Source organism: Microcaecilia unicolor, chromosome 1, assembly GCF_901765095.1.
Source record: "Microcaecilia unicolor chromosome 1, aMicUni1.1, whole genome shotgun sequence".
NCBI lineage: Eukaryota > Metazoa > Chordata > Amphibia > Gymnophiona > Siphonopidae > Microcaecilia > Microcaecilia unicolor.
In genome coordinates this window covers 638,631,978-638,704,066 of record NC_044031.1, presented here as the reverse complement: position 1 = coordinate 638,704,066, position 72,089 = coordinate 638,631,978, and the positions used below count along the sequence as shown (strand labels likewise).

Sequence of the window (72,089 nt, the reverse complement as noted above, 5' to 3'; positions counted from 1 at the left end):
AAGCAGGCCGATACTTTGGCCTGGGTTTCCGCAGTGATGTCAGGTGTGGAGAGATAAAGCTGGGTGTCGCCAGCATAGAGATGATACTGGAAGCCATGAGACGAGATCAGGGAGCCCAGGGAAGAGGTGTAGATAGAGAAAAGAAGGGGTCCAAGGACAGAACCCTGAGAGTGTACTCTGAAGGTACGATGGGAGAGATAAGAGGAGAACCAGGAGAGGACAGTGCCCTGGAACCCAAAAGAGGACAGTGTGTCAAGAAGTAAGTTGTGATTGACAGTGTCAAAAGCCGTTTACTGCGCGGGTAGCGTGTGAGACCTTACTGCTAGGTCAATGGGTAGTGATAAAGTCTCAGGCCAAAAATGGACACACACTGGTTTCAATTTTAGCGAACATCTTTTTTCCGGCCTCTTAAAAAAGGCCCTTTTTTCCTAGATGCAGTAAAAAAATGGCCCAGTGCACACCCAAACAATGTGCTCACACTACTACAGGCCGCTTTTTACCTTGGCTTAATAAAAGGAACCCTTAGTATCCTTTTTTCACACTCAGATATTATCCATCATGAGTTTTTAGAACTTTATTTATTTTATTTATCACATTTATATCCCACATTATCCCAAACAAGTTTGAGTTCAATGTGGCTTACAATAAACAGTATAGAATACATAACAAAGTACATAAGTAATGCCACACTGGGAAAAGACCAAGGGTCCATCGAGCCCAGCATCCTGTCCACGACAGCGGCCAATCCAGGCCAAGGGCACAAGAATAATGCATAAGAAACTAATTTGTTATAAGAATCCAATTTTAAAATACAGTATCATAAACATACTGGGGTACCTATGGATGTTTTACCATTTAGACAATCTTCTAAGAATGAAGCAAAGAGAAGGGTTGGGCGGCAGGGATAGTGCTGGGCAGACTTATACGGTCTGTGCCCTGAAAATGACAGATACAAAACAAGGTAAGGTATACACAAAAAGTAGCACATATGAGTTTATCTTGTTGGGCAGACTGGATGGACCGTTCAGGTCTTTTTCTGCCGTCATCTACTATGTTACTATGTAAATAGAGTAATAACCAATTCAGGTAATAATTAGTTGTTTGAAATATGGTTGTTCTTTGTGAGGGTTTGTTTGAATAGGACCGATTTGAGGATTTTACAGAATCTAGTATATTCCTGTATATTTCTTATTATTCCATGCATGGTCCCAGGGTATGCTGGAGAGCTTTTCTGACTCTGCTTTCTACTCTTTTGACATTCCTCAAAATTGTTCTGCTCCAACAGTTTCTCCACTATTCTCACCACATCACTTTGTATTAGGCTCCACTAGCTTCTGAATAGTGTCCTATCAATTACAGATCATTGTTATTTCATACAATGTTTTCCAGAGTTCTGCTTCTTTCTATTCGATTCTCTCTCGCTATTCCTCCTTCTATCCTTTTCATTCCTCTCTTTGCATGTCTCATGTTAAACATTTTTTAAATCTGTTTAGGATTTGCTCCGCCTTTGTACCTTATCTATGCAACAAGTCCCCTGGTGACATCCAGAAGTTTTCTATATTGACGACCTTTAAGGGTCCTTCTACTAAACCGCTGTAAAAAGTGGCCTGCGGTAGTGTGGGCACATGCTTTTGGTGCACACTGGGCCTTTTTTTTACCGTGGCTGGGAAAAAAGAGTTTTTTAAATGGGGGCAGTAAATGGACATGCGCTAAAATTAAAAGTAAGCGCGTGGCTATTTACTGCCTGCGCCTTTACTGCCACCCACTGACCTAGCGGTAAGGGCTCACACGTTACATGCGTGGTACTCATGCAGCATACACCAATGTGGCCGCGCTGCCGATTACCCCTGGGAATGCCCCCTGCGGTAGAATGCCTTATCCTCTCATCTCACCATAACAACTACAAACCAGCTACCATAAATACCCCAGGACACACACTCCCTATTTCAGACAGCCTAAAAATACTCGGAGTCACAATCGACCGCAACCTCACTCTCGAGAGCCAAGTAAAAACCGTAATAAAGAAAATGTTCTACTCAATGCGGAAACTCAAATGAATAAAACCTTTCTTCCCAAGGGATACCTTTCGTAAACTAATATAATCAATGGTCCTAAGCCATGCAGATTTACTGCAACGGAATCTATGCGGGATGTTTGTACAGCGCTGCGTATGCCTTGTAGCGCTATAGAAATGCTAAATAGTAGTAGTAGTAGTAATTTAAAGAACAACTCACAAAAAAAACTCCAGACTGCCCAAAACATAGCAGCCAGACTACCTCATTTGTAACATTATTACATTACCTGTATTGTAAATAAACCTTTTTAAAGTTGAATATATGGTCTTTTATGTTCTTAGCACATGCCCGTAAACCTTACAGTGTAGGTTAATGTAATTCAACAAATATAATACTTAATTCCCCCTTATTCTTACAATTGCAAATCTTATTACCCTATAGGTAATTGGTGGAGAATAGAATCAAAATATATAATATTTAAGGTAACATTTTAATGTTTAGGATCCATTGCCCCAGGTACAAATAAGTACCTGTATATAATATGTAAGCCGCATTGAACTTGCTATGAGTGTGAAAGCGCGGGGTACAAATGTAATAAAAATAAAATAAATATATGGTAAAACACGATTCAAAAGCGCTAAACCCCTTCGAGAAAAGCTGCATTGGCTCCCAATCAAAGAACGGATCATCTTCAAAATCTGCACATTGGTCCACAAAATCATCTACGGCGTAGTCCCAGGATACATGACAGACCTCATAGATCTACCAACTAGAAATAGACTCAGATCAGCACGATCATACCTAAACCTACATTACCCAAATTGCAAAAGGCTAAAATACAAAACAACTTATGCATCTAGCTTCTCCTACATAAGCGCACAACTATGGAATGGACTCCCGTATGCAGTGAAAACAATACATGACCACCTAAACTTCAGGAAATCATTAAAAACCCACCTCTTCAAAAAAAGCTTATCCCACTGATCCAACAGAAATCCCCACACCCAGCAACACAACATAATCAATGATCATACTGGACAATTTACTATCCTCTTTCCCCTCGACCCCATGACGCCTGATTCACTTCTACCTCATTTGACCACAACACAATCTTGTATTTGTTATCAACCAAAATGGCAAATGCCTTTACGGTACTTTGTAAGCCACATTGAGCCTGCAAATAGGTGGGAAAATGTGGGGTATAAATGTAACAAATAAATAAAATAGGAAAATATTTTCTACCACAGGAAACGGCGCATGCCAACTTCAAAATTACCGCCAGGTGGGTACGCTAACCGGGTAGTGGTGTTGAGTTGGTGCATGCCACATGTGCGATAACCCTACTGCCACTTTGTAAAAGGGCCCCTATATTTTTAATACTAACTCTTCCTGTTTACTAAGCCACGGCAATGCCAGCACAGCCCATTCAAACTGAATGGGATATGTCAGCATTAGTGCATGGTAGCCGCTAGCACAGCTTAGTAAACGGGGGGGGGGGGGGGGGGGGGTAAATATTTTGGCAACCAGTTCTATTACAAAATTACACCTACCTGCTATGTACAGCAAACTCATCCTAAAGATTCCCCAGTCAATCCAGTTTTAAGGATATCTACAATGAAAATGCATGAGAGAAATTCCTCGGTTTCCAATGTGTGTACTTTTGTCTCTTCCATATTCTTTGTGAATATGATGAAAATCTAGTTAGCTATGGGAACCCCAGGAGAGGTTTGACACACTCTCTAAGATTTTCAAAACAAAACAGAGAATCTAAATTAGCTGGCCAAAACGATTTTCACCTTAGATTAAGCTTATAGTCATTTTAATTTACCTCTGTAACAAGGCTCTGAAGCTCAAGAGAGACATTCAAAAATCTTGGCGCAGAGGATGTTCTTTTGGAGCAGGAGGCAGTAATATCCCGGGTCCCTGACGAAGAGAGTCTCAAAACCCTGCAGAGTTGGACACAAACGATATTCTGCCATCATAGACAGCATTTGGCTATCACATTGTAATCGCGTCGGAATCAGTAGTAAAAGACTTTGATCCGCGCTGAACTCTACGATTAGCTGCTGCTGGGTGGTGTGCACACACTGGGCAACACAAAGATAAGTGCGCCTTTTCTATTTAGAACATTTGTCATCATATAAAATTAGAATTGCAGCAGGATTAGTATTATATTGAATTGAACTGAACTAAATTGAATTGAACTGAAACGTTCTTAGGAGCCTTTCTCTTTTTTCTTCAAGTAATTGTTTTGAATGTGCTGTTGTAGTATGTATGGAAGTTATTGACACATTATCAGGTTTATTTTCAAAAGAGAAGGGTGCCTTTCGACACAAATCGGGAGATGGGTGTCCTTTTCCAAGGGTTGCCCAAATTGGCATAATCGAAAACCAATTTTGGGCGCCCTCAACTGCTTTCCATCGCGAGGACAACCAAAGTTCCCGGGAGCATGTCGGAAGCATAGCGAAGGCGGGACCGGGGCGTGCTTAACACATGGGCGTCCTCGGCCGATAATGGAAAAAAGAAGGGCGTCCCTGACGAGCAGTTGGCCGACTTTACTTGGTCCATTTTTTCTTGCAACCAAGCCTCAAAAAGGTGCCCGAACTGACCAGATGACCACCGGAGGGAATCAGGAATGACTAGCCCCTCCCACCCTAAAAAAAAACTTTTAAAATATTTTTTGCCAGCCTCTATGCCAGCCTTAAATGTCATACCCAACTCCCTGACAGCAGTATGCAGGTCCCTGGAGCAGTTTTAGTGGGTGCAGTGCACTTCACGCAGGCAGACCCAGGCCCATCCCCCCTACCTGTTACACTTGTGGTGGTAAATGTGAGCCCTTCAAAACCCACCAGAAACCCACTGTACCCACATCTAGGTGCCCCCTTCACCACTTAGGGCTATGGTAGTGGTGTACAGTTGTGGATAGTGGGTTTGGGGGGGCTCATCACCCAAGGTAAGGGAGCTATGCACCTGGGAGCAATTTCTGAAGTCCACTGCAGTGTCCCCTAGGGTGCCCGGTTGGTGTCGTGGCATGTGAGGGGTCCAGTGCACTACAAATGCTGGCTCCTCCCACGACCAACTTGGATTTGGTCGTTTCTGAGATGGGCATCCTCGGTTTCCATTATCGCCGAAAATCGGGGACGACCATCTCTAAGGTCGATCTAAATGTTGAGATTTGGGCGGCCCCAACTGTATTATCAAAATGAAAGATGGCCGCCCATCTTGTTTCGATAATACAGGTTTCTCAGCCCCTTCGCCGGGACATCCTGCGAGGACGTCCTCAGGAAAACTTGGGCGCCCCGTTTGATTATACCCTCCTTATATACCAGTCTGAAGGGGGCATTGTAAGCATTGAAAAATATTGATTAGTGGTATAAGTGGTATAACATCTGCATGTATGTATAAGTACAATATTTGTATGTTAAAGTATAACAGAGTATACTAGATTAGTGCTTCTTAGTGGGCTGGCTCCTATGTTAGAGTTCAGGAGAGCTAGCACACCAGCCCTGATATTTCAGCCCGTGTCAGTTAATTCATTATAGAATGTATGAGAAATTAAAAAGAGCAGTTCATAGGTAGTAAGGCTTTAGGCTTCTTTAGCACATTTGTTGATTGGAAGATGTATTATGTAGAATGAGATAGTGTGTCCCTAGTTCAATTCAGGATATGTATGGAGATATAAATTGAGAGCTTATTTTTGTAACATATTATTAATCACATACACGTTTTTGGAAATTGGGAGCAAAAGGTTTGCTCAACGGGTGTCATTGAAAAAATCACTCGGAGACATTCCATGATAGCGAAACCCATCCACCCTCTAGGAATAGCCTACTTACTGTGGGCTGTCCGCTTGGGTGAGTATAAACCTCTGAGAATATCTCCATTTCACAGAAATATTTGTGATTGAGCATTTTAAGTGGGGATTTTTTGAATTTCTCGGCTCTCTATTTATATTTTATTTATATTTTCTTGGCAGAGTCAAGTTAACTTGAGAGAACCTTGGTTTGCATTGGTACTAACACATTTGGGGCCAGATTCTATATATGGCGACTATAATCTAGGCTCGTCTGAATTACGCAACTAGCAGTATTCTATACACCATGTCTACATTCAGACATGGTTTATAGAATCGCACAGGCCGGGTGAACGTGCCTAGATTTAGGTGCAGCCATTTATGCCAGTGAAATGCGGCACACTCTCCTGAATTCTGTAACCACTTGTGCTGATTTGATTGCTTGTCCGAACACACCCACACTCCTCCCATTGCCACACCCCCTTTATGGCTATGCACGCTGGAATTGACAAGCACCTCTTTTTAGAAAACGCCTATAAAGATGCATGCGTAAATTCCAATTATTGCCAATTAGTGTTGATAATTGGTCATTATCGGTCCATTATCAACACTAATAGGCTTGTTAACTAATTGAGTAGCTTACGTAAATTGGCCATGTGTACAATTTAATGAGTGCTAATAGGCATGCCATATATAGAATATGGCAGTTAGAGCTGGATTCAGTAAATGGTGACCAAATGTTGGTGCTAGAAAGATCCATGAAAATCTTATATTCTATAAAGGGTGCTTCGTATCAAGTGCCTTTACAGAATAGCACTTAGGGCATTATTCTATAAAGGTTATGCTCCTAAATTTACACTCCTAAATTTGTGCTCTTAAATTTATGGTCCTAAATTTACACCTCTAAATTATGAGCATAATCTATGCTCCTAAATTTATGCTCCTAATTTAGGGCCTATTACGCTCCTAGATTTAGCATACAATTTATGAGCATAATTTTTGCTCATAAATTTAGGGGTGTAAATTTAGGTGCATAAATTTAGGAGTGCAAATTTAGGAGCATAAATTTAGAAGCATAACCTTTATGGAATAAGGCCCTTAGTGCTGATTCTTATTCCCAGCTTTAGGGGCGAGGACTTACACCTGCTAAAACCTGGTGTAAATCCTAGTGCGCCTAAATATTTGGAACGCCCCTGACCAGACCTATGCCCCTCCCATGGCCACACCCTCTTTTGGATAGCACACAAGACACTTTGGGTGCGCAGTGTTCTAGAATAGCATGTGGACAGATTTGTGTGTAAGTCAAAATTAGTGCCAATTAACCTCGGTAATTGGTGTTATTTGGGTCATTAACTAATTAATGTGGGCATGCATCTGCCCTGCACATCCAAATTTGGGCAACCTTTATAGAATCAGGGAGTTTATTCATTTTCATAAGGAAGGTGTTCCATCTCTTTATCATTTGTGTTGCCTTCTCTGAACATTTTCTAATACTGCTGTATCTTTGTTGACATAAGAATTCTAGAACTATTTATTTATTTATTTGTTGCATTTGTATCCCACATTTTCCCACACATTTGTTAGAACTATGGGGCTCATAAAGACATTTTTATCACAAAAAACATCCAAATCAGTATTTTTGAAACATATTTTTTAGACGTTTTTCCATGCAGTTTGTCTGCAATATGTCCTAATCTGAAGGGGGTGTATCGGGGGCGTGTTAAGGGCGGGATTTGGGTGTTCCTAAGATCTGGACATTTTTTAGACATAAAAAAATGAAACAAAACAAAAATATCCAGGACTAAAAAACTAAGACGTTTTTGAGCTAGACCTGGTTTTAGAACAAATAAGCCATAAAAGTGCCCTAAATAATCAGATGACCACTGGAGGAATAAAGAAATGACACCCCATTATTCCCCCAGTGGTTAATGACCCCCTCCCATACCCCAAAGATGTAAAAGAAATAGTACATACCAGCCTCTATGACAGTATCAGATGTTGTAGTCAGTCCTATTAGAGCAGCAAGCAGATTCCTGGAGTAGCCTAGTGGTTAGTACAGTGCACTGTGGAGAAGGAGACCCAGACCCATATCCATCCTAGTACACTTATGGTGGAAAGTGTGAGCCCTCCTAAATCCTCCAAAAATGTACTGTACCCACATGGAGGAGTGGCCTAGTGGTTAGGGTGGTGGACTTTGGTCCTGGGGAACTGAGGAACTGAGTTTGATTCCCGGCACAGGCAGCTCCTTGTGACTCTGGGCAAGTCACTTAACCCTCCATTGCCTGCCACATTGAGCCTGCCATGAGTGGGAAAGCACGGGGTACAAATGTAACAAAAAATATATATATATATAGGTGACACCTGCAACCATAAGGGCTATTGTAAAAACTTTGTGATTGTAATTGTAATTTACTATGTAAGCCACATTGAGCCTGCAATGTGTGGGAAAGCACGGGGTACAAATGTAATAAATAAATAAAATTGTAGTGGTATACAGTTGGGTACAGTAGGTGTTTGGTGGGTTTTAGAGGGCTCACTATACAATATAAGGGAGCAATGGTGAGATGTGTACCTTGGATCTTTTATGTGAAGTCCACTGGAGTGCCCCATAGGGTACCCCACTGCTCTCCTAAGATGTTTGTGTGCCCAGTATACTAAGAATGCTGGCTCCTCCTACATCCCAATGACTTGATTTTGTGCGTTTTTCATTTGGACATTTTTTTTCTTCGAAATGGACCAAACAGATAAACGCACAGAGCACAAAGACATCTCGCAAATAGCCATTTTTGAAAAAAAAAGTTTTTCTGGTTTGAAAATGGTTGTTTTCACTACTCAGTTTTTTGGACGTTTTCAGGAAAATGTCCAAAGTCAGACTTAGACGTCATATCAAAAATGCCATTCTATATATAATGCACGAAGTGCAATCACACAGAGGCATAACAGTATTCTCAAGTTTGTTCTCTGTTCTTTTTAACATTCTGTTTGCTTTACTGGCATCCACCAATACCAGTGGTTCCCAAACCTGATCCTGGAGGCACCCCAGCCACTCAGATTTTCAGAATATCCACAACAAATATTCGTGAGAGATATTTGCATGCACTGCCTCCACTCCATGTAAATCTCTCTCATGAATATTTATTGTGGATATCCTGAAAACCTGAATGGCTGGGGTGCCTCCAGGACCAGGCTTGAGAACCACTGCAGTAGGTTGAGAATTTCAAGATACTGTCTGGAATAACGCCACGATTTATTTATTTTAGTTAATCACAATTGCTTGATATACTGCAGATGTACATACTTCTGGTAGCTTCTATGCGGTGAACAATCAACATAAAAAAGTGCCATTTCAATGGGCAAAATGAAACAATACCAGACAGGTTGTTTACAAATAAAAATACAAAAATGAATTTATAGCACCTGCTTTCTGCATTCTATAAATTATATCCTTTCATTTTCTTTTCAATTCTAGACTCAACTGAGTGATGGCAGATGGAAATGACACTTCATTGAGGGAGTTCTTCCTCCTAGGATTCACCCATGCACCACATTTGCAGGTTATCCTGTTTGTAGGGTTTTTGTTGATATATCTGGTGACTCTTCTGGGAAATTTTGGCATCATCTGGGTTATTCAGTCTGATCCTCGCCTTAACACCCCCATGTACTTTTTTCTTGGTAATTTGGCATTTGTCGATCTCTGGTATTCATCCGTCACTGTCCCAAAAATGTTAGTTAACTTTCTTTCAAAGAATAAATCCATTTCATACCTTGGGTGTGCAACACAAATGTTTTTTTTTGTTACCCTCGGCTGTACAGAGTGCCTCCTGCTGGCAGCTATGGCATATGATCGTTATGTAGCAATTTGCAAGCCGCTGTATTACACTATCATTATGACCAAGACATTCTGCAGTCAAATGGTCGCTAGTTCCTACCTTGGTGGTGTAATATATTCTTTAATGCAGACAGGATCCACCTTTAGACTGTCATTCTGTGCATCCCATGAGATTGACCATTTCTTCTGTGACATCCCGACAATGCTGAAGCTCTCTTGTACCAACACATACATCAATGATGTCATACTTCCTACCCTTGTGGCCATTGTGACATTTATTCCAGTTTTGATCATCTCTCTTTCATATATTTATATCATTGCCACCATTCTTAGGATCCGTTCCACTGAAGGGAGACGCAAAGCCTTTTCCACTTGCGCTTCCCATTTTGTCTGTGTTATTTTATTTTATGGAACAATTATCTTCAAGTATGTGCTGCCAAGTTCCATTTACTCTCTGGAGCAGGACAGGGTGGTCTCGGTAATTTATGCTCAGGTGATTCCCATGTTAAACCCTCTAATCTACAGCTTCAGGAATAAGGAGGTAAAAGCAGCAGTCAGTAAAATGAAAGGTAGAAATATTTTTGCAAAATTCTAAATGCTATTATTAGATTTATATCAGATTATCTTAGCTATTTGAAGTACTTTGAGAGATCTACACTGCACTGGATGACCATGAAAGTATGTTTAGAGGCAGTAGACCCTTTTACAAAGTGGCGATAAGCCCAATGCGGGTTTACCCCATGCTAATCTGGAGTTACCACCAGCCCAACGCGGGCAATGGTGTTAGGTCCAGCCCCAGTGTGTGCCATTTCCCATGCTGTATTTTTTAGCATTGCACTAACCCGGAGGTAATCGGGCAGCGCCATGTGCTGCCTGGTTACCGCCCGATTAGCATGGAAGCCCATACCACCACCTCAATGGGTGGCGGTTAATGCTCTCCCTCGCATGGCCACGCGATAACAGCAATCTTACCACATGGCCATGACTATTTTCAGCCTTTATTTAACCTGTTGCGCGAACAGGGCTGCAGAGCATGGCAAAAATGGCCCCCGTCACTAGCGCAGGGTCATTTTTACCACAGCTTGGCAAAAGGGCCCCTCAGTTCATTAGCACACCTTAAAAATTTTAGGGGCTCTTTTACTAAGATGCAACTAAAAATTGAGTACTATGGGATGCACTTAGGCATCCTGTGATAACTCCGAAATGTGCACGTGCTAACCACGAGCAAAAAAATATTTTTCCCTTTTTTGAAGGGAGCATGTCATGGCTGGACAATAGGTGTTTCAGCACTTGCCACTTAGCATATATACATTACTGTGTGCTAACATGGAGATACCGAGTAAGTCCTTACCGCCTAATTTATGAAAATGACCACTAATACAAAAAATCGAAAACTGGCCATGGCCTTAGCATACAGTAAAGCCCTGCGCAAGAGTGCACTAAAGCCAGTTTAGCTGCAGCTTAGTAAAAAGACTCCTTTGTTCACATAAAATTGATATAACACACAACCCATCAATGACCATGTATACAATCAATTTATGCATGTTAAGTTAATAATGAGTCTTTAAAGAATGTGTGGAGCAAACTGAAAAAAGTCCTAAAGCTGGGAAAAATTCAGAAAAATCTGAAAAGGAACCACCAATTTGTGGCCTGTAACATCCCTTAAAAACAGGTCTGGCAGTCCATTACAATATCATAACCTACTCACATTGGGTCTCTTTTACCAAACCACGCTAGCGATTCCGCATGGCAATGCTGACCACCATTCAAAATCAATGGGCTTTGTCGGTATTGCTGCCCCAGGATTACATAAGTACATAAGTATTGCCATACTGGGAAAGACCAAAAGTCCATCGAGCCCAGCATCCTGTTTCCAACAGTGGCCAATCCAGGTCACAGATACCCGGCAAGATCCCAAAAATGTACAAAACATTTTATACTGCTTATCCAAGAAATAGTGGATTTTCCCCAAGTCCATTTAATAACGGTCTATGGACTTTTCCTTTAGGAAGCCAGCCAAACTTTTTTAAAACTCCGCTAAGCTAACCGCCTTTACCACATTCTCTGGCAACGAATTCCAGTTGGTAGTGTTGTTTGATAAAAGAGGCCTATTGTCATCAATCATCCTTTGGTAGCAAGGTATGGACCTATTATAAAATAGGCCCAGTGCGAGACTGTATACCTACGCATTGAAAACTGCTGTGAGGGTAAAGCATCCACAAGACCCTTGCTCTAACTTTTTGTGCAGATAATTTTTACATGGAAAATAATGCACATAGATTTGAAATGCAATCTCTATGATTTGTTGCTCTCTCTCTCTCTAACATAATCAGACTCCAGAAACAATTTTCCTAATGCAGCTAAAATTAGGAGTGTTTTGGGCCTTTTAGCAGGAGAAAGGCTGCTCTGTGGGTACTGTGCATGCTTAAGCAACCATAATATTGGGCAAACTGTGTCTAGAGAAGCATAGGTGCACTTTTACTACGCCGTGTAAGTGTCTATGCGCTCCCAACATGCGCCAAAATGGAGTTACCATGTGGCTCTTCTGGTAATTTCATTTTTGCTGTGTGTCCAATACACGTAGCCAAAAAATAATTTTTATTTTCTACCAAGCGTAGGTCATTACCACCCGGTTACTGCGTGAGACTTTACCGCTAGGTCAATGGCTGGCAGTAAGGTCTCAGACCCAACATGGACGCGTGGCAATTTTCATTTTGCCGCATGTCCATTTTCGGCAAAAATTAAAAAAAGGCCTTTTATACAGGTGCATGAAAAATGATTCTGCATGTGCCCAAAATCCACGCCTACACTACCGCAGCCCATTTTTCAGCACACCTTAGTAAAAGGACCCCATAATTTCTATTGGATTTAGCACCCCCAATCATTTTGAAAAGTTGACTCCTGTGCCTGCATGAATCAGTTTTTATCTAAATAAATGGAATTTATAAATTGTCCCTTTATTGTTTGCTGAAAAACATTTTTAAAAAGCTAAACATGTTAAAAGCTAATTTAACAGAGCCAAACTTTCAGCTTTGTTCAGTAGACTGTTCACATTTAAAATCTGAAGCAATACCCTGTTCATCTAGGTGACAGCACTATGGCAATTTTCAAAAGTGCCCAAATAATTGCAAACTGCCTATGTCATGGAATTTCCCCATCTACAGGTCAGTGCTGGGTTGATCCATATCATCTGGGCAGAGCCAGGAATTACCTGTTTAAGAGCAAAGACTATTGGTAATGTACTTTTGAAAATACTATTCTTTTGAAAATTGCCCCAGCAAAAGCACTCACAGAAAATTGAGCCATCTTTTTCCATAGAAGCTTTTCTTTTGATTTATGGCACATAACTATTGCAAAAATTAAACAAAAAAAGAAGGATTTGATATTCCACCAGACTTATCCAGGTACGAGTGGGTCCTAAGTCTTGCTTACCAAGCTACACTCAAATTTTCTGTGGCACATACCCAGACAGTGCCGCTGAAAATCCAGTTGGTCCGCTTTGACACTCTGGTGGCAGCTGTATCACTGAACACCTCCCAATTAAGTTCCCAGAGGTATGTGGTAGGAAACTATTCTATAAATGAAAGTAGATGTCTACTTTCCATTTTATACTTCTAGCAAAACTGGGAATTAATATGTTTAACATTTAGGCACTCATATTTACACCAGCCATAGAACTAAGAGCAACAGGGACATGCATAACTTACATTATTGTGTAAGTTACACATGTAAGTGGAAGCCCCGCCCATGTCCCATTCATGCTCCACCCCCAAGTATGGCCACTTGCAGTTAAGCACTATCCTCGGATTCTACATATGGCACCAAAATTTGCAAGTGTATCGAAGATCTGCATGCAAATTAATTTATAAGCCAACTGGTTTCCCAGTGCACACTACAGGAGACCACAAAGATAGAAAAAACCAGCAGAGGAGCCAAAAGTGGGAAATGGATCTGGTGCTCCAAACGGAGACTAAGCAACACTCAATAAACAGTCTAATCTTCAAAACAACCTTTATTGGTGACTCATAAAGATGTCTTGACACGGTACCATGTTTCAGGAGTCTTGTCGTGTACAAGTTCATATAGCTAATAACAGCAACTGGAATCAGCAGAGTGCATATTTTCCTAATGAGTTAAAGCTTGCTACTGTGTTGAAAAATTCAACTGTGGGAAGTGATGTACTGACCAATTATCAACCTATTTCTATACTACCAATGCTGGCAAAGATATTGGAACAATCTCTTTATGATCAATTGGATAATGTTTTGTCTGTTCATTCTCTGCTTGATCCATTTCAATATGGCTTCCGCAAGGCCCATATCACAGAGGTATTAATAGCTACTACTATAGATGAGGTGCACCTTGGTTTGGATGGATGTGTTAATTTTTTCTTTGCTATTTTAGACATCTTGGCAACATTTGATACGCTGAATCATAATATTTTGATTCGGCGGTTGCAAGCTAGTGGCCTTGCGGAAACTGTCTTGTAATGGTTCAAGTCATTTTTGGGCAATAGGATGCAGTCTTGGCTGTACACTCTTTGCAAAGAGGGGTGCTGCAAGGATCAATGTTGTCTGCAAAATTATTTAATATTTATCTGCGCCCTTTGTTGCAGTCTTTGGGTGTCTTGTATCAAGTTTATGCTGATGACATCCAATTTTTCTTTCCTTTGCCGACATCTGATCTGGATGTGGCTCCTAAACTTCAGGTAGTTTTTAATGACATCATTGGTTGGTTAACTCAGAATAGATTGATATTGAAACTAGATATTATGAAAATAGAGTTAATATGTATTGTTGCAGATCCAACAATGAAATTGCCTAATTCTATTTTATTGTCAGGAGCACCTGTTGAAATTTCTACTCAGGTGCGGAATTTGGGGATTTTGATAGATTCTGTTTTGTCTTTCAGGCCACAAGTGCAACTATTGATTCATAATACATATTTTAAGCTGTGAATCTTTGTTGAGATCTTAAGCTGAGATCTTTGTTGCCTCAAGCAGAGTTTACGAGAGTATTACAGGCACTGGTGTTAAGGGGGCTGGACTTTGTATACCATTCCATTCCATAACATTCACAGCTTAAATTCTGCCAGATCTCACTTAGATTCATTGCAGATAACAAGAGAAGGAAACATCACATTCAGATGGAAGTACAAAGCAAATCACAAAAAAGGAAAATTACAGTATCAAACAGAATCCATATCTGAGTACATAAAAGCCTTCAAGTACTTACTAAATAAATATAAAATATGAATAAACAGACCTAATCTGGTGGGGAATATCATTTCAGATCTTTACAGGCAAATATTTAAAAGAATTGGTCAAGCACTCAGAAATGTTAAAGTATAATAGTGAACTGCGCAAAAGTCCTACTTGAGAAAAGCAAAAAACAATATTTAGATAGGCTTGATGAGTTTTGATCCATCAAAGATTTAAAAGCCATACAAGCAATTTCAAACTGTATACTAGAGGGGATCTGAAACCAGTGTAATCTTTCAAGCAGTGGAGAAATCTGGCTGCCGGGTTCTGGAGTAGCCGTAATCTCCATATAGTTTCATAGTAATTCCCAGAACTACCTACCAAGGACTGACCATGTTACGGTGTATTTGAAGCAACTGTGGTGGTTGCCTGTAGCCTACTGTATAAAGTGTAAGCTGTTATTGATGTTTCAATGTGCATTGTATCAAGACTCTTCTTTTTATTTGAAAAATGCAGTGCTGTGGTATGTACCAGCACCACCACTGTGGTCATCTAAGGGTCATGACCTTATTGTGCCTTCAATACAACTCCTACGCCTGGAACAGACAAAAAAAGGTGCATTCTCTTTGATTGGTCCAGTCGAATGGAACAAACTGTCTCTTCTGTTAAAAAATGAGTCTTGGCTGCTTGTGTTTAAATGTCAGTTAAGGAACCACTTGCTATGCCTGGTCTCCTATTGTGCCTAGTTGAAGAGGGCTGTCCTGTACCTACCTGGTGGTATTTTGAAACTGTGCTGGATTCTATTTATTTATTTGGATTTTGCTCACACCTTTTTCAGTAGTAGCTCAAGGTGAGTTGCATTCAGGTACAGTGGGTATTTCTCTGTCCCTGGAAGACTCACAATCTAATTTTGTATCTGAGACAATGGAGGGTTAAGTGACTTGCCCAAGATCATGGGGAGCAGCAGTGGGATTTGAATGAGCCACCTCCGGATGTCAAGACTGGTGCTCTAAGAAATAAAATAAAAGTGGGAGGACGACCAAGGATTCCAAAGACTGAAAGGATATATAAAAATAAAGATGTTTATTGAGGTGTAAAGACTCGACACAACGTCGTGTTTCAGCCGTTAGGCCTGCATCAGGAGTCTTAATGCCAAATGCCTTTGAGAACTATTTGATGAAGGCTTATTGCAGCATTCTATACATGCGTTGTGTCAGAGGAGACAACGAAGCACGCTCACCTTCACAACGGTCTTTCTAAAGACCTCCTTTTGTTGAGGATTTGCTTTCATCAAATAGTTCTCAAACGGCCGAAACACGACATTGTGTCGAGTCTTTACACCTCAATAAACATCTTTATTTTTATATATCCTTTCAGTCTTTGGAATCCTTGGTCGTCCTCCCACTTTTATTTTATTTCTTGTTGTTGTCCGTGGGGTGTCTAGAGTTCTCCACCTTTTGGCGGATATTTTCTCTCTAAGACTGGTGCTCTAACCACTAGGCTGCTCCTCCACTCCATATTGCTGTTTTGTATGCTGTTGATCTGTTGTTGTAGATATGACGTGTGTGTGTTTTATTGTGCTCCACCCTGGATACGGGCAGATTATAATAAATCGAAATTAGTTGCAATTAGTTGATGTTAACAATCAAATATTGCAGTTCATTGGCAATGATTGAAATTTGTGCATACATCTCCCCACACCCTATTCTATAATCCCATGCACCTAAGTCCCCTTGCATGCAACTCAAAAGGGGGCATGGCTAGGGGAGTAGCAGAGGTATTCCTAAAAGATGCACACAGAGTTATAAAATAGGTCCATTTCCGTGCCAAAATGCCTGAAGTTGGGTGCTGGGATTTAAACCAGGTTTCAGCTTGCATAAATACCAGCACCCAACTTTTGCCTCAGAAATGGGATCTAAGCACTATTCTGTAAACAACGCTTAACCTGAGTAGCGCTCTGTGACGATTTTTTTCTGGCATCATTTACAGAATAATATGTTTGTAGAATAGCGCTTAAGAACAAATGAACATAAGTGTTACCATTCTGCAACAGACTGAAGGTCCATCAAGCCCAGTATCCTGTTTTTAACAGTGGCCAGTCCAGGTTACAAGTACCTGGCATGATCCCAAAAAAGTAAAACAGATTTTATGCTGCTTATTCTAGAAATAAGCAGTAGATTTTCCCCAGTCAATCTTAATAATGGCTTATGGACTTTTAGCAAATTATCCAAACCTTTTTTAAACCCTGCTAAGCTAACTGCTTTTACCACATTCTCTGGCAACAAATTCCAGGGCTTCTTTTATGAAGCTGCAGCAAAGCCTGAGCTGGCATCGGTGCATGTTTTCGATGCTCACTGAGGCCCCCTTTTACCGCAGCGGGTAAAAGGCAGGTCTTTTTTTTTTTTCCAAGAAATGGCCGTGCGGCAAGTGAAGCATTTGCCACGTGGCCATTTCAGGGGGAGCACACTGAGGTGGCGGTAAGAGCTCTTGTGCTAACTCAGCAGTAAGTGAACAGCAAGCAGCACTGCCCGATTACCGCCGGGTATACACCGGCACTACAAAAACTGAAATATTTTTGCAGCACTGGAAATGGTGCATGCTGGGGGAGGGAACTACCACTGGGCTGTTGAGGTAGCCTGGCAGTATTTCCCTTTTAGCGTTGGGCATACCACCACTTTGTAAAAGGGCCCCCTCGAATTTAATTATAAATATATTTTCTCCAGTTTATTGAAGTTATCAATGTGGGCTACTGTTAAGTACATAAATACATAACAGTAGCCCACATTGATAACTTCAATAAACTGGAGAAAATATATTTTCACTGTTAAGACGGATTATTTCACCACAAGTGGTAGTATTTTAGCTCAGGGTTTCATTGCATATTACAGGACCCTGTGCTAAAATAACACACAACTTGTGATAAAATAACCCATCTTAACTGTAGTCCATGATAACTTCCCTTAAATAATCAAAACTGAATAAGCACACATTTGAAAACTTCTGTTTTGGTTGTTTATTCATGAACGACTGAATCTAAAAGAGAAACAGGCTTTATTTTTTTCTAAGCAGTACATTGTAAACTCATATGTCTGTATCTGTACTATGATTGTGTTGAACTGAAGGCAAAGTCTCAATGCAAACCCCTCTCAGTGGCTGCAGAAAATTATCACAAGGAGTTTCCAGGTGACTTTCAGATCATTGCTGATTTCTTTCCAGAACAAAGTGAAACATTTATTTAGACATGCTTTTAATTATAATCAAATCTGTGTATTTTGTACTGTGTCCTATAGTTGTTTAATACTGAATGTCTGTGTTTGATGCAAAATGCTAAAAAAAATGGTGGATTAGCCAGGCTGTAACGATAATAAATAAATATATAAACAAACACAATCTGACTATGTTCTAATCTTTATGTGTGTGCTTATCTTTCTTTTGTTATTGGTGTTTCTTCTTATTTTAAACTGTATTATTTTCTAAAGCACTTTGTCCTGCTTGTTAGATTAGGCAGTCTTACATTTGGTTTTAATAAAATCAGTAATATAACTAGCAACTAACAGAAAAGTGCTTCACTCTTTATGTTGTGCTAAAATTATGTCAAGCAATAAAGGGGTCCTTTTACCAAGCTGCAGTAAGAACTAACACTTGCTTACTGCAGTCCCCGCAATAAGTTTGGCATTGACGTGCAGGGCCGGTTTTAGACATGATAGGGCCCAGGGCAGAAATTAAGGAGGGGACCCCTTATCCTCTCTCTCCTCCTCCCTCCCCCAATCTCCCCACCTGCATTGCGTACGGGCAACTCTTACCCTTCTCCCCACCACAGTCCGTCTCCCTTCCTTTCCCTCACCTTGCAGTCTTCTTTAAAAATTGATTTCTCTTCTCAGAGGGGCCCTGGCACAGCAGTCAGCCTCACAAGCTGTCTCCAGCTGCCCCAAAGCTTTCCCTCTCTGCCATGATCCACCCCCTTGCTGATGCGATTTCCTGTTTCTGCCTTGGCGGATCGCAGCAGAGAGGGAACGCTTTGGGGTGGCCGGAGGCAGCTAGTGATGATAACTGTTGTGCCAGAAATTTTTAAAGATGATCGGGAAGGTGAGGGGAAGGGAGAAGGAGACAGACTGTGGAGGGGAGAAGGAGAAGCAATGCCTGGACCACAGGGCCCCTGGAGCTGTGGGGCCCAGGGCAGCTGCCCTGTTTGTCCCCCCCCCCCCCCTCAATGCTGGCCCTGCGTGTGCTACCCATAAGCTTAAAAATAGATTTCATTTCTTAGTGCTGGGGCGGGTCTGGGGGCAGAGGGTAGGTGTGTTCTGCACTATGGGATAGATTCTGTATATGACACCTGAAAAATCCATGCAGTAAAAAAACCACGCCTAGGCGTATTCTCTAAAGTACACCTACATTTTATAGACTAGGCTTAAATTTCAGTGTAGTGTATAGAATACGTTGAGTGCCTCTCTACGCAACCAAATATGGTCGCATCCATTTAGGCCATGTTTTACTTGTCATAAATCCCGATGCCTAAATCAGCCACAGAACGGGTGTATTCTATAATGATGCGCATAGATTTTAGAAACTCCCATGCCCTGCCCATTCCACACCTATATCCATGTCTGCTTTTCAACAATGCGACTTAACATTTACACACACCACGCTACATTCTAATTAATGGCAATTAGTGCTGATAATTGCTTGTTAACATCCAATTATCAGCGCTGATTAGCTCGTTAACCAATTAAGTTACACACATTGTTACAGAATACGCTCTGATTTCCGTGCGGAAATTAAGGCGCGATATATAGAATTTGGGGGTAAGAGGTTAGCGTAGCTACATTGCCGTGCACTAACCATTAACGGATGGTTAGTGCATGAGCCCTTACCGCCTACAAAATAGATAGTGGTAGGGGTTCACGTGTTAATGGGAAAATTAGCATATGGCATTAATAGAAAAACTGAGAAATTTGGCCATTTTACCCATGAGGTAAAAATGGCCTTAGCTTGTGCGAATGACCAGCGTAAGCATGTGCTATGACCTTTTTTACCACAATTTGGTAAAGGGACCCCTCCACTTTCTCCTTAAGTATCCAGAGGTGGACATACAAGTGCTTGTTTTAGGAATAGTGGAGTCTATTTTCAGCTGTGCTGGTCTTCACCAGCTACAGCGTTTAAAAAATATGTATATTCAGTATTAGTACACAGATAGAAGGTGGGGCAGAATATCCTAATTGTGGCTGTGCCACATGAACTTTATCCTACCAAATAACAAATAAATATACGTGTAGGGGAGAATTCAGTAAATGGAGGCCAAAGTTAGGCACTGGAAAAGTCCGGGCTAAACTAAAGGTGCTCTCTGTGCTGAGATTTTGTGCCTAATTTTGGGCACCAGTACTTACACCTTGTGAAAACCTTGGGTTTGTCTCTCCTCAAGCATACCCGATCATTCCCAACAGTATAATCCTTGCAGGTCTCTTTAATCCAGGGCCTTAAATTTCTGCCTTTATTCATACTCAAAACACAGCAACAGTTCTTAGCATTCAAAAGTAATTGGACTAAAGTTCCTTTACCTTGACATGTCCACAAGAAGTGCACAGTTTTGCCTTTACACTTCAAAACAATCTTACTGCTGTAAGCCCCTCAATTCTTGTGGGGCTGGCAGTGTCCCTCCCACTTCACAGATCCACTTTCACCGTTGCCCTTTACCAGTACCTTGTTTTGTCTTTCATCAAGTTTCCCATTCCATTTCTACTTCTCCTGTAGAGTGGGGCACTCCCTCCTCCAAATACTTTATGACCTCAGCATCCTGGAGGAGCTCCTCATCCTACTCCTGTCTCCAGGGCTGCTGAGAGACAAATCCGGGCGAGGGCCAGGCCATCCCCCAAGCCGATCTGCCACCGCTGCCCCCCACCTCCCGAGCCATCCCTGCCCCTCCTTGTCACTTACTTTATCTGTACTCTGCCAGCTTTGCAGTATACGGATATACACAGGGAAAGTAATGAGTAATTAATTCTAAATTGTAAATCATTGTGTCATTTGGAGGGATGGGTATAGGGACTCCCTGTATTCATGCAGAGATGTTTTTTCACCTAGTAAAGGGCCACCAAAAACAGACATCATGTTATGAGAATCAGGTGCTTAACAATCAGACTTACTATTTGTAAGTACAATTTAATATAAAAAAACATTAATTAGGTTGAGACCTGGGAGCATTTAACGTCTTTTTTTTCCCTGTGTCTACATCAAAAGAAAAAGATGACATGTGGAAACTTGCTCCTTTTGTTTTGTGGAATGCAGTGGTATATTATAAAAATGTACTTGGCTTTTTTTTTTTTATTACTACTACTTCACAGAAAGGTATTGAATAATGAGGGAAGGGCTTCCATCATGCATAAGTTCTGTCCAGAGTCATTCTAAATGTGCTGACATTGTCCAGTTCAGCACACTGTTAGCCACCAAGTTCATATAAAGTTAATTATGTTCAGTAGAAAATAAATCTGTTGGCACAGGCTGCTTGCTATGTGAATATTCCATCACTGTTTCATTATTGCTGTTTCAAACATGCTATAGTCACTCCACTCCTCAAAAAACCATCACTTGACCCTACCTGTCCCTCCAACTACCACCCCATTTCCCTCCTACCCTTCCTCTCCAAGATACTTGAACGCGCCGCGCGTTCACAGCCGTTGCCTTGATTTTTTCTCCTCTCATGCCATCCTCGATCCGCTTCAATCCGGCTTTCGCCCCCTACACTCGACAGAAACGGCACTATCTAAAGTCTGCAATGACCTGTTCCTTGCCAAATCCAAAGGTCATTACTCCATCCTCATCCTCCTTGGCCTATCCGCCGCTTTTGACACTGTCAATCACAACTTACTTCTCGCCACACTGTCCTCACTTGGGTTCCAGGGCTCTGTCCTCTCCTGGTTCTCCTCTGATCTCTCCCACCGTACCTTCAGAGTACATTCTCATGGTTCTTCCTCCACCCCCATCCCGCTCTCTGTTGGAGTTCCTCAGGGATCTGTCCTTGGACCCCTTCTTTTTTCAATCTACACCTCCTCCCTGGGCTCCCTTATCTCCTCTCATGGTTTCCAATATCATCTGTATGCTGATGACACCCAGCTTTACCTCTCCACACCAGACATCACTGCAGAAACCCAGGCCAAAGTATCGGCCTGCTTATCCAACCGCCACTTGGATGTCCAACCGCCACTTGAAACAGAACATGGCCAAGACCGAGCTTATTGTCTTCCCTCCCAAACCCACTTCTCCTCTCCCTCCACTCTCTATCTCAGTCGATAACACTCTCATCGTCCCCGTCTCATCTGCCCACAACCTCGGAGTCATCTTCGACTCCTCCCTCTCCTTCTCTGCGCATATTCAGCAAATAGCCAAGACCTGTCGCTTCTTCCTCTATAACATTAGCAAAATTCGCCCTTTCCTCTCTGAGCACACCACCCAAACTCTCATCCACTCTCTTATTACCTCTCGCCTCGACTACTGCAACCTACTCCTCGCTGGCCTCCCACTTTGCCATCTATCCCCCCTTCAGTCCATTCAGAATTCTGCTGCACGTCTTATCTTCCGCCTGGACCGATATACTCATATCACCCCCCTCCTCAAGTTACCCTCTCTGGCTTCCGATCAGGTACCGCATACATTTCAAGCTTCTCTTAGTAACCTACAAATGCACTCGATCTGCAGCCCCTCCTTACCTCTCTACCCTCATCTCCCCTTATGTTCCTACCCGTAACCTCCGCTCTCAAGACAAATCCCTCCTTTCAGTACCCTTCTCCACCACCGCCAACTCCAGGCTCTGCCCTTTCTGCCTCGCCTCACCCCATGCCTGGAATAAATTCCCTGAGCCCATACGCCAGGCCCCCTCCCTGCCCATCTTCAAAGCCTTGCTCAAAGCCCACCTTTTCAATGACACCTTCGGCACCTAACCACCAGACCTCTATTCAAGAATCTAGACTGCACCAACTTGACATTTCGCCCTTTAGATTGTAAGCTCCTTTGAGCAGGAACTGTCCTTTTTGTTGTTAAACTGTACAGCGCTGCGTAACCCTAGTAGTGCTTTAGAAATGTTAAGTAGTAGTAGTATTGCTACCAAGTATTACATATTAAGGGCATTTGCTTTAAACTTGTTTTTAATTCATTTATCCAATCCTTACATGCAAGTGGTTTTGCTTTTTAAACCCAAAGGTGGATCCCAAAGGAGGTTGCATGATTAGGTATAAACTGTAACATATAAAGACCTGTACGGTCCATCCAGTCTGCCCAACAAAATAAACTCATTGTATGTGATACTTTGTATGTATACCTGTCCTTGATTTGTCCTTGCCATTTTCAGGGCACAGACCGTAGAAGTCTGCCTAGCACTGGCTTTGCTTCCCAATTTCCAGTGTTGCCACCCAATCTCCACTCACGCTTCTGTGGTTCCATTCTTTCTGTACAGGATTTGTTTGTGTTTATCCCACACATTTTTCTGTGTTTCTGACTTTACTTATTTTGGACTGCTTTGGGTCCTGCTGATCTGTACATCTGCTGTCTACAATTTTGGAAGATGGAAATGAGAAAATAAAAATTAAGCTTTGGATATACTCTGTAGAAGTTGTTGTTTAATTTTGCAATGTGTGTATAGATACCTGTTCTGGTGTGTGCATATCTATACATACGGCTATGATTCCTGAACATGAAGCATCATTAAAGGATAAACTTTTAAATGCTCAGTTGGGAATATTTGCTAATCTCAACTTTACTAAATGTTTCAGACATATCCATCTATTTGCTCCCATGATATAACTGAATTCTATTATTCTTTCTTGCTGTATTTTCAAATGTAAGCCACATTGAACCCATTTGCTTGGGATAATGTGGGATATAAATGTAAAAAAAAAATCCTTTATCCTCCACCTTTTGAGACCTTTAAAAACCCCACAACTTAATTAGTCATCTGGCAGACACCAAAACAGGCACCACTTTAAAGCCACCTAAACCGTGTATGGCTTTTCAAATTAAGCAATTAAGCTTTGTCACACTTCTCACACACAGCAACAAGTTAAAAAACCCCAAATCCGTTCTTTTAAACAGATTTCCTACTATAGCTGTTCACAGACTACTAACATACATCTGTACAGCATCTTTCTTACCTCCCAACTGCCAGCTTACAACGTTTAGAACCTTACGTATGTCATCCATGGCACAAGCCCAGCATGAGCCTCTGCACTAATATAACACTCAGCACTGCTGAAAACACCCCAGCCCGAACGCTGCTTCTCCTCCTCCACAGCGCAGCGCTACATCAGCAACAAAGAGCCTTCCTGTATAACAGACCACTTCCTCCCCTTACAGGTAAACTTTTATTTTGCAACCCCTGAGGGGTTACATGTGAGTGACCAAGGTGAGAGATTCTGCTCACGTATAATTTGTGCATGCATCCATAGGAATCTGTTTTGTCTTGCTTTTCCAATAGGATGCATATTGTGGTTCTGTATATTCACTGCTGCCTTTTTAAGGGTACAGTTATTGACATTTGTGTGTTCACAATTGGTGCTGTTAAGCTTGCTACAAAGGCTCTGAGAAGCTTCTTTGCAGGATTTAGTATTACTTCACAAATTAATTTGGCAGACAATCCTTTGTCTGCTCCTTCGTAAAGAGAAGGGGGTGGAAGGAACTCCAAGGACTTGAACTGGTTCATGTCAGCTTCCGAAAGGAGAAAAAGCAGTAGAACCAAAGGAAGGGACAAGGAGACTTATTTTATTAATACAGCTTAATAAGGTATTTTACATTTCTTAGAAATTAAAGTTGAGGGATATGTGCCACTGCAGTAATTATTTTCCAGGATACTGTGATGAGTGTTGAGAGGTTAACCAGACTCAGGTCTACTATAATGGTAAAGTTTAAGCTATGGAATAATGCAACTTCATTTCAAAATGTCAGTATTTCCAAGGTTTTGATAAGTGTGCATGTTGTTTATGTTGATGCAGGACAGCCTTTTTACTTAGAAATCTGTTATCAAGTGCACTCAAAGGCATTATTATTTATTGCATGTGTATCCCACATTTTTCCACCTCTTTGCAGCCTCAATGTGGCTTACAGTGTATCGCTATTGGTAGGTGGTAGGTTGGGAGATAACAGTTATTTTTACATAAAGAATAGCATAATCAATTTTAACAAGTGGATATAAGTAGAAAACAGTACTGATAATAGGTACAGGTGGAGGTGCCATAGAAAATAACGTGATCGAAGTTCAAACAAGCAGATATAAGCAAGAACATTGCTGATAATAGGTAAGGTTGCGATGTATTACACTGATAGTTGCTGATCTTATTGGTATGCCTTGTTGAATAGGTGGGTCTTCAGGGATTTGCGAAAGTTAGTTCATAAGTAGTTTTTAAGTTGCGCGGCAGTGCATTCCATAACTGTGTACTCAGGTAGGAGAAGTTTGACACATGCGTTAGTTTGTATTTTAGGCCTTTACAACTGGGGAAGTGAAGATTAAGGAATGTGCGGGATGACCTTTTAGCGTTCCTGGGTATGCCAAGCACGCCTATATTCCTAGTGCCCTCCCCATGTTAACTCTGGCCCCCCCCCCAAAAAAAAATGTCAGGTCTGGCTACATCCCTGCATGAAACCCCTGCAAAATCCCCTCTTTCCCTCCCACCATCACTAGTCCAGCTCCTTCTGATCCTTCTCCCTCCCTCCTACCATCCCTGAACACTAGTCAAACCACTTTCAATCCCCCTCCCTCTTTCCCCTGAACAATCACAACCCCTCCCCCCCCCCCCCCCCCCCCCCCCCCACACACACACGGAGGAGCCTTTCAGGCCTATCTGGACCTGATCCCTGGTGGGCTAGCAGGGAACTGGTAGGAGTGATGTCCACTTTCTCCTGCCTGTCATGGCTGCCTCTGAAAAATTAGAGGGAAGGAGGAGAATCAGAAGGGGTTGACTAGTGTTCAGTGGGAGGCACTTGGAGAGAAGAGGATTGGAATCTTGGGGGAGGGAGGCAGGGGTTTGGGATCTGTAGATTATGGGTACAGCCAGGATTCATGAACCATGGTTAAGGCCTGATAGAGCAAAAAGGCTGACAGGCCAAAGTCTCTGTGGCTCTTGTTTGACTTCTGTGTGACACAGGGGCTCATGATCTGTTGCTGATCTATTTGAGACACCCTTTGTGCAAACAAGAATGAGGAAGGGGCGAGGGTGCAAACAAGTTTTGCAAGATAAAGGAAACAGGTGTCCAAGATAGGGAAGGGAAATAGGACTTGATATACCACCTTTCTGTGTTTTTTTGCAACTACATTCAAAGCAGTTTACATATTATATTCAGGTACTATTTGTACCATAGGGAACAAAGTAGTTCCTTAAGAGAATGACTAGGCATGATAAGGTTTTCCGAGAATAGATAACCCCATTATTAGAATTTACAGTAAGTACTAACCACATGAGAGATTCTGCTCGCATATAATTTGTGCATGCATGCATCCATAGGAGTCTGATTTGTCTGGCTTTTCCAATAGGATGCATATTGTGGTTCTGTATATTCACTGCTGCCTTTTTAAGGGTACAGTTATTGACATTTGTGTGTTCACAATTGGTGCTGTTAAGCTTGCTACATAGGCTCTGAGAAGCTTCATTGCAGGATTTAGTATTACTTCACAAATTAATTTGGCAGAGAATCCTTTGTCTGCTCCTTCGTAAAGAGAAGGGGGTGGAAGGAACTCCATGGACTTGAACTGGTTCATGTCAGCTTCCGAAAGTAGAAAAAGCAGTAGAACCAAAGGAAGGGACAAAGAGACTTAGAGGGGCATAATCGAACGAAAACGTCTATCTCCATGGGCGTTTATCTCTGAGAACGGGTCCGTGAAGGGGCGGACCGAACCGTATTTTCGCAAAAAATAGACGTCCATGTTTTATTCGACAATTTGTGAGCTGGGCGTTTTTGTTTTTCAGCGATAATGAAAAATGAAAACACCCAGCTCAAAAACGAATAAATCTAAGGCATTTGTTCGTGGGAGGGGCCAGGATTCGTAGTGCACTGGTCCCCCTCACATGCCAGGACACCAACCGGGCACCCTAGGGGGCACTTTTACAAAAACAAAAAAAAAGATAAAAGAGCTTCCAGGTGCATAGCACCCTTCCCTTGTGTGTTGAGCCCCCCCAAATCCCCCTCAAAACCCACTGCCCACAAGTCTACACCATTACTATAGCCCTAAGGGGTGAAGGGGGGCACCTACATGTGGGTACAGTGGGTTTGGGGGGGTTGGACGACTAATAAGCATTAAGTCTCGCGAAGCAGCTTGAACTCTCGGCGGCCATTTTGAAACGCCGAGAGCCGGACTCCCACACCATGCAGCAAGGAAGCCACCGCTACGGGAGGAAAGAGGGGGCTCTTTCTTTCCTGGGCCGACGGAACAGGTACCTCTAGACCACCAGGGAGACACGCGTAAGGGGAGGCGAGGTGACAGGGAGGGAGGGAGGTTGGTGAGGTTAAGCGTGTGCTACCGTGGGCGGGGCTATGTGGCAAAAGGGGCGGGGTTCATGTGCACGTCAGCGGCGGCTGGGATTTGTTGGAAGGGGAGGAGTAGGGAAACACGCGGACTGCTCCCCGTGCGTAAATTTGTTTTCGTGTTCCACCCTCGACATCATCACGTGTGATGCAAGGGCGGGGCATGAAGATGTTGTGGTGGCTTCACCACCATGAAACCACGAACCGGTGTGTGAGTGACTTCAGTGATGTCAGTGTCCTCAGAACGTTGAGGCTGCGTTTTATTATAGTAGATATGTCCCGTGTTGTTCCTCAAAATTAAACTAAAAAGTAATAAAATAAAGAGAAAGTACTTCAAGATCTGAAATATCAGCTGTGGGAAGAAATCTTTGGTTTGCCCAGTATGCAGCTACCATCAGGTTGGAAGAAATAGAAGTGTGTTCGCCCTTGTTCCATGAGTTATTGTGGCACAAAATTAACCAATTAATTCAACTTCTGATAAGCAGAAGACTTATTTCTTACTTACCAAATCAAATTTTTACATAGCATTGAATAAACAAAGAACTTAACATAGGATGGTCTGAACAACTCTGCCACCAGCATCTCTAGCTCAGTGTTTTGGCCCTCTAAGCCACAGCATTGGAAAACCCTGAATCTGTTGTTCCAGACTGAGAGGCTCATCTTACCCAAGGGAAGGGTATAAGAAACCTCTGAAAAAACATAAACTTATCTGGGTGTTATCTGGAGCATCTCATGTGACAGCTGCTATCAGTGAAGTAGCTGACAGCCCAGATCTGAGACAGCTGCCCTGAAGACTGAAAGCACCCGAGGACCTGCTATCTGCACCTGCCCGCTGTCTGACCATCCCTGCTGCGGCTCCTGTATTCTCCCTAGAGATTTAACAGCTCCCTATCTCTTTTTCCAGCATCCATGAGAATAGGAGAATGTTTATCATCTGCGAATTTGTAACTGTTCTTTTCATAGTGTTTCAGGAGTTAGGGGTTCTAATCAGTTCAGGACTAGGGTGTGTGTTCTTCCCCTTGCCTTGATGAGTAAATAAATACTCACTGTTTTACCATCATGGTGGGTAATTTAGCATAAATACAATATCGATGACTTAAACTATTTCCTCTGCTGCCAATAATAATAATAATAATAATAAATTAGCTTTTATATTTTTATAATATCTGAGCCTTGTGTCTTGTCCTTTACCATTGATTAATTTGGGCTGTTATGAATTTGGGTCTGTAGTTGGAGGGATGTGGGTGACCTGATCTGAATCCCAGAGTGGTACCTTACTTTATTTTGTCATTATTTGTACGTTCCCTCATTTTCTCCCCTCTACCGGAGGTGAGGTAATTGTGTATGCCCTACACAAGCTCACGGCCTAAAGGTCCGTACGCCTCCAAATTTCCTGTTCCAGAGCAGATGGAAGCCAGCACACCTTGAGCAAACACCAATGCTCAAGGACACATGCCAGCCAGACACAATCTTATTTATTTATTTATTTAGATTTTGCTCACACCTTTTTCAGTAGTAGCTCTAGGTGAGATACATTCAGGTACACTGGATATTTCTCTGTCCTAGGAGGGCTCACAATCTATCATCTTATACACATAATAGAGTTGCCACCCTGGAGGAATGAGGTAAGCAAATAAATGCCTCACAGGGTAGAGAGACAGAAAAGGAATATTTAAGGGGTGCCATGGCACTTGTAGCTCCCCCCATTCTTTCCCCCTATGTGAAAAGTTAATAAAAGCAATTCTATAAGCTGGTGCTAAAATTTAGGTGCCAATAGAGTGCCTGGTTTATAATACAGTAGTGCTTCGTGTGTGATTGGTACCAATAATTCGCAGTTACACATTTAAGTGATAGACACTATTCTATAAACGGTACACCTCAATTGCTTAGCAAGCAGCTGTCAGAGTACAAACATGTGAGTGGAACCTGTATCGTGGAATTATCATCAAATGAAATGCACAACTTATAGAATGCTATCAGTTAAACGTATTGCATGATGCCCCCTTAAGCATGCCCACTTATGCAATCTATTGACTTGCTGTAGGTAGGAATGCCAAACTTTTGGTACACCAATATGGCTTTGACCAGTGGCGTAGCCATAGGTGGGCCTGAGTGGTCTGGGACCCATTCAGTTTGGATTCAGGCCCACCCAAAATTTCTTCTTTAGTGTGACTGGTGGGGATCCCCAAGCTCTGCCAGCCAAAGATCTCCTCCCTGCTGAACAAACTTACATCTTGGGTGGCCCCCAGCATTGTCTTCAAGCTGCTACTGCCAGCAGCAGCCTTCCCCCCTCCTCCCCCGCCAAACGTGCGCATTCTCAGCTTTCACACATGTGCAAAACTGAATATACACAGAGGCCAGCAGCTGCAGCTCAGGGATAGTGCTGACAGCTGCCCGAGATATAAGTTCATTTGGCGGGAAGATTTTCAGCTGGCAGAGATTAGGGGTAGAACGCTGTTAGGGGAGCTGAAATTAAATTAGGGTTTTGTTTTAGTTGGTGAGAGAGACAGAGATGGAATTTTTGGCCCACTCACTTTGATCCTGGGCCTTCCCTATAGTGACTGTCTGGCTATGCCACTGCTTTGCGCTAGTATTCTCTAACGGCTGAGGCATGCCATTATACCGTTATAGAATTGGTGCTAAGCCCATCCCTTTACATAGTAACATAGTAGATGACGGCAGAAAAAGACCTGCACGGTCCATCTAGTCTGCCCACGATAAACTCATATGTGTATACCTTACCTTGATTTGTACCTGTCTTTTTCAGGGCACAGACCGTATAAGTCTGTCCAGCAGTATTTCCCGCCTCCCAACCACCAGTCCCGCCTCCCATCACCGGCTCCGGCCAGACCCCGTATAAGTCTGCCCTCCCCTATCCTAGCCTCTCAACCACCAACCCCTCCTCACCCCGCCACCCAATTACAGCTAAGCTTCTGTGGATCCATTCCTTCTGCACAGGATTCCTTTATGCCTATCCCACGCATGTTTGAATTCCGTTACCGTTTTCATCTCCACCACCTCCTAAAATGAGGCATTAATTTATAGAATGGCCACCTATGTGTTCTTGAGATCTCAGGAAGATGGGAAATGCAGGGTAATCTCTGAGCCTATTGTATGAAATGGCGACCTGCCTTGCTCCCTAAGATACCCAGCTTCTAGACTAGGTAACCAACTGGAACCTCAGGTACATCTTCAGTCAGGAAATGGACACAGGAAGCATTCAGTAGGAGGAGTGGGAAGGAAGTAACCATATACCATTCCCAACCTATTGGATCAGAAATTATAGACCCTAACCTAAAGATCTTCAGGGTCAATTAAGACATTCGCAAGCCATGGCAGTCTAATACAAATCTGTAGCATTCAAGCTCTTCAGACAGAAGAAAGATGTGTTTCTTTAGGACCCAGGGTGAATATGATCCATGCGTTTGTCTAGCTGAGATTCATGGAGATTTTGACTAACACAACACTGGGATGACTCAGCTATTCTGGCACAGGTAAATGTTCTTTTTTTTTTTTGCTTCAAATTATCTGCTGGATTGGATATTGCTGCTGTCCACTGTATCTTTCTGTGGGAACCTGTAACACACAAAAATTAAACATAGTATGAATAATTGACAAAAGACCCTAGAAAATGAGACAGAACCATCTTGAGATATTTAAAGCATGAAAACAGCATGAATAACTGAAGACAGATCTGTGAGCAGGGTTGTATTAATGGGGGAGAGGGGGTTCGGCTTTGGGGTGCACTATTCATTAAAGTGGTATTTTATCAGTAACATAGCCCAAGGGCTCGATCCCAATGCTGGAATTGGGGCTAGAATGAATGGGTAGCTGTTAGACATGCATTCTTAATGCAATTTGTGTTACCAACAACAGTGTCAAAGCAAATGCAAGGCGCAGATAAAGAAGGCCAAGAGGGATTACGAAAAAAAGATAGCATTAGAGGCCAAAAAGCATAGTAAAAAATTTTTTCGGTATATTAAAAGCAGGAAGCCGGCAAAAGAATCAGTTGGGCCGCTGGATGACCGAGGGGTAAAAGGGGCGATCAAGGAAGACAAAGACGTAGCGGAGAGATTGAATGAATTTTTTGATTCGGTCTTCACCGAGGAATATTTGGGTGGGATACCGGTGTCGGAAATGATATTTCAAGCGGATGAGTCGGAGAAACTTACTGACTTCACAGTAAACCTGGAGGACGTAATGGGGCAGTTCAGCAAACTGAAGAGTAGCAAATCTGGACCGGATGGTATTCATCCTAGAGTACTGATAGAACTGAAAAATGAGCTCGCGGAGCTACTGCTAGTGATATGCAATTTATCCTTAAAATCGAGCGTGGTACCGGAAGATTGGAGGGTGGCCAATGTAATGCCTATTTTTAAAAAAGGTTCCAGGGGAGATCCGGGAAATTATAGACCGGTGAGTCTGGCGTCGGTGCCGGGGAAAATGGTAGAGGCTATTATTAAAAACAAAATTACAGAGTACATCCAAGGACATGGATTACTGAGACCGAGTCAGCACGGCTTTTGTGGGGGGAAACCTTGCCTGACCAATTTACTTCAATTCTTTGAAGGAGTAAACAAACATGTGGATAAAGGGGAGCCAGTTGATACTGTGTATCTAGATTTTCAAAAGGCGTTTGACAAGGTACCTTATGAAAGGCTACAGAGGAAATTGGAGGGTCATGGGATAGGAAGAAAAGTCCTATTGTGGATTAAAAACTGGTTGAAGGATAGGAAACAGAGAGTGGGGTCAAATGGACAGTATTCACAATGGAGAAGGTTAGTTAGTGGGGTTCCTCAGGGGTCTGTGCTAGGACCACTGCTTTTTAATATATTTATAAATGATTTAGAGATGGGAGTAACTAGCGAGGTAATTAAATTTGCTGATGACACAAAGTTATTCAAAGTCATTAACTCGCGACAGGATTGTGAACAATTACAGAAGGACCTTACGAGACTGGGAGACTGGGCGGTTAAATGGCAGATGACGTTTAATGTAAGCAAATGCAAGGTGATGCATGTGGGAAAAAAGAACCCGAATTATAGCTACATCATGCAAGGTTCCACGTTAGGAGTTACGGACCAAGAAAGGGATCTGGGTGTCGTCATTGATAATACACTGAAACCTTCTGCTCAGTGTGCTGCTGCGGCTTGGAAAGTGAATAGAATGTTGGGTATTATTAGGAAAGGTATGGAAAACAGGTGTGAGGATGTTATAATGCCGTTATATCGCTCCATGGTGCGACCGCACCTTGAATATTGTGTTCAATTCTGGTCGCTGCATCTCAAGAAAGATATAGTGGAATTGGAAAAGGTGCAGCGAAGGGCGACTAAAATGATAGCGGGAATGGGACGACTTCCCTATGAAGAAAGACTAAAGAGGCTAAGGCTTTTCAGCTTGGAGAAGAGACGGCTGAGGGGAGACATGATAGAGGTATATAAAATAATGAGTGGAGTGGAACAGGTGGATGTGAAGCGTCTGTTCACGCTTTCCAAAAATACTAGGACTAGGGGGCATGCGATGAAACTACAGTGTAGTAAATTTAGAACAAATTGGAGAAAATGTTTCTTCACCCAACGCGTAATTAAACTCTGGAATTCGTTGCCGGAGAACGTGGTGAAGGCGGTTAGCTTGGCAGAGTTTAAAAAGGGGTTAGATGGTTTCCTAAAGGACAAGTCCATAAACCGCTACTAAATGGACTTGGGAAAAATCCACAATTCCAGGAATAACATGTATAGAATGTTTGTACGTTTGAGACGCTTGCCAGGTGCCCTTGGCCTGGATTGGCCGCTGTCGTGGACAGGATGCTGGGCTTGATGGACCCTTGGTCTTTTCCCAGTGTGGCATTACTGTGTGTGTCAGTGTAATGCTAGTTACAGTTCTCAGGGTGTACTATTTCTGGATAGCAAGCAAGCATGAAGATATAGGAAGTGCCTCCTCCCTGTTTAGAGTGAGAGTGAGTTAGAGAGAGCAAGCACCCCGAAGAAAAACATGTGCTCTGAAATCTCCATGTGCTTATGTTCACCTGTTCTGCATTAATTTATTTATTTGTAGCATTTATACTCCGCTCTTTCCCGCTCAATAGCAGTTTATTGTTCCTGAAATCAACTCTCTGTCTTGTCAGTAACACTGAAAAAGCAACTCTGCTAACAAGGTACGGGCCCAGAGCTGAAGCAGCTAAAAGATTTCAGCAGGAAGGTGTTTTAAAGTAAAGGTCCGCAAAACAGTGCAGTGAGTACAGACAGTGCACAAAGCATGGCAGCCATTGGCAGTGTTTCAGAACAGTTCAAAGTACCCCACAGTTAGGGTTACCATATGGCTCCAGAAAAAGGAGGACACATTGATCCAGTCTAGTTCACATACCAGAATTATCAGATATGGAAATTCAGAGTGAAAAAGCTGCTGATAGGACAAGACATGTGTAAAGGAACCTAGGTCTGATCCTGTTAATCAAGTTTGGCTGGAAAGAGACCCCAAGGCTCAAAGTGTTATAGCTCTCAGTATTAGAGATGATCCAAATCATTCATATCTGCAAATGTGAGACTGCCAGGCATATGTGGCTGGAACTACAGAAAGTGAATAAGAGACAAAATTTAAGTAATAAGCTTTACTTAATCAGAAAGCTGTATCAGACTAAGCTAGAGAAAGATCAATGCATTCATACAAACTGTGTGTTAGACATGGTGGAAAGACTCAGAGTGATTAATGAAGCCTCAGTAGCTCTAAAGAGTCAGGAAACAATTGAAACAGTACACCAGTGTTGCCAGGTACTCGGCCCCAAAACCCACCCAAAAAGTTCACACCCCCACCCCCGCCGTCATCAACCCCGCCCCCGCCATCATCGACTCCGCCCCCACCGTCATCGACCCCCCCCCCACCTCTTCCGTCATCGGCCCCACCTCCTCCGTCACCGGCCCCGCCCAAAACGTCACTAGCCCCGCCTAAAACGTCACTAGCCCCACCCAAACCGGCCCGAAAAACCGCACAAAAACCACCCAAAAAAACCCAAAACCAGCCCAAAAAACCGCGACCCGCGGCGGGCAAAAATTTCCCGCCACGGGTTGCGGAAAACCGCCCAATTGGGTGGGAAAACCGCCCAATTGGCAACCTTGCAGTGCACTCCAGGCATGAGATGTAAACCTATCCAGTCCATTATATGGGCTGAAGCCAGTAGGCGGGACTTGCCATTAGTAGGAAGAGCTTGCTGCTGTTTTAGTTCACCTAAAACAATAGCAAACGTTACTGAAAACAATAGCAAAAGATTATTAGAATAACGGACTGCCTGTGCATGGTCCATCTGTTGTTGGTTGTTTTTTTTTTTTTTTACTTGACAGCTTTTTAATTTATTTGAAAGCTTCCCATATCTAGATATAAATATAATGAAATAAAAATTGAATGTCACTAAAACAGCTTTAAAAATTATTGTAGCTGGTAGAAACAGCAGTTATAAAAACTCTGTATTTTGTTCTAATTTTTCTACACTGTTCTATACAATACAGAGTGGTTAGTGCAGCAGACTGTGATCCTGTAGAACTGGGTTCAATTCCCACTGCAGCTCCTTGTGACTCTGGGCAAGTCATCTAACCCTCCACTGCCCCAGGTACAAATAAGTACCTGTATATATTATGTAAACCACTTTGAATGTAGTTGCAAAAATCACAGAAAGGTGATATATCAAGTCCCATTCCCTTTCCCTAATGAACAATAGCAGAGGCGTAGCCAGACACCCGATTTTGGGTGGGCCTGGGCCCAAGATGGGTGGGCAGAAGTACTCCGCAAGTGATTTGGTCTCTTCCTCTCTCTCATCTGCATGCCATATGGTCTCTCACCCTGCCCCCCTGCCCTCCCCAGCATACCTTTTAAATAGCAGATTTTCACTGGTAGTGAGCAGCAACTAATACACACTGCTCATGTTGGCCCCACACCCTTCCCTCTGATGCAACTTCCTGTTTCCGCATAGGCGAGAATACATCAGAGAAAAGGCTGTGGGGCCGGTGTGAACAGTATGTATCAGTCGCTGCTCACTGCAGGCGATGATCTGCTATTTATGTCCCTTCCCGGGCTCTTACCTGGCGGCCCGCAGTAGGGGGCGGGGACCAGTGGCAGCCGCGGGGTCCGGGACGGCGAGGAGGAGCCGCCGACAGGGCCGGCGCTGCCGTGGGCTGCTCCGAGGCCGGCGATCCGCGGGAGCAAGCGCCGGCCTCGGAGAAGGCGATACGCCAACCAAGATGGCGGCGCCGGCGTCGTCGTCCTCCTCGTAGGAGCAGGACCAGCGAAGCAGCACCGCCCACTCGCGCCGGATTGGCGCATCGACTAGGAGACTCCGCCCGCCGGGCAAGTGGACCAATCCAGGCCTCCTCTGCCTGCCTGGGCCAAGGGGATTGGCTACAGCTGTTGGAAGGGGAAGGACGGGCGGGGGATTTAAACCACGAAACGGAAGGGGTCCAGTGCTTCCGTTTCGTTCGTCAGAAGCCGACTCAGGGGATCTCGGAGTGTAGCCAACTCCAGAGACTGTGTTCCTCTTCAGCTAGCCGTCCTGCTAGCCCCCTTCAGAGACTGTGTCTTCAGCTAGCCGTCCTTGCTAGCCAACTCCAGAGACAGTGTTCCTCTTCAGCTAGCCGTCCTGCTAGCCCCCTTCAGAGACTGTGTCTTCAGCTAGCCGTCCTTGCTAGCCAACTCCAGAGACTGTGTTTCTCTTCAGCTAGCCATCCTGCTAGCCCTCCCTCAGAGACAGTGGTTCTTGCTAGCCGTCCTGCTAGCCTTCATTCAGAGACTGTGACTTTCGCTAGTCGTCCGGCTAGCGCTCTTCCATAGACTGTGCCACGTGCTGGCCGCTCTTGTCAGCTTTCTCCAGCGACTGTTCCCTCTCGGAGTACTAGCCGCCTTTGCTAGTCCTCCCTTAAAGACTGCGTTCTGACTACCAGCCAGGTCAGCCGTCACCCCGCGGTTCCAGCAGTCCTGCTGGCCGCCTGCAGCTGAGGGCTCAACCCTCGGTGAACGGCGGTCGCCGCGGGTGAAGATTCGGGGTGCTCGGCTGTCCTCTGGGGCCTTGCGGGGCCTTAGGGAACCTGAGGGCTCACCAACAGAAAAACCATAGAAATAGGACAATTTACAAGGTATGCAGGAGAGACAGTTGTTGGGAGTTTTCGGCTGCTAGGGCTTGGGGAATCCCTGTCAGTCACATCATAGATGTGCTGCTACTGGGTGGGCCTGGGCCCACCCGACCCACCCTTGGCTACGCCACTGAACAACAGCAGAGGCGTAGCCAGACACCCGATTTAAACTGTCCTGTTTTCACTATATGTTTCTGTGCTACAGAAACTGGAATTTCTTTGCCCATAGAAATGCATTGGACCATATTGTGGGGGCTCATTTCCCTGGAACCTGTAGTCTGATTTAGCCCATTTACAAACTCATTGTAACTTTTTACTGTTCTTTTTCCCCGATTCTACCTTTAGAGTTGCGGCAGTTAGAACATTATTTTAAATTTGGCAAGCAAGGGAAATAATGTTTTTATTTCTAGGTTTTTTTCTTAGTTATTTTTGTGTAATCAATTTTGGCTTTATTTATGATGAAAACATTGTGTTAAATGTTTATGTGGAATATTTGTCTTTCATATTTATAATGTTTTTCCGTGGTAGTTTTTATAATTGCTTTTTGTTATGTTTGTTATGTAATGCAAATTACTATGTAATTACATGAGCTAAATCCATATTAATGTTATTTTGTTCCTTGCCATAACTGTGGATGGGCAGACTATAAATATTTTAAATAAATATATTGTGATAGTCACATCCAGGATAGTTGGGTTATGGCAGTTTCAGTTTGAAATACAAGTCCCAGAAGGCATTGCAGGCAAGGAGCCAGGGGGTGAGATGAAGAACCCGGACTGGACTCCTAGCTGCAATCAGGGAAGACATGGGTGTAAGCTGGCAGGATGTGTAGATTGGCTGCCACTAGGGGGAAAGAGCGTTAGGAAACCCTGTGTGCAGGAGCTCCTCATTAGTCTAATGCTTAACTCAGCTGGTATGGGTGTGAAGGAAGCTAGTGGAAGGAAAATGATTGGTTGTGAGAGCAGAAGCCAGGGATTGATTAGGCAGGTGGGAAAGAGTCTCAGGAGTTCAGTTCAGGAGGAGAGAAGTAATTGCAGGCTGAAAATCCTTGGGCAAGAGAGGTCCCTAAAGTACTGAAGTAGGCTGAAGTCCCTTGGGTGTGAGGAAGTCCCTAAAGTATTGAAACCTCCTGAAGGTAAAGGCTGCTTTGTGATTTAACTGGGATGATGAACTGAATGAACTGTTTGTCTTGGGAATTGAACTACTGTTTATTGTGCACTGGATAAAGAGCCCAGACTGAAGCTGACTGTGAGCCTGTATTAAATCCTGGTAGGTGCTGGTAGCCTACTGCTTAAAGGGGACTATTTGCCACACACTTTCAGGTTGCTTACATGTGCTTAAGATTAAAGGTGAATGCTGCTGTTGGAACCATGTATCAGGTATACTAGAAGCCTGCATGGAATAAAAGCCTTAAAATTGAAGCTGCTGGTGGATATTTGTTTCTTGATTGTACCGGGAGCGCTCTCCCTGGTGACAATATAAATACAATTAAATGATGAGCAGGTCCAGGTCTCTCCATAGGCACTCTTGACCATTCCTTTAGTTTTAGATGCTCTGCCTTTATTTGCCATCATTTACTATGTTGCAATATTCCTATGAATGTCATAGAACATGAATAAAGCAGAACAAACTCACCCCCAGAGCCTTTGGTTCCCCTTTGAAGAATTTCTGCAGAGCTTCTGTGTCTGTTGGATTCATTGTTCACAACCTACAAGAAATCCAAAAGTAGCAAAGAGACAGTTGTGTATCAAGTACTTGTATACTGGCATCTTACAGTACTAACAGCAAATGAAATATGGACATATTTTGTCATTTTTTTCCATTTTTAGTAAATATTACAGGATTACAATCCAATAAAATGACCATGGAGAAAGAGTGAGTGGCCTACATTTAAGCTTACTTTGGAATTTAATGGTTATTCTATTGGAATCTCCAAATCCCTAGTCCCCTGTACTAACCAATAGCTCTGGTTGGACAGACTGGATGGACTGTGCGGGTCTTTATCTGCCGTCATCTTACTATGGGCTGGATTCAGTAAATGGTGCCCAAAATTCTGTGCCGAAAAAAATCAGGGCTAAGGACTAGATTCTTTATATGGCACTTGAAAAATCTGCATGGAAAAAAATGCCTAGACGTATTCTCTAAAGTATGCCTAAATGTTATAGAATAGGCTTAAATTTCCCTGTGGTATATAGACTACGCCAAGCGCCCATCCATGTAACAAAATTTAGTTATAAAAACATAAGTATTGCCATACTGGGACAGACCGAAGGTCCATCAAGCCCAGAATCCTGTTTCCCACAGTGACCAATCCAGGTTACAAATACCTGGCAAGATCCCAAAACAGTACAATACATTTTATGCTGCTTATCTAATATGTGGATAGAGCAGTAATTGATGGTATACTTTCAAAAAAAGAACAAAAATTGTTGTGTCCTTTAAATCCTAAGACCCCATATATATATTTTGTCCCAAAGATCCATAAGTCCACTGTGGACCCCCCTGGTCGTCCTATTGTATCTACAAGGGATTCCATATTGGAGCCCCTGTCACAAATGATTGATTACATACTTAGACTGTTTGTAAGTCAGGCATGGTCATACGTTCGGGATTCCTTAGATTTTATTACTATGCTAGAAAATATAAACATAGGTAAATATACAAATGATGATAATTTCTATATGGTGGGCTTAGATGTAGTATCCCTATATACTAGTTTACCCCAGGAAAAAGTCATCAACGTTGCTTGTGCTTATCTGGATAAGTCATCTATACCTAAGTCCAAAATACCAGTTTTGAGACAATTGTTAACTTGCGTCATTTGTGAAAATTACTTTGAATTTCAGAATAAATTCTATGTGCAGAAGCAGGGCATAGCGATGGGGGCGACTGTTGCCCCATCGCTCGCATGCCTGTACATGACAATGTTTGAAATTAATCACGTATATGCCTCTCCCATGTACAGTAAAGTAGTACTATGGAAGAGGTATATAGACGACGTAGTAATGTTCTGGCAGGATTCTGAATATGAATTGCACACGTTCATTGATTCCCTCAATGTGGAGGACCCGTGCATCAAATTTAATTATCGTATTTCAAAATCAGATATGGAATTTTTGGATATAAGAATTTTCAGTAGGGAAGATGGTGGATTTTCTACTTCTATATATCGAAAGCCAACCGACAGGAATACCCTCTTACATTATACTAGTCATCATCATATAGGATTAAGGAGAGGGGTTCCTGTCGGTCAGTTTTTGAGGCTAAGAAGATTGTGTTCGTCCCTCAAGGACTTCAAAATCCAAGCTGAGGATATGATGCATAGGTTTCGCCAAAGAGGATATCCTATGAGCGTTTAAAAAAGGCATATAAGAGGGCGCGGTATTTGCACAGACCATCGTTGTTTGTTCCTAAGCAGAAATCTATGGTCAGACCTGTAGCATGTGTAATTCCATTTTCCCACAGAGCGTCTAAGGTTGGACAGTTAGTCCACAAATATTGGCATGTGCTATCAGTGCATCCAGAGTTCAGGGAGCGCCCCAAAATAGCCTATCAGCGAAACTCTAATGTGGGTGAGCTATTAAAGAAGCCAGGCAGAGATAAAAAAGAGGGCATGCATGGGCCCTGCGGTAGATGCGTCTACTGTAAGCACGCGATTACTACCAGCTGGATTAATATACCAGGCTCTAATAGACGGTTTCATTTATTCACCCACACAACATTTGAAAGTGAAAGGGTCATTTACTGTATTATATGCCCTTGTTTGCTGTATTATATAGGGCACACGAAGAGGAAGCTTAAAAACTACTTGGCTGAGCACATTAGCAATATTAGAATTCAAAAGTTAGATACCCCGCTGGTTAATCATTGGACAGAAAAAAAGCACAAGATCGAAGATTTGAAATGTGTAGTGTTGACACAGTTAACAGGATCTACTCGCCGGGGAGATATAAGTGCTCAGCTTCATAATATTGAACAGCGATATATTTTTGAATGGGCTACGGTGGCCCCCAATGGCCTCAATCTTGAGGTAGAGTGGCTGTAAAGTGATTACATCACTATAGGGGAGGAGCCAATGGATATTTAAACCCTAGTTCATTGTGCTCTTGTATATAGCATTCTTTGGAGCGGGGTGACAAACCCTGACTTGGATTGAAGTCCCGATGGTAAGCAGCCTATTTTTATAATGAATAATTAAAGTATAATAGAATGATTGAAACATACATTACTTGTGCCTGCATTTGTATGTTTTTATATATATATATAATACAGATATTGGGCTTTGGTTCCTCCTGATGAAGGAAACTTCTGAAATGTGGTCTCGCATATTGAAATGCGGTCTCGCATATTGAAATGCAGTCTCATATAGAGAAACTGAAGAAGATATAGAATATCAGCTGGCTTTAAAAGGTTTTTCAACAAGGAGTGAATGTTTGTGGATTGTGCCACTCTTAGCCTTTCTCACGCTGCGGGGTTCCGCATGGAACACAGTCTCAAATTGCCTTCCAGCCCAGCTATCTGGGCTTAACAAAGACATTTGAACTTTGAGGTTAATGAATTGAACTGACAGATCAGCACAAAAGCTAGTAAGCACTACAATCTGTGCCCAACAAGGATGCTTGAAATTGACCTGGACTCATCGAATTGAAGTAGTTTGAAACAAGGAATTGATATAGTTGTGGATCTGCTGTTCTATATTAGAATGTGAATGTAAAAGCTAAGCGGTGGATCAAATGATAATGTGCTATAGATGTTTATTATATCGAGAGTATTGTGAGCTATGTGTGAATGTGACGTGAGAATGTGAGTTTCGAGGATAGTGGTAAGAAACAGGCACATCCTATATAATAAAACGCACCTCCAACATTCTGAAGCTGACTGCATGGCTGAGGCATTCCTGCTGTCTGTATCCATCTCCTGAATTGACATCACATACTTCCGGGTTCGTCACAAGCAGAAGAGACCACCCACACGAGGTTTCTCGGCTTCAGAATGTTGGAGGTGCATTCTATTAAATAGAGCCAGAGCTCAGCGTCCTGCACAGTAATGCTCAGACACCAGAGAGAGGGAGGGGGGGCCTGACATCAGAGAGGGGGGGAGGTATCTCTGTCACTCACACACTCTCTCACTCTCACACACTGTCTCTCACACACTCTGTCTCACACTGTATCACATTCACTCTCTATGTGTCACACAGTCACTCACACACTCTCTTGGTCTCATACACTCAGTCTCACAGAGAGTTTGTGTCTCACACACACTCTCTTTCTCTCTCGCACACACTGTATCTGTGTGAAACACACACTCTCTCTCTCACACTGTGTCTCACATACGCACTTGCATACACGCTCATTCTCACACACTCTCTCTCTCTCACAGACACACTTGCACCCAGACTCTCTCTCTCTCTCTCTCTCTCTCTCTCTCTCTCTCTCTCTCACACACACACACACTCGCACATTCACTTTCTCTCTCACACACAGTCACTCTCACATACACACTCCGAGGAAAACCTTGCTAGCGCCCGTTTCATTTGTGTCACAAACGGGCCTTTTTTACTAGTGTAACATAATAAATAAGTTTAAGATATATATGGATTAAAACAGCACTGTCATCAAATCAATGTGAAGATTCTATTCCCGTCTAATCATTTAATCATACACAGGTAGCATGGAATGTCACCATTAGTACAGAGACTCAGTCTCACTTTCCATACATTAAAACTTACTTCAACTATTCTTTTAATTTTTTTTCCCAACAAGTTTTTTTTTATAAGATATATTCTGTTTTTGTCACCTCACTCTCTCTAGTACAGTGACTCACTCATAGCAGAGTTATACCTGTATTATCTGGTAATGTTACTTCTTTTACAACAACTTAAAACCAATTTTTATCTCTTTCAATCACAAGCACACAATCAGCACTACCTCTCAGATCAAATGCTTCAGCTCTTCTTTTAAAAAGACTGATTTTGTTTGAAAGAAACAAAACCAGTATTCCCTCCCCCAAACCAGAATCGGGCATCTTACTCCTTTAACTTTTGATACAGCACAGCTATTTCATCACAAAACTCTACTCCCCTTTTTAAACTATTTTAATTAGTGCCAAACCTAATCACATACATTTCTGAGTAACATAACCAGTATAGAAACAGAGTTTCTCCTACTTCCTTTTTAAAACCACCTCTATTAACTTACTTTCTCTCTTTGAAGAACAATCAATATACCAGTCACCTTCTCTCTCACACAGACAGAAATCCTCTCTTCCTCACTGAATCCAAAGTTACATATTCATCACATACACCTTATACTTCCTTAAATATTTTATTGTAAACTGCTGAGATTTATCAAAGCTAAGTGATATATCAAGTTTTAATAAACTTAACTGCCTTCACTTCATGAGGTCAGTGAAGAAACAATGCAGTATACACAGAACAGTCTTCTGAAGACATAGTGGTAGGTGACTCCCTACAGGTAGACAGCATCAAGGCTGACACATCCCTCCATTCAAGTTTTCTATTGCACCAGCCAGTTATTCCCACTGTTTATCCCAGAACCAGTAGTCCTGATGGATTGTTCTTCTCCAGCATCCTATATTCTTCTTAAGTCTGAACTCATCCACCCAGAGAAAATTTGAAGGATGACATGCGAGGTTCAAGTGACACTGTACTAGTAGCAGGGTCAATCCAGGAAAGGGAGAGAGCAACTACCTGATTGACTTACAAAGCTCAGCATGAGATTGACCCTAAATATCTCTAATGCTGACTGATGGAGCCTCTCCCTTAAAAGACAACAGATGAACTCTCAGGAGGATTTTTTATGTACCCCTTCAGCTCATGATATAAAGCTTGTGCAGAGACACGGAAGTCAATTTTCTTAGCCATTGCACCATGTTTATTCAATCTACTTCCTCTTAACTTTCAGTTACAAGAAGATCGCATGATCTTCAGAGGAACTATAAAGATCTTCAAGTCAATATTCAGCCATGGTAATCATCAGTTTGAATTTTTTTTTATTCAACTCGCAATATGCATATTTAGCAGTGCTGAGTATTTATGTAGAATGCTGACCTCGAGCAGCGACCAAAATTATAAAGGGGATGGAACTCCTGTCATATGAGGAAAGGCTAAAGAGGTTGGGACTCTTCAGCTTGTAAAAGAGATGGTTGAGGAGAGATATGATTGAGGTCTACAAAATCCAGAGTGGTGTAGAACAAGGTAAAAGTCAACCAATTGTTTACTCTCACAGGGTACAAAGGTTTAGGATTATTGAAGAATCTAACAGCGAATGGGCCAGGCCCATTGTTCTGGTTCCGAAGCCAGATGGAAGTACACATTTCTGGGTGGATTTTCGAGGGGTAAATGGAGTGTCCCAGTTTGATAGTTACCTGATGCCCTGAGTAGATGACCTGGTGGAACAGTTAGGGGGAGCAAATTATTTGTCTACCATTGACTTCACAAAGGGTTACTGGCAAATTCCATTGGAAAAGGATCCTAGGGAAAAAAACGTCCTTTATAATCCATCAAGGATTATATCAGTTTAAGGTTCTGCCTTTTGGATTACATGGAGCCCCAGCTACATTCTAAAGAATCATGAACCAAATATTGAAGCCCCATCTAAACTGTGTTAGAGCATATCTGGATGATGTTATTTATTCCAGCACCTGGGAGGAACATGTAATCCACTTAAAGGTAGTCTGTGAGGCATTACGGAGAGCAGGTCTTACGGTTTTAGTACACAGGGAGCCAATACTTGGACCACCAAATAGGTGGTAGGGGGTGGGGTAAGAACCATGCCATCTAAGTAAAGGCTATACAAAAGGTAGGAGTCCCCCAAAATAAAAAGCAGCTGAGGGCTTTCTTGGGATTAGTGGGATACTACTGCAAGTTCATTCCCAAATTTGCCGAATTAGCAGCAGACCTAACAACTCTGTTGTGAGGATCCCAACCCAGTAACCTGAGATGGAACAGAATGGCCAATCACACATTTGAACAATTGAAACGGGCTTTATATGAAGACCCATTCTTGAAAGATGTAGACTTTGATCAGGAATTCATCCTCCAGACAAATGCATCAGAAGTGGAACTGGGGGCCATATTAAGTCAGGGGACTGGAGAGGATGATCATCCAGTAATGTATCTTAGCAGAAAAATTAATGAGACAGAAAGTAGATACTCTCAGGTACTATCTCTTTGATAGACATTTCAAATTAATAACTAACCATACTCTACTTAAATGGTTAAGAACCACAGTATAAGATTGAAGAGGTAGTACTGTATCTTATACTTCAGATCTACAGCTTTACAGTGGAGCATACCAATGTGGATTATTTGTTCTGAGAGAGTGGCAGAGTGATATCCAAAGAGAACAGATTGCTTGAAGAACCAAAGGTCCTTCTGAAAAGGGAGGAGGCCTGTGATAGGGTATATACCATCTTACAAGAAAAGGGGAAACCCAAGTGGATCCTCTTACAAGTTGACTACTTGTGTACAGTCTACCCTAGGTTAATCAAGTTGAACGACAGAGGCCGGTTTGGGTGGAAGTAGCCCATCAGGGAAGATTATGACAGACCCATTTGGAGAGTGTGGAACTTTTTCCCTGAAATTTGAGCACTTGGAAGTGAACTTACAAGGATAATTTGCATCTTATTTGTCTGTAGCTAGTAGAACTACTGTTTAGATTTTCAGCCTAGATTGTCTGTAGCTAGTAGAACTACTGTTGAGTGCTCAGCCCACATTATCAACCTACTAGTAAAAAAGGCCCGTTTCTGACACAAATGAAACGGGCGCTAGCAAGGTTTTCCTCGGAGTGTGTATGTTTGGGAGAGTGTATGTGAGAGTGACTATTTGAGAGTCAGAGTGAAAGTGTGAGTGTGTGTGTATGAGAGAGAGAGAGTGAGTCTGGGTGTGAGTGTGTTTGTGAGAGAGTGTGTGCAAGTGTGTATGTGAGACACAGTGTGAGAGAGAGTGTGTGTGAGACACAGATTCTCTGTGAGAGTGAGTGTATGAGACCAAGCGAGTGTGTGAGTGACTGTGTGGCACATAGAGAGTGAATGTGATACAGTGTGAGACAGAGTGTGTGAGAGTGAGAGTCAGAAAGACATTGTATATGAGAGAGAGAGTGTGAGCCCTGCCCTGCCAATCTATGCCCATCTGTCCCCTGCCCCCTCCATTCATCCTTTTCCAGCAATTCCCCTCTCTCCCTGAGCCCTGCCCTCCCAATCCATGCCCATCCATGCTCCTCTGTCACCTGCCCCCTCCATTCATCCCTATCCAGCAATTCCCCTCTCTCCCTGAGCCCTGCCCTGCAATCCATATCCATCCATGCCCATCTGTCCCCTCTATTCATCCCTATCCAGCAATTCCCCTCTCCCTGAGCCCTGCCCTCCCAATCCATGCCCATCCATGCTCCTCTGTCACCTGCCCCCTCCATTCATCCCTATCCATCAATTCCCCTCTCTCCCTGAGCCCTGCCCTGCAATCCATATCCATCCATGCCCATCTGTCCCCTCCATTCATCCCTATCCAGCAATTTCCCTCTCTCCCTGAGCCCTGCCTTCCCAATCCATGCTCCTCTGTCCCCTGCCCCCTCCATTCATCCCTTTCCAGCAATTTCCCTCTCTCCCTGAGCCCTGCCCTCCCAATCCATGCCCATCCATGCTCCTCTGTCACCTGCCCCCTCCATTCATCCCTTTCCAGCAAGTCCCTTCTCTCCCTTCCATGACCCCCCCTCGCATCCATGCTCCTCTCTCTCCCATGTCCCAGCCTGGCCCGCCCTCTTCTCCCCCCCCCCTTCGCATCCATGCCCCCCCTTCGCATCCATGCTGTCGTTTCTCCCCTGCCCTCCCGCTCCCATTGTTCAACTTTACTGCCCACTCTCTTCTCTCCCCCCAACATCCCTTTTTTTTTTCTTCTTCTTTTTAAATTTACCTCCGTGGCGGTCCCGGCAGCGCAGCGTCAGGGAAGGAGGCGGTGCTCCCGACGTCTCTAGCCTTCCCTTCGCTGTGTTCCGCCTTCTTCTGACGTCATTGACGTCAGAAGAAGGCGGAACACAGCGAAGGGAAGGCTAGAGACGTCGGGAGCGCCACCTCCTTCCCTGACGCTGCGCTGCCGGAATTCTTTGGGTTTTTTTCCGCCCTCGACGTCATGACGTTTGACGCAAGGGCGGGGCAGAGACGGCTGGCTGGCTTCACACCACGAATCCACGAACCCTACAGGGAGTGTTTGAGTGACTTCAGAACGTTGTCTTCAGAACGTTCACGGTGCGTTTTATTATATTAGATATGGTTGGTAGGCAGGGTCCTTATCACAAGAACTTGTCAAAAACTTTCTGAAACTCTAGATACACTATCCAGCTTATAATTGAAAAAGAAAAACGCCTATATTTCGACCCAAATCGGGAGATGGGCGTTTTTCTCGCAAAGGCGCCCAAATCAGTATAATCGAAAGCCGATTTTGGGCGTTTCCAACTGCACTCCGTTGCGGAAACGAATAAAATTGATGAGGGCGTGTTGGAGGCGTGGTGGAGGCAGGACTGGGGCGTGGTTATCAGCTGAGGAGAGATGGGCGTCTTTAGCTGATAATCGAAAAAAAAGGCATTTTGACCGCGATTTTGGGTCACTTTTTTTGGACCCTTTTTTCTCACGAACAAGCCCCAAAAAAGTGCCACAACTGCCCAGATGACCACTGGAGGGAATCGGGGATGACCTCCCCGGACTCCCCCAGTGGTCACTAACCCCCTCCCACCAAAAAAAAACCCACTTTAAAAACTTTTTTTCCAGCCTGTATGCCAGCCTCAAATGCCGTACCCACCTCCATGACAGCAGAATGTGTTCGATCCTGTCACAGCCTTTCCCTGGGTCAGATGTGGCTCTCGGGTGCAGTACAGGGTCACATCAGCATTGCATTGTGGTGGGTGTAGGGTATTGGGCTCCGTGATTTCATTAGCTTGTGTTAGTCTCACGATGTTGGTAGTTGGTAGGCTCTTCTCCCATGGTGCTTTTCCCCCTGCCTACTGGGTCAGAGTGTGCCCTGTTGTGTTTCCTGTTGTAGTCCATGCGGTAGTGGCCATTTTTGTAAGACAGTTTTAGTTCCCTTTCCTGTGTTAGCCACGTTAGACAACTTAGTTCTTACCTTGAATGTGGCTGAAAGAGGGCATTGTACAGCATTCTGCCAGCTCTGACCTACTGCTAATCTCAGTTCCAGGGAGACTCGTTGCCAGTGGGGCACAACCTCTGATCTGCAGTTAACTGTGAGTAAACGCGGTTATTCCAATAAAGGACGTTTTCGGAGAGATTAGTCTTCAGGTGTCAACTGGTGTGCCAATGTTATACAGCAGCAACAAGTCCTAGAGGCCTGCGTGTATGCAGGTCCCTGGAGCACTTTTAGTGGGTACCGCAGTGCACTTCAGCCAGGTGGACCCAGGCCCATCCCCCACCCCACCTGTAACACTTGTGCTGGTAAATGGAAGGCCTCCAAAACCCACTGTACCCACATGTAGGTGCCCCCTTCACCCCTAAGAGCTATGGTAGTGTTGTACATTTGTGGGTAGTGGGTTTTGGGGGAGGGGGGTTGGGAGCTCAGCACCAGTGGTAAGGGAGCTGTGCAAGTGGGAGCTTTTTTTGAAGTCCACCGCACTGACCTAGGGTGCCCACTTGGTGTCCTGGCATGTCAGGGGGGCCAGTGTACTACCAATCCTGGCCCCTCCCACGACTAAATGGCTCGGATTAGGACGTTTTTGAGCTGGACGTTTTTAGTTTCCATTATTGCTAAAAAAAAACAAACGCCCACCTCAAAAACGTCCATTTTTTCGAAAATACGGTTCGGCCCGCCCCTTCACGGACCCGTTCTCGGAGATAAACGCCCATGGAGATAGGCGTTTGCGTTCGATTATGACCCTCCACATCAACCAGCTCATCTTTATCTACATGCTTATTCACACTTTCACTATCAAGCACAACTTTCTAAGCATATTCTGTAAAGTAAACTAGACAAATGATCCCTGAAAGTGCATTCTAATGTGTGCATCACAAAAGGAAGTGTGGCTTTGGAGGGGTATGGGCATTCCTAAAAATTATGCAGACTGTTCTGTTAGATGCAGGTATTTACACCAGGCATTTTGCTGGTATAGGTGGTCGAGCCTAAATTTTACTTGCAGGGACAGGCACTATGCTTATTCTATAAACCGTACCTAACTTTAGGCAAGGTTTATAGACTAGCGGTAAATGTGTGTGTGTGTGGGGGGGGGGGGGGGGGGGGGTGGCGCCATTTATAGAATTTTCCCCTAAGTGGACAGAACTTTCGTTGGGAATTGTAGGGCAGTCAAGGTGATTAGGATAATGTGCAATAAGTGGACAGAACCTGTTGAAATACAAGAAAACAAAGAATGCCACACTGAGAAAAGGAAACACCATGACAGCAGCATATAGTACTACAAATACCCTTTATACGGCTGGGACATTTCCCACTGACAGGAAGCAATGTCCAATGATACCCACACCCAATCAAACATATAAATGGCAAGAGGCATACTCACTCGCAAATGCGCAGTAGAGACCCTCTCTGTCCCGCCCCGCATCAATACGTGATGACGGGGGTGTGACAGAGAGGGAACCTGCGCACCTGCAAGTGAGGGAACCGCCGTCGCCACTGCTCCCCCCCCCAGGGTTGCCACCACCGCCCCCCCCACCCACCCACCCGGTTGCTGCCGCCACCCACCCTCCACCCAGCCCGGGTACCTGGCTTCACTATTCAAACCGCCGGAACGCAGCACACAGCTCATCTGAGCTGCTGTTGGCCTTCCTTACCTGCCTGTGTCCCGCCCTCGCCGACGCTACGTCACACGAGGGCGGAACACACGCAGAGAAGAAGGAAGGCCGACGGCAGCTCAGATGAGCTGTGTGCTGTGTTCCGGCGGTTTGAATAGTGAAGCCAGGTACCCGTCCCGGGTGGAGGGGCGGCGGCAGCAACCTCTCCGGGGGGGGGGGGGCCTTTCAACCCCCCTTCCTTTACTAGCCCGTTTTTACGGGCTCAACTGCTAGTAATACAATAAAGAAACCCAGACAAATCATCATTGCATCTTCCTGAACCACTTTCTTTGGGGGGGGGGGGGGGGGGGAGGTAACAGTGCTTCTGTCATAAGTCCAGGGAAAATGAGTTCCCCAGTTTAGCACATGGTAAGCAAAAACCCTGCAACTTACTCGATTTTGGCATGTTCTACAGCAACAGCCAAGAGAAATTCTAGCACATGATCTTAAACTGAACTCACTGTTTTTATGACAGTATTGTCCCTTTCGTGATCAGTGATGTGATTTTGAAAGAAGTTTATCACACTGTACTAATCTTGTTCTTCCTGTCAGAGAAGGAGCTTCTTTTAAAGAGATTTACTAGAGTGGATATAAATACTGGGGGAAACCACTGCTTGCCCCAGGATTGGTAGCATGGAATGTTGCTACTACTTGGGTTTCTGCCAGATACTTGTGATGTATGCTTTTAAGGACATTAGTATCTTATGAGCAAGCTGCATTTGCTATAAATAGAGACACAGTGGCAAGTTCTCATTTACCTCCGAGTATCTAAAAGTTTCTTTTGGACAGTAGCGCAGTGCTTTTGGAAATGAATGCACGGGAGCATTTGTATAAAAGAAAAGAAAAAACAGACTTCTTTAAGTCCACAGTTTAACCACTCTAGGACCCAGTCGGAATTCTGAGCAAAACACACATGTGATTCTCGCTCAGCCAGCCCCAAAGTTTAACAGAGTTCAGGGTCTCTCAGGAAAGAGCTTGTGACCCTTTTCATTAGAAATTACTCTCCCTGGGTGTAGTACCTGCAGTCTCTGCTCTGGAGAATATCAGTATCTCAGTTGTCTGGGCTCCAAATACTGTCACTCTTGATCCCTTTCACTTTCTGCTGCTTGTTGCAGTACAGGGGAAAGAAGGTTTGATGATCCCAAAACAAAATGAAGAAGGAGGAGGAGCAAAATTACAGTTATGCCTGTTTTGCCTGGAAGTGGTAATTTCCTGTCAACTCCTTGCACTGGGAGAGGAAATCCTTATGCTGTAATCACAAGTCTTAGCCAGTACATTAGCAAAGGCAGTTCTGTTGAGTAATGTTCCTGAATTTGCCTGAGGTGAGATATACCCAGATACGTTTTCACAAATACAGGGATATAGATGTTTAAATACCTGAACAGTATTAATCTACTGTAACAATGGGAGAAATCCAACAGATTAGCTGTATGGATTTATCACTGCTATTCACCATTTCAGTTTGTGCCTGTGTGACCTGTGGGTTTTGTTTTTGTTTTTTGTTTTTTTGGCTGGCAGCTGTTTTGCTTTTGGGAGCAGGCTGCCTGCAAATTTCTACAGCATTTTGTTCCAACATTATACAGACCCAGAGATCCTAGGTTGCCCTTTTGCTGAACTCTTATTTCCTGCACCTGCTCAGGAACTCAGACCTTCTAGCACCAGAACCTTCCTGAGGTTTGTGGTAATCAATACAAATAAAACAAAATAAAACATGGAAAAGAAAATAATATGATACCTTTTTTATTGGACATAATTTAATACATTTCTTTGTCGGATCGGAAATAAGCAAATGTTGGTAGATGGCAGTATATATAAGTGAAACATCAAAGCATTTCAGTGACAGTCTAACAGAATGGGGGTGGATAGGTGAGAGACAGGGAGATATGCATGGAGACAGGAGGGTGACAAAGCAGTCCAATTCTATGGTTTATAATGGGCTAGAAAACCCAGATCTTTGTTAAGTCCTGTCTGGTGGGTGTCAAAATATTTAATCATTCTGACTTCAAAGGTCTTACGTTCCTGTATTGTTTTAAAGTTCCCTTTCAGGATTCTTACTATGAAATCACTGGTACAGTGTTCTGGTTTTGTAAAGTGCTGCCCCACAGGCTTGACATCTTTATTGGTACTAGCATTTTTCATATGGTGTCTATGTAAATTTGAGGCAGCCATGGGCAAAGAATAATTCTGAGAAATCATATGAAGGGTTAATTCTGTTAAAAGCTTGGTATTTGAATTGAATTCTTATTTCAAATTTCAACTCTTTACTCTGTAAGTGAAGTGAAGGTATGCCAGATGGTTCAGATTATTGTGTCTAGCGTTTGCCGGGCTGGGTTAGAAAGGTCAGAGACAGGAATTTCTTTCACCCTTGTGAATGATGAAAGCTGTATATTATTAGGCATACTGAATAGTTTTGTAAGCAGGCAGTTTGTTTAGGATTAGGCTGAAATGCTGTTTAGTTAGAGTCTAAATAATTCTAGATATAAATGAGTTAGATTTTAGAAGTTCTTGCTTATAAGGAATACTGATTCTGTGTATTTTAGAATATGTTTTATTCTGTAATTTCTATGTAGGATACCTTTTAAATTCTGTATTATTCTTTGTCTGCTGTTTAAGACTGCAGTTGAGGAGATCAACATATGGTTTGACTTAGCCATAGTTCTGGCTGGTTCAATGTATAAGCTGATAGGTGAAGAAGGTCAGGAAAAGTCTTGATTAATTATAGGTAACTGTAGAAATGGTCCTGAAAGAAATAACAGACCATAGCCGTATGCTATTAAGTAAGATTGGCTTTTGACCTCTTTAATGAATGCCAGAGTTCAGCTAGCAGGTAGTATGAAGCTGATTAGGAATATGAGAATAACCAATGTTAGATGGGGCCTCTTAGTCTCTAAGGGAATCCAGTTTAAGCTATAGCTGAGAAATCAATCATAATGAGAAATGTAAGAGTTCTGGAGACCAAATGTCTGGTGTAAGGGGCCCCAGGTCACAGGTCAGTTTGAGGAATACCAAACCTATGTAACTGATATTTCAAAAGTAATGATTGGTTGAGGCCAGGTAGCCAATCTATTCCTTAACCAATTGGAGAGTAAGGGGGGGCAAGGCTAGGAGGGGGATAGAACAGTATTTAAGTAGGAGCAGAAGCAGTTTACGTCAGAAGGAGAGCTGGAAGAAAGCTGGAAGACAACAGGAGAGACAGCAGAAGAGAAGCAGCTGAGACAGAAGCCATAATATCCAGAGAGCTGAGACAGAGGAGAAGAGAGCTAGAACTGATGTCCTGCTTTGTTTGCTGGCAAATAAAGAAGATTACTCTCTCATTCTGGTGTGTGCTGTCTGACTCCTGAAGTATCACAAATTCCTATCTCAATTCCTGCAACAATTCTTGGTGGCAGCGGTGGGATCCTGAATCCTGTACCTATTCCTGACACCCAACTGACTGAGGAACATTCGCCGGGTATGTATTTTGTATTCTGTATTGTAATCCTAGCTAGGAAATTGTAAACCAGCCCCTCAAAGAAGATTGAGGGAAGGAGAGCCTGATCAACTCTCAGCGAAGGCCCTAGTACCTTCTAGTCGCGGGGACTAGAAGCGAAAACGCTTGAGCTTATCTGTATCTGAGAAATCTGAAATTGTTGGGTGGGATTTTCTGTACTGAATGAATGTGTGATGCGTGAATGATTAAATGAGTGCGGACTTCTTATAGCTGCGTTTTCAATTAACGCGAGTTCAATTGGCCAGCAACGGAAGGAAGCGATTGTTGTTTGTTCTACCCTTTTGTTTCCGGATCTGCGGACCCCTTACCGCAAATCCAAAAAACTCCCTCCCTTTTGTGTGTTGTAACTGTAAGCATTATGGGTGGGACATCATCTAGACAAATTGCTACCCCCCTAGATTGTATGCTTAAGAATTTCAAAAAAGGCTTTTTAATTAATGACTATGGACAGACTTTAAGCTCAAGTACTCTAAGAACCTTGTGTGAAGTTGAGTGGCCATCTATGGGAGTGGGGTGGCCCCCTAGTGGCAGCTTAGATATTGAAGTAATCCGGAAGGTTTACAGCATAGTTGTAGGAGAACCAGAATATTCTGAACAACTCCCTTATATAGATTCCTGGGACAGCCTTGTGACTGACCCTCCCTCCTGGTTGAAAACTTATATGGGATCCCCAGTAAAATTCATGTTAGGCCGTGCTCAAAGAAAGATTAGAAAATCTAAATTGGAAGAGGGAAAGAGCCCCAGGAAGCCTACCACCCAATCGGTGGCTTCCGCCCCTACCCTGTCCGAGAAACCCATACTCTCTGATGACCCCTCAGATCTTGAGCCACCACCTTATGGCCCATTGTTGGGGTTCCGTGCTACCCCCAGAGATCCACGCCGCCCAGCTCAAGCCTCTCCAGTACAGGCTTCTCCGGATAGTTCCTCTTCTGTGCAAACCCCACCACATCCTAGGTTGGACTTTTCACCTGGCCTCTACCCTTCTCTGCCACATCCTCCCCTGTTAACCTCCGAAGACCCACTTTGGGCTCCACTCCCTGACTCCTCAACTCCTGACAGCCCAGCCTCTCCCTCTAGTACCCCTACCCACTCATCAGGGGCCCGGCATCCCTTTCAATGGACTGACTCACCTGTGACCACCTCTCAGTCTATGAGTACCCCTCCCCATCCCTCAGGATTTCAACCTACCTCCACTGAATGGGTTAGACCCGCTGCAATCACCTTTGAGCATGATAGGAGGGTAGCTCCTAGCTCTACCTCAGGTTCCATTCCCACCTCCTCGAGAGTTCTGCCACTTCGTCAGGTAACTACCACTCGACCGGATCCTAATAATCAGGGTCAGGTTATACAGGCACAGGCCTACCAGTATGTACCCTTCACAACCACCGATCTCCTGAATTGGAAGACGCATTACCCCTCTTATACTGAAAAGCCTCAGGCAGTGGTGGACCTAGTGGCTAGCATTATGGCCACCCATAACCCAACCTGGACTGATTGTCAACAACTTCTCCTGACCCTCTTCACAACTGAGGAGAGGCGGAAGATTTTACAAAATGCTGAGGCCATCACGCGAGAGCGTGTCCCCGGGGGGACACAGGACCCAGAGGGATGGGTTAGAGCTCGGTTTCCTCGCGCAGCTCCAGTTTGGGATCCAAATGATGGGCAGCACTATGAACTGTTGTCTGGCTATCGCCGGGACTTACTGGAAGGTATGAGGAAAGGCATAAAGAGGCCCATTAATCTGGCAAAGGTCTCTGAAATTCTCCAAGGGGCAACTGAATCCCCTGGGGCCTTTCTAGAGCGACTAATTGAAGCCTACAGAACATACACCCCCTTTGATCCTGAAGCCCTAGAAAACCAGAGAATGGTGAATAGCGCATTGGTGGCCCAGAGTATGCCAGATATCCGGAAGAAGTTGCAGCGTCAGGAGGGATTCGCAGGGATGAATACCACCCAGCTAATTGAGATCGCAACAAGGTTTTCATTAATAGAGATCAGGAGGTGCGCCGAGAGGCTGACCGGAAGATGCAGAAGAAGGCCGACCTTTTAGCGGCAGCCATTACTAATTCCACCCTTAACCGAGGTCGACCTCTAGCTAATGGGAAGCCAAAGTGGGACCCCGGACCACCAGCCAGGCCCCGAGATTCCTTCAATCAATCCCGGCCAAGGGGGGAGAATCCCAGACCAAGATTGGAGAGGGACCAGTGTGCCTACTGTAAGGAAAGAGGGCACTGGAAAGATGAATGCCCCCAGAGGCGCCAGGGACTGAGAAGGGGACCAGGAGATCGAGGAAGCCGAGGCTGAGTTCGAGAGGGAAGATATGAGCCTCCTGAATCTGACATCATCGGGATAGCCGAGATGGCAGAATGGGACGAATAGGACAGACCGGGTTCCTACAAACTGGGCTCCCAGGAACCTATGGTCAAGTTAACTATAGGGAGCCGCTCAATTCCATTCATGATTGATACAGGAGCTGAACATTCTGTTGTGACGGAGCGATTAGCGCCTGTGTCTGGAAAAACTGTCCGAGTGGTGGGTGCCACGGGGGTGCAGAACCGGAGGCCCTTTCTGACGACCCGTAGATGCCAATTAGGCTCACACATAGTCACTCATGAATTCTTGTATATGCCAGACTGTCCAATCCCTTTGTTAGGTCGAGACCTGCTGTCCAAGCTTAGGGCCCAAATTTCCTTTGACTCTGATGGCCAGACTTCAGTCTCCTTTCGGCCCCCGACCTCCAGCCCTAAGGGTATATTGAGTTTCTGCTGCCCTCTTGAAGAAGAATGGCGGCTGCATCAGTCGCATGGCCAAGTTGACCTACCCCTGGCAGACAGCTTTCAGGTCAGTGGGGTATGGGCAGAAGATAATCCCCCAGGGTTGGCCCGAAATATTCCTCCTGTTCATGTAGACTTACTTCCAAGTGCCCGGCCAATCCATCTTCGCCAATACCCAATTCCCAGAAAGGCTCTGGAAGGGATCCAAGCACATTTGAATCGTCTGTTATCCCATGGAATTATTCGTCCTTGCCAGTCTCCATGGAATACGCCATTGTTGCCAGTTCAGAAGCCAGGGACTGAGGACTACCGGCCAGTCCAAGACTTACGAGTGGTCAACAAATCCACTATCTCATTACACCCTGTAGTGCCTAATCCATATGTCCTGCTAGGATTGATACCTTCTGGAGCTACCCATTTCACGACACTAGACCTAAAAGATGCCTTCTTTTGTATTCGGGTGGCCCCCGCCAGTCAATTGCTTTTTGCCTTTCAATGGGAAAACCCAGTAACAGGAAGGAAGCTTCAGTATACATGGACCCGCCTGCCACAGGGGTTCAAGAACTCCCCCACCATTTTTGGGACTGCCCTAGGACAAGACCTTAAGACTTTTAAATCTGAGCCTTCCAGGCGAGTTTTACTCCAGTATGTAGATGACCTCCTGATTGCAGCAGTGACCCAGGAAGAGTGTTTTGAGGCTACTAGAGAATTGCTGGAGCTACTCTTGGATGCAGGCTATAAGGTCTCACGCTCAAAGGCCCAACTTTGTCAGTCAGAAGTGAAGTATCTGGGCTTTTGCATTTCCCAGGGAAGTCGGAGACTGGATGCTAGTAGGAAGCAAGCGGTAGCTGCAATTCCCCAACCCAAGTCCAGAAGAGAAGTTAGGGAATTTCTGGGAGCAGCCGGATTCTGCAGGATTTGGATTCCAAATTTTGCATTGATGGCGAAACCCCTTTACCAGGCCACAAAGGGGGGTGAAAAGGAACCATTTGAATGGGGACCTACTGCTCAACAATCCTTCATTGCCATAAAGAAAGCCCTACTCCAAGCCCCTGCGTTAGGCCTTCCTGATGTGGAGAAACCTTTCTCATTGTATGTCCATGAGCGACAGGGGGTTGCTCTGGGTGTGCTGACCCAGATGATGGGATCCTGGCAGAGGCCTGTTGCATACCTGTCTAAACAGCTGGATGGAGTGGCTAAAGGATGGCCAGCCTGCATGAGGGCCATTGCAGCAACAGCCTTACTGGTCCAGGAAGCTGATAAGCTGACCTTGGGGCAAGAACTGGTTGTTAAAGTCCCCCATGCAGTTCTTACCCTCATGGAGTATAAGGGCAACCACTGGTTTACAAATAACCGTATGGTTAAGTACCAAGCTAGCTTGTGTGAGAATCCACGGATACACCTGGAAACAGTGGCTACATTCAATCCCGCCACTCTTTTGCCAGCATCAGAGGGACCACCGGATCATGACTGTATCCAAACTATGGATGAAGTGTACTCCAGTCGACCAGATCTTAAAGATGTTCCTTGGAGGGACCCAGATGTAATTTATTTCACAGATGGAAGCAGTTACGTGGAGAACTCCAAGCGATTGGCAGGCTATGCTGTGGTGACAGAGGACAAGGTGATAGAAGCAAGAGCCCTGCCCCAAGGAACTTCAGCTCAGAAAGCAGAACTTGTGGCCCTCATACGAGCTCTGGAGCTAGCAGCAGGACTGGTGACCAACATTTATACTGATTCTAAGTATGCCTTCACAACCCTACATGCTCATGGAGCCTTGTATAAGGAAAAGGGACTCATAAATGCTGCAGGCCAACCTGTTAAGTATGGACCTGAAATACTTCAGCTGCTAGAGGCTGTGTGGGCCCCTAAGAAGGTAGCTGTTATTCACTGCAGGGGACACCAAAGGATAGATACTCCAGTGGCCCGAGGGAACCGCCATGCTGATCGGGTGGCCAAGGAAGCTGCTCGAGGACCCCCAGCAAGTACTGTGACTCCCCTGTTCCAAATTCGACTGCAAGAATGGACACCTATGTATACCCAAATGGAAGAGAAATGGGCTCAAGAAGAAGGTGCAGTAAGGAGACCTGATGGCTGGTTACTTCTCCCTGATACCAGAGTTCTGGTGCCACGCCACCTAGCTTGGCCTGTAGTGTCTCAAGCTCATGACCTATCACACTTAGGGAAAACAGCACTAGCCCGTCTACTCAATCGAGTAGTGGTGCTGGAAGGATTGGATAGTCTGGTTGCCACTGCCTCTGCCCGATGTACTCTCTGTGCCCAGAATAATGCTCGTCAGGGACCCCGTATTCCACCAGGAGTTCAGTCTAGAGGACTAACACCCTTTGAGTCCCTAGTTATAGACTTCACAGAAATGCCCAGGAGTGGTAGGTTCCGATACCTCTTGGTCATGGTTTGTACCTTTTCTGGGTGGGTGGAAGCATATCCTACAGTCACTGAGAAAGCCACAGAAGTAGCTCGAGCCCTCCTTAGGGATGTCATCCCCAGGTATGGATTGCCCCTTGCCATAGGTTCAGATAATGGTCCCGCCTTTGTTGAAGCCACACTTCAGGCCCTGTCCCGCGCATTGCGCATTACCTGGAAATTGCATTGTGCCTATCGTCCCCAGAGTTCAGGGCAGGTTGAGCGAGCAAACAGAACCTTGAAAAATAGCCTAGCAAAGATTTGTCAGGAAACCCAATTGAAATGGCCACAGGCACTGCCACTAGCCCTCTTCCGCCTCCGATGCACCCCAACTAAAGGAACAGCCCTTTCTCCCTTTGAAATTGTGTATGGGAAGCCCCCAGCCATTTTGCAGGGAATTAAGGGAGACATAGGGATTTTAGGGTCTGCCCAGGTGCAGGAGCAGGTAGCCCTCCTGGGTAAGATAATTTCTGAGCTTCAGTCTTATGTGAGAGAAATAAACCCTGTCCCCTTCCAGGTTCAGGTACATTCCTTCCTGCCAGGGGATAGAGTTTGGGTGAAAGATTGGAGGCTTCAGCCTTTGGGGCCCCGGTGGAAAGGACCTTTTACTGTTTTGCTTTCTACCCCTACAGCTGTGAAGGTCGCAGGGATAACTCCATGGGTCCATTGGTCTCGAATTAAGTCTGCTGACCAGACTGAGCCCAGCACGGATCAGACGGAGCCTAGACAGTGGAGAGCAGAAAGTGATCCAGCGGAGCCATTGAAGTTGCGCCTGACCCGAACCAAAGAATCTACTAGCTGAAAAGAAGGGTCAACTGCATACTGCAGGAGCGGCTGAACTTCGGCTTCATACTGAGACTCTTTCTTGCCCAGATTCTGGCTTTCTTGGAATTTGAAAGCTTGATCCTTGTCAGTTGAGGGTCTATCCCAACTGGTATAAGAACTCAAAGACTGAGAACACTATATGAGAGTAATCTGTGATTAGCACAGACTGTTGAAATATTATTGCTTAATTAGTTTGCTGTATTTGTTTTAGATTAGGAAGAAAGAAAATGTTAGTAGTTTGGATGCTTTTGTTGTTTTCTACTCCTTGCCTCCTTGTTCCTAATACCCCAACTCGCTCTAACCTTTGGTTACACTCTGTCCAGGAACTAATTAGCCAGGCAAAGATTACTTCCCCTTGTATTGTGTGTTCCCGATTTTCTCCTTATACCACAGATGTCCCAGCTGTTCCTGTTCCTGTGCAACTCCCAGCTCTTATACCTCCCTATTTTTCGAGTTCAGGTCCTTGGAGCCAGGATTATACTTGGTGGTCCTTTTATAATGCTACTTCCCCCTCTGAATCTTCTCTAAGGCCAGTTTTTACGTCTCCCTATCCAGCTTCTGGAGTGTTTTGTTTAACAAGAAACATCTCAACTGTTCTTCCCATTCCCTGTAACTATACTAATGTTCTCCCAGAAAAAGGAGAACCTGTGTGGGTAGTTTCTCCAGGTACTCCTATGTGCCCTACTACCATACCTGTAGATTATGACCAAGGTGATTATCTGGCTCCTAAGCGTACCACTGAGAGGACTATAGCGTCCAAGCTTATTTTCTACTTTCATAAGTCCCCGGGGTATGAAGAGTTACTAACAAATGAGCAGCCTGTCACAATTGGGGATTGGCACCTATGGTGTGCAAAGTCTCCATTTCGTCTTCGTTCCCCCTGGGATAGGGGCTCGCATTATGGGCACCCTAAGTACCTTGTCCAGCCTGAGCCAACATTTATTGGGAACTTTCCTCACCCTCTCCTTGGTCATTACTGGCTCTGTGATAATGTCCTCCACATGATTCTTCCCCCCACATATGATTTTTGTGTATTGGTAACCTTGAATTATTTTCCTAAAGTTATTCCTCTTAAGCCACTATCCCCGCACCGCTCTAAGCGAGAGGCTTTGTCCTTACCCTCCTCCGTTGCCACAGAGGATGAGGCGATTGAATTAGCCCTCCAGTATATCAACTCTACTTATCCTCTGACTAAAAAGAGACTTGTAGCCCTTTCTGCCACGGCCTGGATTCCAATTGGAGGCCCGGTAGCGGGTATTACTGAACTAGGTATGGCTACTCGGAGACTTCAATCCCTACTCCATGTTTTAGTTCATGAGCTGAACGTGGTAGTCAATGCATTGCAGGATCAAATTAATGAATTAAGTATAGTTTCTAGGTATAATCGTATGGGTCTTGACTACCTCTTTGCAGCCCAGGGTGGTCTCTGCACAGTGCTAAATTCTTCAGAGTGCTGTACTATTGTCATAAATAGGACGCATGTAGTTAGGCATGCCATGGATAAAGTCCTACAGTTGGCTAGCCTTAATGTGGAGGATTACCGAGGAGGATTAGATCTTACCTCCTGGTGGTGGTCATTGACCTCCTGGATACGTCCCTTGTTCATTTCCCTAATAGTCTTAGTTTTAGCAGGGTTGTTGTTTTGTTTTCTGGCCTCATGTGCTTCGGCAGTATGCCGTCGGACCTTAACAAGTAAGGTAATGGTGATTCACAAGTCTATTCCTAGTTAGGATCACTATAATCTCCAGAGTTTGAGATGTGAGACTTATCTCTGCATAAGCTGATTTTAGTCTCAAAGGGGGAATGAGGCAGCCATGGGCAAAGAATAATTCTGAGAAATCATATGAAGGGTTAATTCTGTTAAAAGCTTGGTATTTGAATTGAATTCTTATTTCAAATTTCAACTCTTTACTCTGTAAGTGAAGTGAAGGTATGCCAGATGGTTCAGATTATTGTGTCTAGCGTTTGCCGGGCTGGGTTAGAAAGGTCAGAGACAGGAATTTCTTTCACCCTTGTGAATGATGAAAGCTGTATATTATTAGGCATACTGAATAGTTTTGTAAGCAGGCAGTTTGTTTAGGATTAGGCTGAAATGCTGTTTAGTTAGAGTCTAAATAATTCTAGATATAAATGAGTTAGATTTTAGAAGTTCTTGCTTATAAGGAATACTGATTCTGTGTATTTTAGAATATGTTTTATTCTGTAATTTCTATGTAGGATACCTTTTTAAATTCTGTATTATTCTTTGTCTGCTGTTTAAGACTGCAGTTGAGGAGATCAACATATGGTTTGACTTAGCCATAGTTCTGGCTGGTTCAATGTATAAGCAGATAGGTGAAGAAGGTCAGGAAAAGTCTTGATTAATTATAGGTAACTGTAGAAATGGTCCTGAAAGAAATAACAGACCATAGCCGTATGCTATTAAGTAAGATTGGCTTTTGACCTCTTTAATGAATGCCAGAGTTCAGCTAGCAGGTAGTATGAAGCTGATTAGGAATATGAGAATAACCAATGTTAGATGGGGCCTCTTAGTCTCTAAGGGAATCCAGTTTAAGCTATAGCTGAGAAATCAATCATAATGAGAAATGTAAGAGTTCTGGAGACCAAATGTCTGGTGTAAGGGGCCCCAGGTCACAGGTCAGTTTGAGGAATACCAAACCTATGTAACTGATATTTCAAAAGTAATGATTGGTTGAGGCCAGGTAGCCAATCTATTCCTTAACCAATTGGAGAGTAAGGGGGGGCAAGGCTAGGAGGGGGATAGAACAGTATTTAAGTAGGAGCAGAAGCAGTTTACGTCAGAAGGAGAGCTGGAAGAAAGCTGGAAGACAACAGGAGAGACAGCAGAAGAGAAGCAGCTGAGACAGAAGCCATAATATCCAGAGAGCTGAGACAGAGGAGAAGAGAGCTAGAACTGATGTCCTGCTTTGTTTGCTGGCAAATAAAGAAGATTACTCTCTCATTCTGGTGTGTGCTGTCTGACTCCTGAAGTATCACAAATTCCTATCTCAATTCCTGCAACAAATTAAATCTCTTCTTTAGCACCTGACTTGTTTCTCCAATGTAGCAGCCTTTGTTGCATTTTTTACACTGAATGATATATACTACATTGGAAGATAAGCACATGAAAGATTCCTTAATGTTGAATATTTTTCCTTTGTGAATGACCATGGGGTCCTGTGAAATATTTTGGCATAGTTCACAGCTGGATATATTGTAAGGATGTGTGCCATTCTCTTCTTTTTGAGTCTGTGTTGGGAGCTTACTTCTAATTAGCTTGTGTTTTAAGTTGAGTGGCTGTGAGAAGGCCAGCACTGGTGGGGATGGGAATATTTCTTTCAATAATTCATCCTCCTGGAGTAGAGGCTGCAGATCTTTTATGATTTTTCTTAAATTTTCCAGCTTGGGGTTGTATGTCACTATAAGGGAGAAAAACAGCCCTTGGGTTACATCTGGCTGCAGGATAGACATGTGGAAAAATTGTATATTTGTAAATAGCCTGAGAGGAAATGTTCCCTGTAAATAGTCCTGAGCAGTGCAGTGTTAAAGGTGTTCCCCACGGAACAGACAGAAGTATGACATTGATTTATAGAAGAATTCATATCATTGGCTGAATCAAGAGTTTGCCAGTTACAGAAGTTACAGTAAAAGATTGAAGTTTGTTATTAATACTTCTGGAGTGTTGCATGGTTCCTGGTCTGGAAAGCTGAGTAGAACCCCAAACTGGAAAAGTGTCTCCCAAACCCCAGATCACTAATCCAGACCATTACCCACCCCAGCTCGACTGTAAGGGGACTGGAAAGAAATGCGGGGTATGAGTGGCCTGAGAGTGAGTAGAGATTGTGGAGTTTGAATGAGTGTGAGAGTTTCTTTTGTAACCCGGGTCCGGAGCTAGTACCAGGTGAGAACTGGGTTACACAAAATGGCGCCCAACGTGGAGCATTTGGGAGACTAAAGAGGAAGACTGACTAAAGGATTGCAAAAATTTACCTTTGTCTGTGAATTACAAATACCAAAGGGCCTGTCACATGAGCCTAGGATTTACAAATGTGATACCAGAGAGACTTTTGGAACCAGCCCAACAGAGTTTCAAATTCTCCACCCAGGGAAAGCCTGTGCTAATGGACCGAGAGAAGCACGCCAAAACTGTGAGTACCTGGGAAAAGGGTAGAAGGAACTAGTTGAGTCATCATTGTGGTGAATCACGCCAGGGAGGAGGAGGAGGATAGAGAGGTTTTGTGATAGCACGTTGCAGAGACCCTGCAAGCTGCCATTGGATAGTGGAGTGGGTGACATCACTCGTACTGTCCGGAAGGGCAGAGGGCAAGCGCTTGAAGTAAATGTGCATGCTCCCTCTATAAAAGAAGAGTAGAAGTGACCTGGCAGCGTGGGAGTATGATAAACGTGGTGAGCAGAGAGCCGAGTGGGAGGGAATGGCACACCGACTGCAGGCCATCGTAGAGCTAGGAACGGAGAAGAGTGCTGTAGTGGGACGAATTGTTTGTCCTTGTTGCCCTTATAAGAGTGAGCTGACACCGGTCAAACTGTGCTGCCCGGAGTGTGGAACTGGGTTCTACAAGTGGGAAGGAGGCAGCGTGATGTCAGACAGCACTAGCCTGGGTCCTGTTATTTTAAGGGAATGCCCCCTCGGCCAGTGAGAGCCCTGTCCTACAACCAGTGGGAGAGGGGAAGACTCCACTCTGGAGACAGAAGTGACAAGACTTGGCTTGACTTTCTTTCATCTTGTTTGTGCCTTTTCGTGCTGCGTCCCAGAGCCCAAACAGAACCAGCACTACTTCGCACAGACAAAATCTCCAACTGGTATCATAGAAACCTGGACAGCTGGTAAATTCTGCTTAAAACAATAACAACTAGAAACAAAAAGAAGAAAAAGAACCAAAATAAGCTTCTTGGGGTTAGTACAGGTTTATTCTTTATCCAAAATTAGGAAAAAATAAGAAATTGAATAGATACAGTATACAGAACAGGACAGAAAGAAGAACATGTACAGAAATGGAAATTCAGTGGAAAGGGTCAGGACATTCTTCCAGACTCCCTGGCGTGGGGCCAAAAGAGATGTACACTGACCTCTTTCCTGTCTTACAGAAAAGTTTATATAGGGTTTCTTTTCTTCCAGGACAAAGGAGTAAGAGGGCCCCCCTAGTTAGCATCTTGCAAGTACAGTCAGGATCTCTGTGTTTATAGTATCAACAAAGAAATACATAGCATATGTTTGCATTTCCTTAGAAGATGCATTTGTTGTCAAAAAAGTGACAAAATGTTTTGGATCATTATATACAGTAGAGGCTCATTTTCAAAGCACTTAGCCTCCCAAAGTTCCATAGAAACCTATGGAACTTAGCCTCCCAAAGTGCTTTGAAAATATGCCTCAACCTCTCTTCTGGTCATATTTACAGTTTTCCCACAAAATAATATATTTGTCAGAACTTTTGGTCTTTTGTCTCAGTATTTTCCTTATCCTATATTCTTATTCTAAAGAGAGTAACATATACATAGTAGATGACGGCAGAAAAAGACCTGCACGGTCCATCTAGTCTGCCCACGGACAAGAGTTTAACTGCTGGTGTTACATTTCTCTCCTAACAGCTCAGATCTTGTGTTTTGGAGACATGTCAGAACATAGATTCTCTTGTGTTCAAGGAAATACATAATAAAAGCTATTTCTACCTGGCTCCAGAGGTCTTTTCTCAAAGGGAGATCTATTGCCTCTCCTTTGTGAGATACAGTATTTGATCTATTATTCTAGACAGAAAAAGAAGTCTCTGCAAGTGTTATTTCTCTCACGGTTACAGAAAAGTCATTCTGCCTTGCTTTGAAGTGGCCCCCTTGCATAAGACATGGAAAAGAACTCTGTCGCCCAAATTCCCTGAGGCCTGTCCACACTTATGGGAGAGATTGTGGGCAGACAGGTTTACAATTACCTGGCTGGGCAAGAGGAGGGGTAGAGTAAAATGCTTCCAGCAATAACTGTTCTCATGATCAGAAGGAGAGAAATCTTCATTTCTCCCTGTCTAAAAATGAAAAATTAATTCTGTACATTGAATACTGGAGGCCTTCTTTATGCCTCCTCAAACAATCTCAATCTGGCTTTCGTCCTCTTCATTCAACTGAAACCGCTTGCTAAAGTCTCCAATGACTTGTTCCTGGCCAGATAAGTACATAAGGAATGCCACACTGGGAAAAGACCAAGGGTCCATCGAGCCCAGCATCCTGTCCACGACAGCGGCCAATCCAGGCCAAGGGCACCTGGCAAGCTTCCCAAACGTACAAACATTCTATACATGTTATTCCTGGAATTGTGGATTTTTCCCAAGTCCATTTATTAGCGGTTTATGGACTTGTCCTTTAGGAAACCGTCTAACCCCTTTTTAAACTCTACCAAGCTAACCACCTTCACCACGTTCTCTGGCAACGAATTCCAGAGTTTAATTACGCGTTGGGTGAAAACAAATTTTCTCCGATTTGTTTTAAATTTACTACACTGTAGTTTCATCGCATGCCCCCTAGTCCTAGTATTTTTGGAAAGCGTGAACAGACGCTTCACATCCACCTGTTCCACTCCACTCATTATTTTATATACCTCTATCATGTCTCCCCTCAGCCGTCTCTTCTCCAAGCTGAAAAGCCCTAGCCTCCTTAGTCTTTCTTCATAGGGAAGTCGTCCCATCCCCGCTATCATTTTAGTCGCCCTTCGCGGCACCTTTTCCAATTCCACTATATCTTTCTTGAGATGCGGCGACCAGAATTGAACACAATACTCAAAGTGCGGTCGCATCATGGAGCGATATAACGGCATTAATACATCCTCACACCTGACCAATTTACTTCAATTCTTTGAAGGAGTAAACAAACATGTGGACAAAGGGGAGCCGGTTGATATTGTGTATCTAGATTTTCAAAAGGCGTTTGACAAGGTGCCTCATGAAAGGCTACAGAGGAAATTGGAGGGTCATGGGATAGGAGGTAATGTCCTATTGTGGATTAAAAACTGGTTGAAGGATAGGAAACAGAGAGTGGGGTTAAATGGGCAGTATTCACAATGGAGAAGGGTAGTTAGTGGGGTTCCTCAGGGGTCAGTGCTAGGACCGCTCTTTAATATATTTATAAATGATTTAGAGATGGGAGTAACTAGCGAGGTAATTAAATTTGCTGATGACAAAAAGTTATTCAAAGTCATTCGCGAGAGTCTTGTGAAAAATTACAGAAGGAACTTATGAGACTGGGAGGCTAAATTGTAAGCTCTTTGAGCAGGGACTGTCTTTCTTCTATGTTTGTGCAGCGCTGCGTGTGCTTTGTAGCGCTATAGAAATGCTAAATAGTAGTAGTAGTAGTAGTAGTAGTAGTAGTAATCTCCACTGGAACCTTTTTAAAAAATGGGCGTTACATTGGCCACCCTCCAATCTTCTGGTACCACGCTCGATTTTAAGGATAAATTGCATAACACTAGCAGTAGCTCCGCAAGCTCATTTTTCAGTTCTATCAGTACTCTAGGATGAATACCATCTGGTCCAGGAGATTTGCTACTCTTCAGTTTGCCGAACTGCCCCATTACGTCCTCCAGGTTTACCGTGAAGTCAGTAAGTTTCTTTGACTCGTCCGCTTGAAATACCGTTTCCGACACCGGTATCCCACCCAAATCTTCCTCGGTGAAGACCGAAGCAAAGAATTCATTCAGTTTCTCCGCTACGTCTTTGTCTTCCTTGATCGCCCCTTTTACCCCTCGGTCATCCAGCGGCCCAACCGATTCTTTTGCTGGCTTCCTGCTTTTAATATACCGAAAATTTTTTTACTATGCTTTTTTGCTTCTAATGCTATCTTTTTTTCGTAATCCCTCTTGGCCTTCTTTATTTGCGCCTTGCATTTGCTTTGACACTCCTTATGCTGCTTCTTGTTATTTTCAGACGGTTCCTTCTTCCATTTTCTGAAGGCATTTCTTTTAGCCCTAATAGCTTCCTTCACCTCACTTTTCAACCAGGCAGGCTGTCTTTTGGAGTTCCGTCTTTCTTTTCTAATTAGTGGATTATGTTTGGCCTGGGCCTCCAGGATGGTATTTTTGAACAGCGTCCATGCCTGTTGTACAGTTTTTACCCTCTCAATTGTCCCCCTAAGTTTTTTTTCCACCGTTCTCCTAATTTTATCATGGTCTCCTTTTTTAAAGTTAAACGCTAACATACCGTATTTGACTTCCTGTGTATAGTTACTTCAAGGTTGGTATCGAAACTGATCATATTATGATCACTGTTATCAAGCGGCCCTGGTACCATAATGTCCCTCACCAGATCATGCGCTCCACTAAGGACCAAGTCTAGAATTTTTCCTTCTCTCGTCGGTTCCTGCACCAGCTGTTCCATAAAGCTGTCCTTGATTTCATCAAGGAATTGTACCTCTCTAGCGTGTCCCGATGTTACATTTACCCAGTCTATATTTGGATAATTCAAGTCACCCATTATTATCACATTGCCCATTTTGTTTGCGTCTCTGATTTCTTTTATCATTTCTGCATCTACCTGCTCATCCTGGCGAGGCAGATGGTAGTACACTCCTTTCACCATCCTTTTCCCTTTTATACATGGAATTTCAACCCACAATTATTCATGGGTGTGATTTGTGCCCTGCTGAATTTGTAATCTATCTGAGTCAAGGCTCTCGTTAATAAACAATGCTACCCCTCCACCAGTCCGGTGCACCCTATCACTACGATATACTTTGTACCCCGGTATGACAGTGTCCCACAGGTTATCTTCCTTCCACCAGGTCTCAGTAATGCCTATTATATCCAATTTTTCATTAACTGCAATATATTCCAACTCTCCCATCTTATTTCTTAGACTCCTAGCATTTACATATAGACATTTCAAAGTATGTTTGTTGTTCCTATTTGCATGATGTTTAGTACTGGACACTATTGATTTACCTTCTTTTGTCTGATCTTTAGTTGTATTTAAGGGCACCTGGCCTACCACGGTCTGTTGTGCAACCTCACTATCCAGAAACCCTATCTTCCCTGTTTGTGAGGTATCTTTGTAAGATACCTTATCCCGAACCATGCGCTTTTGAGCGACTGTCGTCCTTCCCCCCATTTCTAGTTTAAAAGCTACTCTATCTCCTTTTTAAATGCCGACGCCAGCAGCCTGGTCCCAACCTGGTTAAGGTGGAGCCCATCCTTTCGGAATAGGCTCCCCCTTCCCCAGAATGTTGCCCAGTTCCTAACAAACCTAAAACCCTCCTCCCTGCACCATTGTCTCATCCATGCATTGAGACTCCGGAGCTCTGCCTGTCTCTTGGGCCCTGCGCGTGGAACAGGTAGCATTTCAGAAAATGCTACCCTAGAGGATCTGGATTTGAGCTTTCTACCTAAGAGCCTAAATTTGGCTTCCAGAACCTCTCTCCCACATTTTCCTACGTCATTGGTACCCACATGTACCAAGACAGCGGACTCCTCCCCAGCACTATCTAGAATCATATCTAGGTGACACGTGAGGTCTGCCACCTTTGCACCAGGCAGGCAAGTCACCAGGCGATCCTCACATCCACCAGCCACCCAGCTATCTCTATGCCTAATGATTGAATCACCAACTACAACAGCTGTCCTAACCTTTCCCTCCCGGGCAGCACTTGGAGACATATCCTCGGTGCGAGAGGATAGTACATCCCCTGGTGGGCAGGTCCTACTTCACCAGGGTGATGCTCTCCTTCTAGGAGACCTCCCTCCTCCAAAGTAGCACAAGGGCTACCAGACTGGAGGTGGGACTTCTCTACAACATCCCTGTAGGCAGTGGTGTGCTGGAGCAGGCTCGCAAGAGCCGGTTGTTAAGTTTTTAAGAATTTTGGGAGCCCTCCATGGCTACTTTAACAACTGGCTTCCAAAATATGGGCTTGGGCCCCCTGCTGAATTCTCTTTTACTTTACTGGTGGGGATGCTGAGCCCTGCCAGCCAAGTAAATAGACTGCTGCTGCTCCCCGCTCTTTGTTTCCAGCTCTGAGCAGCAGGCTGGGACTTCTCGAGCATGTGAAAGAAGTTCCAGCATGCTGCTCAGAGCAAGATGTTGGGAGTGGTGGCAGTCCATTTATTGACTGCCAGCAAAGGTATGACTAGCGTGCCCGCATGAAGGGAGGGAGGAGAGAGACGCAAGTTTTGCTCTCCACCCCCCCCCCCCCCCAGCCACCCCTGGCCCTTCCAACTGCAGAGCTGGCTACGTCCGGAGAAAGAGCCTGTTGTTAAAATTTTACCAGCACACCCCTGCCTGTAGGTCTCCTCTATGTACCTCTCTGTTTCCCTCAGCTCCACCAAGTCTGCTACTCTAGCCTCAAGAGAACGGACACGTTCTCTAAGAGCTAGGAGCTCTTTGCATCGGGCACATACATATGACATCTCACCAACTGGGAGATAATCATACATGTAACACTCAATGCAAAAGACTGGATAGCACCCCTCTCGCTGCTGGACTGCTGACTCCATCTTAGTGTTTTTGAGTTTTTTAATAATTTAAAACTTGCTACAGTATTAAGGATATTAGCCTAATATAAAAATGTCTTTTAGTTTATTAAGTATATTGTGTGATTTATTTAGTGTTTCCTTCTTAGATGGTAATGAAATGTATTTAAAACTCTGTAAGAGCACTCCTTGCTTGTTACCCTAATTAAAATAACTGACTATAAATGAAGAGTTGTCCTAGGGGAGGGTCTCTATTCTATCCTCATCCTTCTCGATCTATCTGCTGCTTTTGACACTCTGGATCGCTGTCTACTCCTTGATATGCTGTCCTCACTTGGATTTCAGGGCTCTGTTATTTCCTGGTTTTTCTTTTTATCTCTCCCATTGCACTTTTAGTGTATACTGTGAATCCTCCTCCACTTCTATCCTCCTATCAGTTGGTGTACCTCAGGGCTCTGTCTTTGGACCTCTTCTTTTCTCCATCTATACTTCTTCCCTTGGTGCTCTGAACGCATCCCATTGTTTTCAGTATCACCTTTATGCTGATGACTCCCAGATCTACCTCTCCACACCAGAAATTTCAGCAGGAATCTAGGCCCAAAATATCAGACTGCCTGTCTGATATTGCTGCCTGGATGTCTCACTGCCATCTGAAACTAAACATGACCAAGACTGAGCTTCTTATCCTTCCCCCTAAACCAACCTCTCCTCTTCCCCCATTCTCTATCTCTGTGGATAACACTCTCATCCTCCCTGTCTCATCAGCTCTTAACCTTGGGGTCATCTCTCTCTCGTTCTCTGCACATATCCTACAGACTGCTAAAACATGTTGTACTGATATTTCCTGCAAGCGTTGTCTTGTATCTGTATCATTCAAAGCTGGTTCTTTGGATGTTAATTTAACATTGTTTATAAATAAAAAAAATAATACTAAAGAAAATACTTAATTGGCTGCCTATTGTTTTGAGAGTCTGATATATGATTCTGCTTTTGATGTACAGTGCCCTTTTTTCAAGTCCTCCTTCATATCTGTTGGACCTTAGAACTCTCTTTTCCACTGATCACCCTTTGTGTTCTCAATACATAAATCAACTATCCTTCCTTAGCAAAAAAGTTATAGTTTTGACACTATTCAATGCTCAAACTTTAGTTATATTGGCCCCTATTGCTGGATCATCTTACCCCAATTCTTGAGAACAGAAACCTCTAGGCCTTGTTTTAAGACCAGTCTAAACCTCACATCTGAGTTAACATATTCAATTGCCTGACTTGGTGTCTCTGGGTCGCTGTCTGGAGGTTTCCCGTATATCGATGTTTGTACATAGCCATTGCTGATGGAAACTGTAGTGTCTAGAAAGTTGACTTTTTCTGGGGAGTAGTCAATTTTTAAATTTAATTGTAGGATGGTATGTATTGAAGGAACTGTAAAGATCTGGGTTTCATAGCCCATTATAAACCATACAATTTTACTTCTTTGTCACCCTCTTATCTACCATCCATCTCTCCATGGCTCTCGTCCACCAAGCTCTCCCTGTTTCTCACCTAACCTCTGTGAGACTGTCATTGGAATGCTTTTGTGTTTCACTTATATATTCTGATATTTGTCAACATTTACTTATTTCCGATCTGAAGAAGAAGGGTTACCTTCGAAAGCTAATCAAAAGATGTATTGTTAGTCCAATAAAAAAGGTAGCATCTTATTTCCATGTTTTGATTTACTTCTATTTATTACCTATAAAAATGGGGAATCTAAAAGAGCCAAGAAGTTGCCTGAAGAGGTAGATAAAATCAAAGGAGTTCCCTGTTTGTTTTTCAATTAAGTGACTATCTAAATTTCTTTCATAGATATCAGAAGAAAATTCATTCTTTGTCCATTGATCATTACACAGTAAGTCATACACTAGAAAACTCTACTAATTTTGGAATTACACATTACAATACAGTAGTAGTTGTCATTAATCCAATAACATACTGTAGCAATGTATTAATAGCCCTAAGAGACTGGAAGCAAAGCTTCCCATCAGCTAGAGGAATCCAGTGGTTGAAGCATGGGTCTTTATCTTCCAGATGTGCCCCTGGACTAGGCAAATCTTTTGAATATTGACATCCCTACCATTAGTCTAGTAATTAGCTTAATATTGTCACACATTGCAATTTACTATCAGACAAAGGCAATTTACAATCACCTACCATATGTTCTGAGTTTTTATTTATTTATAACATTTATATTCTGCCCTATCTACATGATTCCAGGTGGAGAACAATTGGAATACAGAATAGAAATAGCAATACAATATTAAAAAAAAAAAACTAACAAAACAATGCTAAAGTTAAAACACAAATAAATGATACATTATAAAGTTTTCAAATCAATTACAATGATCCAAAAGTATTGATACTGATATTATTAAAATCATATATCTTTAAACAAAAAAACCAAGGCCTGTTGGAATAAAATAATCTTAAGAGCTACTTTTTAAAATCTTTTAAAAATCTCATAGTGCTCTAATATTATCAGATGGCAGGATTGATTAATGACAGATTCATCTTTTGCTCTAAGAATTGTCTAATTTGCACAGATTAAAGCAAAATGAAGAAAATTGCTGAGGAACTTCACTTGATCTGAATATTGTTTTTTTACTTTATTACTGTAGCTATAGTCCCTGGTTGGTTGTAAAGACACTTTTCCATTGTAGCAGTATATTGTATCCTTAAAGTAGAATATAAGACAATGCGCAGTGGATAGATAGTTGGCTTCTGAAATCTTAGATCACAAAATGTTAGCATTCATATTTTGAATTTAATTCATGCAGATACAAGCAACCAGTACAATGTTCTTAGCTTACTGCCATGTTCCAAAATAATTAT

The 72,089-nt window shown here is 43.5% G+C and overlaps 1 protein-coding gene and 1 long non-coding RNA gene across 2 annotated transcripts; one reads left to right on the top strand and one right to left on the bottom strand.

Annotated features, from left to right (window-relative positions):
• The first annotated feature begins 9,290 nt into the window (after nt 1–9,290).
• On the top strand, nt 9,291–10,232 carry LOC115460933 (olfactory receptor 1019-like). The gene has a single exon (XM_030190514.1). The coding sequence runs from the start codon at nt 9,291–9,293 to the stop codon at nt 10,230–10,232; it is 942 nt and encodes a 313-aa protein (XP_030046374.1).
• A 20,062-nt stretch (nt 10,233–30,294) lies between these two features.
• LOC115460514 lies at nt 30,295–50,385 on the bottom strand. Its single transcript, XR_003940512.1, has 3 exons — nt 50,272–50,385; nt 38,084–38,156; nt 30,295–30,911 (listed from the first exon to the last, which is right to left on the bottom strand). It is a non-coding gene; the product is annotated as an uncharacterized LOC115460514 (long non-coding RNA).
• Nucleotides 50,386–72,089: the final 21,704 nt, after the last annotated feature.

Excerpts from the sequence above, each read along its gene's own strand:
- LOC115460933 (XM_030190514.1), top strand. The coding sequence starts at position 9,291 with ATGGCAGATGGAAATGACACTTCATTGAGGGAGTTCTTCCTCCTAGGA.